This window comes from Azolla caroliniana, unplaced genomic scaffold (genome assembly GCF_043228905.1).
Source record: "Azolla caroliniana isolate FFs.n. ecotype wild unplaced genomic scaffold, voAzoCaro1.0.p SCAF_9, whole genome shotgun sequence".
Taxonomy (NCBI): Eukaryota; Viridiplantae; Streptophyta; class Polypodiopsida; order Salviniales; family Salviniaceae; genus Azolla; species Azolla caroliniana.
Genome location: NW_028230444.1, coordinates 10,110,429 through 10,182,517, shown reverse-complemented (window position 1 = coordinate 10,182,517; position 72,089 = coordinate 10,110,429). Strand labels below are relative to the sequence as shown.

The following is a 72,089-nucleotide window of genomic DNA, read 5'->3' as shown; positions in this document are numbered from 1 at the left end:
CCGACCTTTCCTACCCGTTTGTCTTCCACCAGAGCCTTGTAGTTGTGGCAAGCGGCTTCTACGAAGCCCATTTTCTCTTCGACCGGATCGTACCATCCAGTGAACTCCTGGACCCGCTGTTCTGCGCGGTCCGCCTCTTCCTTGATCAGCTGAACTCCGGAGAGGCCTTCTAGCACTAGCGACCAAAATCCGGAGTCCTTCACCTTCCGGGTCTCATCACCCCCGACCCGAATTCCCGCCGACACTAAGTAGTTAACGGCTTCTACATGTCGTGTCGCGGCCTCTTCCATCAACCTCTTCATTCCGCCGTGCCCCGTATTTAGTTCTAGGGCTGTCCAGGTCTTGCTCGCGTGCACCCGCCCGTTCCAGAGGTACACCACGTTGGTCCTGAGCGCGTCGGCGAAATCCGCGCATTCCTTCCGAATGTGACCGATCGCGTCACACCACATGCACCGCTCCTCCGGATAGGCCTCTAACCACGTCGTTCGATGCCGACCCCGACTCCAGCCAAATTCGAGTCTCTTCCTTCCTACCGGCTAGCACCGATACCGCCTCCTCTAGCCTCCTCGCCGGGACCGGCCCTGACCCCGACGAGCTTCCGTCGCTCCAATCGCGTTGTTTGTCGAAACGGCTGCAGACCCGTTTTACCACGGCCTAGTCTGCAGTGAGCCCTTCGTCCGTTTCCAATAGGGGACCCACCTTTTCCCTGTCGAGCGCGTCCACCGACTTGACAAACAGTAGTACCCGACTCGTTTCGAGCACGGTCCGGTCCAGCGTCGACAACCGCGCAAACTGTTTTTCGAACTCCTGGAGGAGCGCCGACATGTTCCTCCCTTTTCCGGGGCTTTCCACCCACACCATGAAGTCCCGCCTCGATAGCCTAAGTGAGTCGTCAAACCCGTACTTCTCGAGGAGCTGTAGCTCGAACTCCTCCCAAGTCTGGCACCTGGCCAGCACCTCGAGCACCTCCGCGTGGACGCTCGGTGTCACCACCCGAGGGAATCCGGACAACCGCCTATCCACCGACATATCCCTCATGATCATTTCGGCCTGGTAAGCCTCCAAATAATTTGTGGCGTCTTTCCCTCCGAACCTGCCTATAGTGCCGACGATCGATTCGATGGCTCTATCGAGGGTACCCGTCCCGTCATGAGCGCTCACCAGCCAATTGACGGCTACCGCCATTGCCTCTGCTAGCTCTGATCCCCTCATCTTTCGACTCCTTTGCCGCCCGTTTCACGTCGGGTTCACCAAATATTTCGCGAAGTTTTGCATTCGCGTGTAGGAAGAGGCGGGACCATGGGGGTCTTGGACCAAGGAGAGAGAGAAAGAGAGAGAGAGTTGCAAGTACACAGAAAGAGATTAAGAGCAAGAAAACAGTAATCCAATTTCTATAGTCAATAGCTTACAACTTGAACAGTTCAATCGGCAACCCGGTAATGGACCCGACACGGGGTCCTACTCACGCACACCGACGACAACCACACGACTCGAAGAAACAATAGGGGAAAAGGGAAAGAGAGAGACTCTGCTGGAAGCACATGGGCTGTCCACGAAGCAGAGGCAGTGAACTCCTGACACCCACAGAGAACGACGATTGGAGGAGAGAGAGCTCGGCACTTGGTTATACAGCAGCACTTCATCCTCGCCAACGCGCGATACCTTCTCTTCCTTCTCTCCTCTCCTTAAATAGTTCCCAAAAGGGGGTGCCCCTTTCTCCCTAGTCAAAATCGCTTTATTCCCTGTCCCTTTCGACAGAGCTATGCACAATCCCCTAATAAATGCACACTACCTAGTATTTACATCAGCTGACCTAATTATGAATCATGTACAAAATATCAGTTCAACTTCCACCCATGCAAGAGCCGATTCATGCCCCTTTTCTCCGATTCCGCCCATGGCCGGTTTTCTTCACGACACCGGAAGGGGTCCGACTCAGTCAAAACCGATCAATCGAGTCCGATTCGGCCGAATACGAAGCCGATCGAACGAGACTGATATGGAAAAAAGTCAAGGTTGATGAAGACAAGAAAGAGGCCAGGAAAAGACACTATCACTGATGACCAGGGCCAAGTGGATTTGAAGGGTATTATTAACGATGAGATCTCAACAAAGAAGAAAGGCTCTAATGGGAAGAACGTAAACACTAAGGCGAGATTCTATGACGAGAGAGAACAAAGAATATGGTGGATCGGATGGCGACAATGGTTCGGGTGGAAAGAATGGATATGCTCAAAATGGAGAGACAAAGACGACATAGCGGGACAAACTAGGGATATTACGGATGAAGAATAATGAGCCCCGACAATTTCGGCACATACCAGAGGATGTGCGGGTTCGAAGGGGGCGAGTGTCATAGTTTAATTCGCACACTAGGAGAAAATTGCATTTTTGGTCCCTCCGGATGGGACATGGAAACCCGGCAAGAACCGGATGAAGAAGACCTGGTGAGAACCGGATCAAGCAGAACCGGCAAGAGCCGGAGGAAGAAGGCCGGTGAGAGTCGGTGAGAAACGGATGAAGAGGACCGGTAAGGAAGACCCGGTAAGAACCGGATAAAGAAAACCGGTGAGAACCGGATGAAGCAGACCCAGAAAGAGCCGGATGAAGAAGGCCGGTGAGAGTCTCTCACCGGATGAAGAGATAGGGTAGGATTCGAACCCTTCATCCAGTGAGAGACTCTCACCGGCCTTCTTCATCCGGCTCTTGTTGGGTCTGCTTCATCCGATTCTCACCGGTTTTCTTTATCCGGTTCTTACCAGGTCCTCCTTACCAGTCCTCTTTGTCCGTTTCTCACCGACTCTCACCGACCTTCTTCATCCGGCTCTTGCCGGTTCTGCTTGATCCGGTTCTTTCCAGGTCTCCATGTCCCATCCGAAGGGACCAAAACTGCAATTTTCTCATAGTGTGTGAATTACACTACGACATTGTAACTCGGGCATGGTCCGCCTCGTCCTTGGTCAAATCGGCCTCTTCTTGCATGGCCGCGTCCTCGTCCTCCGGCCGAGTGTGAGAAAGTATGTAGCCTTCTAAGGCGTTGCTCCTTGTTAGAACATGGTTTTCTTCGACCAACAACGTGGATTGAAGATCGAAGAAGGAGGGCGGGTTCTCCCGTGCTAGTATGGTGGTCCTCATCGAGCCGAACCATGGTGCAAGGACGCCAAGGCATATTTGCACCATCTCATCATTGTCCACGTTGACGCTTATCGTGCCAAGCGAGTCTCAAAGCTCATTGATCTTCAAGGTGTAGCTCATGATGGACATATCCCTTTGTTGGATGTTGTTCAACTCTTGGCGGAGTTGAAGCTTTCTCATAGTTGTGTTGGCGGCGAAAATCTTTCGTAGATTCTCCCACACTTCCTTTGGCATCTTGGCTTCTCGAATGTAGCCGAGCATGTAGTCGTGAACACATGTCGCCAAGCAATACATCACTCGGCTTGCCGCTTGCTCCCATGTTTCGTAGTCAGCGTCTTTCGGGTTGGGTTGGTTTTCTTGTGCTCCCTTGATGTAACCCCAATAGCCTTAGCCGACAAGGTATTGGTACATCTTGTACTCCCAAGATGCGAAGTTGTTTTGGTCCAACTTCTCACTAGGGAGAGCACTCCCCATTTGAGTATTCATTGTCGATTAAGCTTCCTTTCTTCTTTTCCTTCTCTCTCGAAAACGAGCTATGTAGTGGTACTACGATAGTGATGAGCCGGTTCTTCTTGAACGTCGGCGTAGAGCACAACACACGATCATGATGAGGTGAGTGGGCTAGATCGAGCTACCAAATCGCTCTGATACCATGTAAAGAATCGATGGTGATTCTTGTGCAGTGGAATAGATGTGCGTTATGTGCGTATATGTGTGAGAGAAAAAGAGAGGAGAGAAAAGAGAACTCAAGATAAATATATAAGGGGAAAATGGAATACTCAAGAAGAAGGTGTATATTTCACAAGTAGAATAAGATTTACAAAATGTAGCATAACAAGGAGTCACAACCGACTTAGTATGAAGTATGAGGAGGGTGTTTTATATAGAGTAACCCTCTCTCTTTATTAACTAACTACAACAACCACTCTCTCTCTTGGGGAATGTGAAGACTCATAGTCATGGGGAATATGTAATTCATTAGTTATGTGTCATAGAATTAGATTCTATGACACATAGTTAATGTGTAGAGAGTAGTGGTGTGACTCTTGCCCTTTGAGTAATCATTGATTCTCAAGAGGTGTGTTCACACATTGCAGTATGTTGAGCTTGATTCTCAACAGTATCAAGATACATTGCACCACTTTGAGTCGTACATGAAAGGGTCATAATTGAGACTTCCAATACATAAATTTGTCCTTCAATCTACTACCAATCCAATCAATCAATTGAACACTTGCAACATCAACACCCAATGGATAACCCAAATGTCGATAAATTGATCCTCGTGTAATCACTAACCCTCGCCATCCCAAACATTCCAAATCACTCTTTACACAAGAAATAAGGCGAGACTTCCTCCAATTTATATACAATCCTTAAGCCAAAGTAAATTGATCCCAAACTTGCATACTCCTTTGAAGATTTTCTTTTGAGGCTTGTAAAAACATAAAAGAATCATTAGCCAATGTTTGTGCCACCAATTGTCCACCAAAAGAAAGATGCAAACCCACAATATCACCACTGACCACAAGATTTGACAACATTACTAACAAAAGATGTGTAACAATAGCAAATAACAATGGGCTTAATGGACATCATTGCCGCATGGATCTAGTAAGCATCACACACGAGGTTGCATTTTGCCCTAGCAAAAAGATAAGTCGACACATACATAGACCAAACCTCATATTATACATCACACCGGAGAGCAAAGACCAATTAACATGATCATATGCTTTTTCCAAATCTAATTGCACCATAACCATTTCTGGATGGGTATGTCGAGCATAATTGGTAGCCATTTGAACTTTCAAAACATTATGTAGTATATTTCTACCTGCAATAAAACCATATTGAGATGGATGAATAAATTGAGGCAAGAGTTTCTTAAGTCTGTTGGATAATATCTTTACAAACACTATACAACCTTCCTATCAATGAAATAGGCCTCCATTCATGGAATGACTCCGGAGATGGTACCATTGGTATCAATTTGTTTAAGCCCACCTTCCAGCTCTGAAGCATGAAACTAGAATCCCAACATTGTTGAAACATTTGTGTGAATGAACTCTTAAGCATGGCAGCATACTTCTTAAAAACTTCATTTGTAATACCATCCCAACCAGGGCTTTTACCATTTGGAAGGTGTAACAATACCTTTTCCACCTCAGCTTCTTTAAAATCAACATCCAATTCTTGACAAATATTTGTATTCACGACACACCCAATTACATTATAAAACTCTTGTCTTGTTTTCAACACATCCTCATTAATAATCAACTTTGGCCCAATCAAATTCTTAAAATGAGTAATGCATAACTCAATAACCTTGATTGGATCTACAACACTGTCATCCCCTATCTTAATTTGTACCACATTCGAACGAGCATATGATGGTCTTAATCCTTGAAAAAACATATGAGATTGTGATTGATTATCTATAAATCCCTCCTTTAACTGACATAGTCTTGTCTGTTGATAACTTTGACAAGACAAATTCTTCACAATGTCTTGTTCTTGAACTTGAAGATCGAAAATGTCTTCATCATGTGGATTATTCATCAATAGTACATTGCATCACGTAAGAATATGTGAAAACTTATCAATAAATTTCTTACATCTTTTAGCATTAGTCATACCATACATACGATGAATATCATTGATTTTTTGTAGTGTTGTATCCCATGCATGCCATCCTTTTGAAATAACTTGTTCTAAAAACAAGCTAAAAATTTGTTGCATATAGGCATCAAATAAGGAATGTAATAATAAAGAAGAATTAAACCTCAAAGGAACTTGACCAAGCAATATTTTGTACATATCTACCCCATGTTTATTAAACTCAAAACATATGGGAAAATGATCCAATGTCACAAGCTCTTGCATAATTGACATATTAAGCATCTCTTGCAAAAAGGACTCATCATGCATAACATACATTCTATCTAGCCTACTCCATGTTTCCGTATATTGGATAGATTGAAATGTAAACCCAACCTCATCTTGATGCAACCATTTCCATACATCCTGTCATGAATCCGTGAACATTATGCTTAACCTGGACTTGAACCCAGGACTTCGTATTACGAAATTCAAATCTTAACCATTAAGGTAACCTATCAGGACATGAAATGATAAAGGCTACTTTTCATAGTGATTATTTTATCAGAGAACTTCTGGAACTTTCTAGAACATTCTAGAGATCTTCTAGAACATCCTAGAATATTCTAGGTCCAGTACATTCTAGAAATCTCTAAGCTATTTTATAGAAACCTATAAATAGAAACAAATAGATCTTATCAAATCAGTTCGAATCAACACCAGCCTTTAGCTCCAAGCCTACCTTATATCCAACTCATCCTTACACTCATTCTATTCTAATAAATCCACTCTTCTCTTATCAATCCATTCTCCTCTCTTCTTCTATTCTCTTATACCTTCCTTCAATCGTTCAATCTCTTGCTTTGTTTTGATAGTTTGATTCGAACTTCTTCTCCTTTACCTCTACCACAAACACTAGTCAGTACCCATGGCTGCTAGCAACCCACAAGAATACCTCGCCCTTGTTGCGGAAATGGAGAATCTCAAAAGCAAGTTTGCATCACTAGAGGTAGAGAATCAACGTCTACTTGAAGATCTACATAAGGTTTCTATAGAGAAGCAACAAATACACGATGAGTTTACACAAAGGGTTCAACGATTAGAGTCGGCAATTGTAGCTTTACAACAACTAAAAGTCGATGGTCAATGAGTTCTTAAGGAGTCCAAAATCAGCCTCCCAGCTAAATTTGATGGTTCGAGAGCACATTTTCGGGGTTTTATAAATCAAGCGCGGTTGGTGATCCAGATGCATCCCACGGGTTATCCAATGGATTCATCTCGAGTCGTGTTAGTGGGCACTTTATTGACTGGCACGACATTGTCATGGTTTGCTCCATTGCTAGAAGCAAATTCTCCCCTAGTTAACAACTTTGAAGAATTTATGAAAGAGTTTAAGGCTTTCTTCGGAGACATAGATAATGTAAGAATGACAATCAACATGATTCGCACACTGCGGCAAGGGGATCAACCAGCATCAACGTATGCAACCAATTTTCGTCTCATTGCAAGTGATATTCCATGGCACGAAAAAGCCCTAATGGATATGTTTCATTCGGGCCTCCGTGGAGATGTAAAAGATTTACTGCTTACCTTCCCTACAGATCCAAAATCCCTTACAAAAACTATAAGCCAAGCAGTACGGTGTGATAATCGGCTTTTTGAGCGTCGGTCCGAGTGACAATAACAACAAACAAGATCAAGATTTATGCCAACTTATGCATCAGTGACGGCACAATCTCCAAGGCAACAATATGGCCCCGTCCCAACTCCATGGCAAGTATGTAGCCCAACACCTATGCAGATTGATATGACCCAGCGACGAGGATCGTTATCGGATGAAGAGAAACAACGTTGTCGTGAAGAAAACCGTCCCCAGGCGCAAACCATGTATAGCGTGTGTGAACCGGCCCTTACACGTGGGCACGCCCCTTGTTGTATAGTAGATAGGTAGGCACAAAAATCAAATCCTAGGTAGCAATATTCTATAGGGAGAATCGAGGAGTATCTCTGTCCGAAAGGACAGAGAATTAATGTGATGTAAACGGGTGAAATGGCCTCCCTCCTTGAGTTATAAAAGAGAGGGAGACGGGGAGAGAAGGTATTGCGCACTAGAGGGGACGAAGTGCTGTCGGACTGGGACCGAGCTCTTCTTCTCTATCGTTCTCCATAGCTTTCTTTTGTGCAGGTTCTTAGGAGGCTGATTCTGCTCCGTGGAACGCCCGTGTGCTTCCGGTAGAATCTCCATCTTGCTCCCCTGTGTGCGTGGGTGATCAGGCGTCGGCATCCATCTCGCCGACCTGATCGGCTGTAACCGTTCGAGTCGTCCGCATACATACAAATACATACATATTTTTTAATATACATACGCTAGTGTTCTCAACTCGTGTCTCCTGTGTTGATTGGGGCCGCGTCCCCGTGCGCTTCTTTGTCTATACGTGTGTGAGCGTCTCTCTCTTTCTCCCTCTTTTCTCACCTATTCCTCAGTCCAAGACCCCAGTGGTCCCGCCTTGTTCTCCACGCATGCGCGTAGCAACTCGACAATGTCGTCGAGCAAATCGACTATGCTTATATTGTGGAGGTCCAGGACATATTACCAGTCACTGCCAGCACAGACCGAGATGTCAGGTACATCACATTAACTATGATAATTGAAATGAGTCTAGCATCGTTGAAACTGTGCCAACTAGTGATTCTAGTAATCCAACTCTATCCAATAAGTTTGAGGTCCTAAGCCAATTAGAAGAGTCAAACGAATAAGTCCGGCCAAAATCGGAGCCGTTTGGTTGGACAATCCTAGATCTGTACAACCTAGTGTGGGTTCCATCTCTTCCAAGAATGTTAGTAGAATTTTCTCTGCCCAAGTATAGGTTAGGACAACAAGTTGTCAATTTCATGTCCCAGCTCTCTTAGATACCGGAGCCAATTCTTGTTTCATGGATAGAGATTTTGCCCGAAAACATCAAATAGCCTTGCATAAACTTCCTTGCCTAGTTTCTGTAGTAGCTATTGATGGATTTCCCATAGCTTTTGGAAAGATATTCGAGGATTCTGAGCCGATACACATACTCTTAGGTGATCTGGGATGTGTAGTTTCCTTCAACATAATCCGTAGCCCTGAGCATCCAATAGTCCTTGGTTTGCCATGGTTCGAGCTACACAACCCAAGAATTGATTGGAGACGATGAGAAATTAGGTGCCCTTCAAAAGGAAACATAGTAGTCAAGGGTCAAACCCAAGATCCTCCTCTTGAAAAACATAGTGTTACCAATTCACCCTCTACCAAACACGTTGTTCCTTTTCATCACATTTCAACCATCACCCTACAACAATTATGCCAAGAAGGAGCAAAAGAAGATTTATTCTTATTTGCCATATCATTTGCACCTTCTAGTGACACTCAAGGGAAGTTAGAGGTCTACATTCCTAAAAAGTACCAAGAATATGTTGATGTCTTCGACAAAGTCAAAACTAGTGTACTTCCAAAGCATCGGCCATACGATTGTCCCATTGATCTACAACCAGGAAAAGAGCCACCATGGGGTCCGATCTACAATCTGTCACCAACGGAGCTTGAGGTTCTTGGAGCATACATCGACGAGAATCTTGCAAGTGGGTTTATTCGACATTCAAAGTCTGTGAAAGATAGCTTGCAGAAGCGTTAAAAAGAACAATACACACAAAGAGAGAGAAAGTACGTGGGAGAGACAGAGAGAGAGAGCAAAACACACTATTTTTCAAAATTATATGAATACTATGTGCTCTGTGTCTACAACACGCTCATCAGCGCTATTTATACAAGTCCACACGGGACTGTTAGAACTACGGTGTACTTCAATGCTCACACGAGCATCTGACACTAACTACGAGACTATAATTGCCTAGTAGTCTAACCTATACTAGGCTTCCGGTTACGGATTGGATCCGGCATACCGGCTCCTCTTGCTTACCGGTTCGGTTGCTTGCTCACCGGCATACCGATTCCTCTCGCTTACCGGCTCAGGCTTATTCAACCGATCTGGCTACGGTTGAGCTTGCCGCTCAACACTCCCCCTCAAGCTCAACTTGAGGTAGGGTCATAGTGTCAACCTCTGTGGCAACCGGTTCTTCCAACCGACTTCTTCTGGCGTCGCTTCGCCTTGCTCGTGCTCCTTGTCCGGTCCGGTTCCGTTTGCCGCGACCCCTTTGGTTCTGCACGCCTCGACCTTTGGCATGTCTGCTCAATAGGCCCATCTCAGCTCCTTCGCTGCTATGACTTCGGTGCTTGCCGATATGTCGGTTCCACCGCGATGGCATCGACTTCCGCTGCGTCTGTGTCTCCTTGGCCTTTCGTTGATCCGACTCATCCGGATCCGTCTATTGATCCGAATCGGCTGTCTCTGACTCATTCCAGCTCTTGTCCGAATCGGTATCCTCCGATTCGATTTTCGGCTTCAGGCCCCTCACCACATCGGACCACGTCCGGGTCTTGGCCTTCTCTGTGCTTCCCTTGGCTTCTTCAACCGGTTCACCGACTTGTTCGGATGTGCCGACTTCCTTCGTCGACTCGGCTTCATTTTTCTTCTTGTCTCCACCTCTACCGGTTCTTCTCTTACCTATGGGTTCAACAGTTTTGCCTTTGCCCGTTTCGGTAGTGTCTTTGCCCTTGCATCTCCCCCTCAAGTGCGGCACGTTGAGATGCTGAACACCAAGCATTTCGGTAAAGTGTTGCAACTTGTCCGACCCGAGCGGCTTGGTGAAGATGTCGACAACTTGTCGATCCGTGTGAACATACCGTAGTTCAACTTCATTGCTCAGGACCCGCTCACGCACGAAGTGATAATGCACTTCTATGTGCTTTGTGCGAGCATGGAACACAGGGTTCTTGGCGAGCTGCATGCTGCTGAGGTTATCGCAGTATATCAGGATCGGGGTCGGTACCTCGATCCGTAGGTCTTGCAGTAGCCGCCGAAGCCAAATGGCTTCGCAGGTGGGAATGGTCGTGCCCCGGTATTCAGCCTCAGTGCTGGATAGAGCCACTGTTGGCTGCTTTTTGCTACTCCACGCAACAATCGCGCTCCCAAGAGAAAACATAAAGCCAGAAGTTGAGCGACAATCCGTTGCATCGCCAACCCAGTTGACATTCGTGTAGCCGACAAGCTCTTCGGTTATACCTTGCCGGTATAAGAGCCCCCGGTCCTTAGTGCCGCTTACATACCTCAGTATTCGTTGCGCACACTGAAGGTGCTCCACGGTCGGCTTCTGCATGAATTGGCTTACCACTCCGACCGGATAGCTAATGTCGGGTCGGGTGATGGTCAAGTAGATCAGGCTTCCGACTATTTGTCAAAACCGTTTCTCATCGCAGGCTGGTCCGAAGTTGGGACTGATCTTCTGAATCCGGTCCAGGGGTGTGTAGACAGGTCGGCATTCCGTCATGCTGAACTTGTACAGCTTATTCAACACATAATGGCGTTGAGAAAGCAATATGCCATCGGGGGTGCGGATCACCTCGATCCCCAAAAAATAATGAAGGTCCCCCAAGTCCTTCATATCGAATGCGCCCGACAACTGGGACTTGACCCGGTTGATTTCCGGAAGACCTGGGCCGGTGATGACTAAATCATCAACATAGAGTAAGATACATACCGGACCGTTTGAGCCTTGACGGATGAACAGGGAAGAGTCCGACTTAGAGGCAACAAACCCCATCTTTCGTAACCGGTGCGTGATCTTAGCATTCCAAGCACGGGGGGCTTGCTTCAAGCCGTACAACGACTTCCTCAGTCGGCATACCGTTGACTTGTTCATCTCCGACTGAAATCGGGGGGGCTGAGTCATAAAGAGTTCTTCTTCAAGATGTCCTTGAAGGAAGGCATTCTTCACATCCATCTGATGAAGATGCCACCCCCTTGCCGCAGCAACCGCCAGTACCACACGAACCGTCGTCATCTTCGCTACAGGAGCGAAGGTCTCGTCGTAGTCCATTCCGTGGGTCTGCACATATCCCTTCACCACTAACCAGGCCTTGTACCGGTTAACTGTACCGTCGGCATTGTACTTTACCTTGTACACCCACTTGCATCCGATCGGTTTACAGTGACGGGGAGGGTCAACCAGGTCCCAAGTTCCGTTGGCATCCAATGCTCGCATTTCATCCTTCATAGCGGCACGCCAATTTGCGTCCTTTACCGCTTCTGCGTAGCTCTTCGGCTCACGCACTTCCGCGACCTTGGTCATGTACGCATAATGATGCGCCATGTACTCGTTATACCCGTACCGTTTAACGGGATCCTTCTGGTGGGTGGACCGGCGTAACTCACCATTACACGGTATGAGACCCTTCTTGGCCGGTTCGGTCTTCATTCCCGAAGATCTACCTATGTCCTTGTCGAAGTCAGATACGCACCGATCCGACTCATCATTGCCGGTCTCGAATTCCGGTATCTTCTGCTTCCCTTTCTCTTTGTGTGTGAACCGTCTCCTCGGTTCCTTGCACGGGGACAGCACGACAGAGTCTCCACTACTCGCCGTCTCATCATCCGACTGGTTGGACTGATCCAGTCTCTCATTCAGTTCGCTTAACCGGAACGATTCCGGACTCTCATCTTGAGTCTCGGCTTCATCTTTCTCTACCTAGGCCGGTTCGGGCTGACTAGCCCCATCCTCCGACATCGGGTCGGGATCGGAAGTCGGAGTCGGTAAGGAATACCATGATGTCGATTCATCAAACTCGACATCTCGGCTGACTCAGACCTGCTTCGTCCGGGGGTTATAACACTTATACCCCTTTTGCTCTTGAGCATAGCCGACTAGGATGCATTTTTCCGATTTTGCATCCAGCTTTCTCCGCTTCTCATCCGGCACATGTACATAGGCTATGCTGCCGAATATTCGGAGGTGTCTCAAATTTGGCTTGCGCCCGAAATACAGCTCGTGAGGTGACACCTTGTCCCCAATCCGGTTCTGGATGTAAACGGCCGTTTGGACCACCTTCGCCCAGTAGAACTTGGGCATGCTCTTTTCCTCCAGCATTGCCCTAGCCGCGTCAATCAGCGACCGATTCTTCCTTTCGGCCACACCGTTCTGTTGCGGTGTGTATCTATTTGTTGCAAATAGCTGTTTAATTGGCCGAAAAAGTACTCTTTTCCGCCATCCGACCATAGGCATTTGATCTTCCTCTCCGATTCCCGTTCCACCATCTTCTGGAGGCTCCGGAAACACTCGAAGACTTCGCTCTTCCGCTCAATGAGGTAGATCCACGTATGCCGCGTGTAGTCGTCAATGAAGGAGACGAAATATCGACTCCCACCAATGCTAATATTTTGTGCCGGTCCCCACACATCCGAATGGATAAGATCGAGCTTGTTATGGCTTCGATTTCTTTCAGTGGGGAATGGAAGCCGGTGTTGCTTCCCGAGTTGGCAGGCTTCACAAATCTGGATTCTCCGGTCGCTAAACTTTGGTAAACCGAAAACGACTTGTTCCGTTTGCAGGTCTTGAAGCCTCCGGCAGTTGACGTGGCCGATACGCTTGTGCCACAGGTTGATATCCGACTCGACCTTCTGTCCTTTGGCGAACAGTGCGGTGCCGACATCATTGGTGTTGAGGATAAACATCCGCCCATCTCTACGACCTTGTGCAATAACTTCGCCCTCATCCTCAATGAAGCACCCGAGGTGCGTAAACCACACCTGCATCCCTTGGTCGACGATCTGTCTGACCGACACCAGGTTCTTCGTGATCGTCAGAACATGTAATACATTTATCAACTTCCCCCTCTGTCCGACGTGGCTCAAAGGGACTTCTCCGACATGCACGATTGGGTGGGGAGTGTCGTCTCCGGTTTCGACAACTCCCAGTTGATCCGGCTTCTCCAAAAAGGAGAACCACTCCCCATGGCTCTTCATGTGGTTCGATGCGCCGGAGTCAACATACCACACTTCCTCCGATTTGGAAGTGGTCTTCTTCATTGAGTTTTCCTTGTGCTTCATCACCAAGGCTGGCCCCTTACCGTTCTTGGATCCTCCCGATCCGTTTGCGTAGTGCGAGCTTTGCCGACCTTCCTTACCGGTCTTGCCGGATCCGGATTTGTCCGAATCGGCACGCTTTCTCTAGCACTCGCTTTCCCTGTGGCCCTTTTTGCCACAGTACCAGCATTCCATAGCCGGTTTGTCATGCCGGCCTCCGGCACCACCTTGACTGCCCCTACTTGTGGAAGTTCCGGAACTGCTGTCGGCACACTCACTGTGCCTTCGTTCCTGCTCTTGCCAACCGCCTCCATTGCGTACCGACCTGCCTCGTCCACCACGCCCGTAGGACCGATCCGCTCCCATGTACAACATCCAGTTGTCTGGGGATGCACTGGTAGATGCACTGGCGTGGTTCTCCTCTACAAGGAACATCGACTGTAAGTCGAAAAATGAGGGCGTATTCTCCCTTGTACAAACCGCAGTCCGGAAAGCTGTGGACTTGGACGCCAGGCCTCCAAGACAGACCTGCACCATCTTGTCTTCCTCTACGGTGACGTTAATAGAGGCAAGCGAGTCACAGATCCCTTTGATCTGGTCTGTGTAATCTGCCATCGACATGTTCTTTTGTCAAACATTGCTCAACTCTTGTCTCAGTTGCAGCTTCTGAGCAGTGGTGCTTGCGGCGAAGACCTTTTTCAAGTTTCCCCAAGCATCCTTCGGTGTCTTGGCGTCACGGATATGGCTGAGTAGATGGTCACCGACATTGGACGCGAAGCAGTACATCACCCTGCTTGCCGCCTGTTTCCACACTAGGAAGTCCTTGTGTGTCATCTCCGGTGCTAAGTCGTTCACTCCGTCGACATAACTCCAGTAGCCATGCCCAAGCAGGTACTGGTGCATCTTGTATGACCAAGATGCGTAGTTGGTTCTGTCGAGCTTCTCCACACGGAGCAACGTAGCCATACCTCTGTCCATTTCTCCTTTTGTGTCTGTTTTCCGATATGTTAGGGTTTCCTTCACAAGCATAGATGTCTGCAGCAGAGGTTCTCAACCCACGCGCTCTGATACCATGTGAAAGATAGCTTGCGGAAGCGTTAGAAAGAACAATACACACACACACACACAGTACGCGGGAGAGAGAGAGAGAGAGAGAGAGCAAAACACACTATTTTTCAAAATTATATGAATACTCTGTGCTCTGTGTCTACAACGCGCTCATCAGCGCTATTTATACAAGTCCACACGGGACTGTTAGAAGTACGGTGTACTTCAATGCTCACACAAGCATCTGACACTAACTACGAGACTATAACTGCCTAGTAGTCTAACCTATACTAGGCTTCCGGTTACAGATTGGATCCGGCATACCGGCTCCTCTTGCTTACCGGTCCTTACTGCTTACCGGCTCGGTTGCTCACCAGCATACCGATTCCTCTCGCTTACCAACTCAGGCTTATTCAGCCAATCCGGCTCCGATTGAGCTTGCCTCTCAACAAAGTCTCTAGCTGGTGCTCCTATCTTTTTCGTGAAGAAAAAGGACACTCACTTACCGGTCCTTACTGCTTACTGGCATACCGGCTCCTCTTGCTTACCGGTCCTTACTGCTTACCGGCTCGGTTGGTCACCGGCATACCGATTCCTCTCGCTTACCGGCTCAAGCTTATTTAGCCAATCCGGCTCCGGTTGAGCTTGCCTCTCAACAAAGTCTCTAACTGGTGCTCCTATCTTTTTTGTGAAGAAAAAGGACGACTCACTTCGTTTGGTCGTGGATTATCGGGGATTAAATAAAGTCACAATAAGAAATAGGTATGCTCTACCTTTAATTTCTAGTCTTTTAGAGCGCATTGGTGGGGCAAAGCATTTTACCAAAATTGATCTAAGGGGTGCATATAATCTTGTCCATATTCGACAGGGAGATGACTGGAAGACTACATTTCGCACTCAGTATGACCATTTCGAGTATACAGTAATGCCTTTTGGGCTTACAAATGCTCCCACCGTGTTTCAACATATGGTAAATGACATTCTTCGAGATTTTCTAGATATCTTTCTCATCATCTATTTGGATGATCTATTGATTTACTCTAGAACACATGTAGAGCATGATATACATGTGCGGAAGGTACTCCAACGCTTAAGAGAGTATGGTCTTTATGCCAAACTGGAGAAGTGTAGTTTTGATTGCAAAGAAGTTGAGTTCTTGGGTGTATACCATTTCATCCAAAGGTATCTTCATGGATCCAGCGAAAATTCAAACAATATTGGAATGGCATACTCCAAGTTCCGTCCGCAATGTCCAGTGTTTCCTTGGATTTGCCAACATCTACCGCAAATTCATATGGAATTATTCGAAGATTTTATTGCCGCTCACTCAACTCACCAAGAAAAATCAAGCATTTGTTTGGACTCCTGAGGCGGACAAAGCCTATACTTAGTTGAAAAAGGCATTCACATAAGCTCCTGTCTTAGCTCATGTTGATCCAGAAAAGCCATTTACCATTGAGGCATATGCATCCGACTTTGCATTGGGGAGCATCCTATCATAGCTAGGTGAAGATGGGCAGTTGCATCCAGTTGCGTTTCACTCAAGAAAATTTAATGTTGCGGAGATCAACTACGAGGTGCATGACAAAGAGTTAGTAGTTGTGGTCGACCCTTTTGCCCAATGGCGACATTTCTTGGAAGTTTCGCCTCATCAAATCTTCATTTATAGTGACCAAAAAAATCTTACGTATTTTCCGATGGCTTGAGTGCTAAATAGGCAACAAGCTCAGTGGGCGCAATATTTAACTTGTTTTGATTTCAAGATCATTTTCTGCCCCGGGAAACAACAAGGGCAAACATATGCTCTATCTTGACGCTCATATTTGGCACTTTGCCTTGGAGGTCCAGCTTTCGACAAACAAAAGCAAGTTCTCCTTGGTCCAGCAAAAGTACAAGCAACCACGGTTTGTGCCATGCCACTGGATTCAAATTTTCTTGATATTATTCGACAACAACTTCACTCTGATGATTTTGCTAATGATGTCTTTGCCCACCTTGGTCCAAATCATGCATTGCCAGGTACATCTCGACTCTATAAGGAGTTCAAATGGAAAGATAACTTACTTCTCTACAAGAATCTCCTTTATGTCCCTGATGGATCACCACGCCATCTAGTGTTGGAGCACTATCATGATGCCCGTATGGCCGGACACTTTGGTATTGCCAAGACCATGGAGCTAGTGAAGCGATCATTTTGGTGGCCTCATTTACAACAATTTGTTGAAGATTATGTTTGCACATGTGACACATGTTGTCGAGCCAAAATGCCTAAGCATCATCCTTATGGGTTGTTACAATCATTTCTGACTCCAAGCAAGCCATGGCCGTCAATTTCTATGGATTTCATTACAAATCTGCCACCTTCACACGGTTTTGATACTATTTTAACCATAGTGGATCGATTTACCAAGATGGCACATTTTTTTCCCTTCAAAGAGCATCAGTAGTCAAGAAACAATAGATATCATTATGCGTGAAGTATTTTGCCATCATTCTCTTCCAAACGACATAATTAGTGATCATGGTCCGCAATTTATCTCACTTTTGGAAGCACCTATGTAACGGGCTCTGAATCTCTTGCAAACTCTCTTCAGCATATCATCCCGAAATTGATGGCCAAACAGAGCGCACAAATCAAACACTTGAGCAGTATCTTTGATGTTTCATCAGTTATCCACAAGATGATTGGAGTCATATATTGCATCTTGCAGAATTTGCGTACAATAACACCATACACTCTTCTACCAAGGTCACACCTTTCTATGCCTATACTGGCAACCATCCTCGATGGTGTCTCTTGGACATTCCAATGATCTCACCAAACCCTAGTGCAAAGCAGCACCTCCCCCGACTACAACACCTCCAGTGCGAGTTGTCTTCACATCATCAGAAAGCTCAAGTGTTGTCCATGGGCCAAAATTGTAATTCTAAGAAACTTAATAGGAAGTAGGTCAAAGTAGGTGAACAACCGTAAGGAACGAAGACAGTCGCAGTATGCGCAGCCAAGAACGGGAAGAAGCAAAGTGTGCCAAAGCAAAGAGGAAGGGAAAAGCTATAAAAATAAGAACATGAGAACAAGAAAAGGGGGAGCAAAGAGAAGAAGGGAACTATAGCTCATGATTACGGGATTTGAGGGTCTAGGTCATACTATTACTTTGTTGTTAAATCCGGTCATGGGCCATGTAACTTTATTCATTACATACTCATAATACATATCGTTTTGGGTCTATTTCTTTTGTTGGTATTATGTGATTGATATCCCTTATGCAATTGATGTGGTGAAACATTCTCGAGGAAGAGACCTTCCTTACGTAACGTATTTGAAATCATGTTTTCCGGTATCGCCCTGACCACCACGTACCACAACTCTTGGTCCGATTTCGGCTAGGAAATCGAAGGTGGCGCCTCCGGGAAGGAAGGCAACACAATTTGTCCCACTCGGCGTGCCATGTGTTTATGAGATCAGCTCCACCCCCCTCCCAAGGGATTTCGAATGTGAGAGAGGAGAGAGGGAGAGATGCACATAGAGAGTGAGAGAGAGAGAGAGAATTGAGATAAACACGGTTTGAGGGTAACTTCAATATATTTTTTCTCTCTCCATGCCCCACTAGTGGGGATTTATATAGTAAAAGATCTAATCATTACAAAAAGCTAAATGGACATAGGTACACCTACTTACCCCACCTAACACTCACACATTCACATTTCATATTACACCTTACACACCACCTTCCACATTACACCTAACCCTCATGTACACCTATGGGTAACCGCCAACACGATAGACTTCTAAAGGAATCAGAGGAAAACATGGATCATCTCCTTAAAAATTTCGATCAATTCATGGAAGAGTCAAAGGCACGGGTAACCGCCCTGAACTCTTCGTGCGAAATCATCACAAAACAACTTAAACAAAAGGTGGAAGAAGCAAAACACGAGACGGTTGTACTACAAGCCAAATACGACAAAAGGGAGGAGCGCATCCACGCCCTAGTAATGAAACAACGGCGGAAGCTGAATCGAAAAGTCAAGGAAATGAACGGATGGTTGGAAGCAATGGTCGGCTCAAGCAACCGAATTACAGGATCTACGGACAGATGCCGAAAACAGAAAAAAAGAGGGCCGAGGTTTTTACAAGATAGATGACACCAGTATCCAAATGATCCGCGAAGACCTCACCGAGGACTTTCATGCCTTGGTTCATGTGCATACCAAAGCCATCGGAAGGCTCCTCGAGGAATTCAACGATGATCAAATGTTGTTGATGATCGATACAGAACGAGCCATGAATGACAACTTCCTCGACAAACCAAAAGCATCTGACGCACGACAACAAGAGTCGGAGCATGACACCCCAACCTCCCCGGCATCCCAGATCAATGCGGGAAATGAGCCAGACAGAAACGAGCAAGAAGTTTCAGCCGCACAGGAAAGACCGAGTGCAACGCAACCCGACCCTGCGATGACTCAAAAGGAGGAGACGGCTGATCCAAACCACACCGAGGGCATCCTCGAGATTTTAAATGAGGAATAAAATGTAACATAGTCATTTTTTACGGATTTCAATTATTGTACTATTCGATTTTTGTGGGTTCGATGTGCCAAGGCACTGTCCCACAAGCGTGCCAGGTGTTGTCCATGGGCCGAAATTGTAATTCTAAGAAACGTAATAGGAAGTAGGTCAAAGTAGGTGAACAACCGTAAGGAACGCAGACAACCATAGTATGCACAGCCAAGAACGGGAAGAAGCAAAACGCGCTGAAGCAAAGAGGAAGGGAAAAGCTATGAAAAGAAGAACAGGAGAACGAGACAAGGGGGAGCAAAGAGAAGAAGGGAACTATATCCCGTTGTCGCATAACTACGCGTATGCGTGAGAAACGAAGGCGGGACCGCAGGGGTCCTGGACCAAAGAGCGTGAGAAGAAGAGGGAGAGAAACAACGAGCGCGTGCGGTGCAAGACATTGGGTGCACAGAGCTTGTCCGGCTCGGATGAAACTAGAGCAACGTGAGAGACAATTAGAAGAGAAAAGGGGACCACAATCAATTAAGAAAACATGTTACAACCGGCACGCTAGTAGCCGAGGCACGACTCAACAACAACGCACACACCCCAACTCCAAGATACAATGTGGAGCCTCTGTCGGGAGCACTCGAGCTTCCTGCATGAACAGAGGCGTCCGGTCAAGAACTCTTGTAGAGAATGAAATAGAGAACAACGCTCGGTTCTCCTTAATCACCCCCCCCATTCAAGATTGGTGATCGGGTATGGTTCTTATGCTGTCACATAAAGACTACTCGACCATGTGATAAGCTAGATTATAAACGCTTGGGTCCTTTTGTCATCGCAAAGCGGATTAATGATGCAACATTCCATCTTGATTTTCCTGCAAATTTGCGGCTTCATCAAGTCTTTCACATCTCTCTTTTGGAACCTTGCCACACTAGCTTGATTCCCAATCGTGTCGTGTCGCCACCGCCTGCTCTCCAACTTGCTAATGGCCTAGAGTACGAGGTAGCCTCCATTCTTGATTCTAAGATTGTGCGCAATAAATTCTATTATCTAGTTGATTGGCTAGGGTATACCCCGAGCGATCGCACATGTGAACCTGTGCATAATGTTTGTAATGCTCAAGCTCTTATCGACGACTTCCATCATCACTATCCCAACAAACCTAGTCCTACATTGTTAACAACTCCTTCCACTCATCGTTTTAAGAGGAGGGATAGTGTCATGAATCCGTGAACATTATGCTTCACCTGGACTTGAACCTAGGACTTCGTATTACGAAATTCGAAGCCTAACCATTAAGGTAACCTATCAGGACGTAAAATGATAAAGGCTACTTTTCATAGTGATTATTGTATCAGAGAAACTTCTGGAACTTCCTAGAATATTCTAGGTCCAGAACATTCTAGAACATCCTAGAATATTCTAGGTCCAAAACATTCTAGAACATTCTAGAAATCTCTAAGCTATTTTATAGAAACCTATAAATAGAGACAAATAGACCATATCAAATCAGTTTGAATCAAGACCAGTCTTCAGCTCCAAGCCTACCTTGTATCCAACTCATCCTTGTATTCATTCTATTCTAATAAATCCACTCTTCTCTTATCAATCCAGTTCTTTGATACCTTCCTTCAATTGTTCAATCTCTTGCTTTGTTCTGACAGATCCAACTTAAAAACCTCTTATGCGAATTTGTCCCAAACTGCTTGCTCAAGAGAATCCATCAATGAGAATCATGAAGTAGATTGTGAAGCATCAACACACATATTAAAATCACCCATTAACAAACTAGCATGACCACCCACTAATAACCGTGGATACGTTGAAGACCATAACTCAATGCGTTGATTAGCATTATTGGGTGCATAGATTCCTACTAACCATATCAAATCCTCGAAGTACTTGACTTCCATCACAAAAAAATGTCCATATAGATCATTATAAACTATATGTGGACAAAAAAGATCACGAATAATCATGACTACCCATGCGTAATGACATGATAACTACCCTGCATAATATGTGGAATATCCACACAAATGTAACACAGATCCTGCTAAATCATGACACTTATGTTCAATTGCACATAACATAACCCATTCTTTATGAAATAAAGTTTTCCATAATATATATTTCTTATGAGGAGAAGACGCCCCTCGCACATTCCATGATACCACTCTTATTTAACACCTTTAGTAAGAACTTGCTCTTTATGAGCAAGTGTATTCATGAATGTACTAACTAGTTGTGCAAGAGATGCATAAGGATTTGTGTGTACTACAACCCCTCCACCAATAATAGGGTTTCGTTGTCTAGCTCCATGAGAACGAAGTCCTTGATTAAAGTGAAATTGCACCGCCTTTCCTGAAGAATCCAATTACAGTAATTGATTGGACAATCTCTAATTTTGCACTTGTTTCTACCAAGGATTTTTCTTAAAGCCCTTATTCAATCTCAAATTATCTTTTGGCAATGCCTTACCGGTAGTATTTTTCGTGTCCCTTTGTATGGCAACACCCTTCCCTTTTATCTTATGCTTCACTTTATGTCACTCTCCATTTTCATCATCTGGGTCATCATTAATACATACTCCATTCTCCTCCCCAACCCCTCTAACATGACCATGAACTTTAGGATCTTGCTCTAACCCATGGGATGTTCCCTCATCCATGTCCATAGCAACCGTTGAGACAATATCGTGCTCAACATCTTCCTTATTTTTCCCTTTGACATACTTTTCTGGGGATAATTCCATCTATATTTAGAACACTAAGGATAAGTTAGTACAATGGTAAGGTTGGGGTTTGTCTACGTGGAGGTACAGGGTTCCAATCCTGCCCTATGCACATAATAAATAATTTATTTATTATACGTACTTTAAATCAGATATAGTATTTTACATATTACATGTAGTGTGTGATTCACACTACGACACTCGCCCCCTCCGAACCCGCACATCCTCTGGTATGTGCCGAAGTCCCCGATGCTTGCTATTCACCTTCATCTGAAGCTTCCTCCAATTCTCCCCTTAAGTTGACTATGAGTTGTAATCCACTTTCTTCACTTTCCGCATCACCGCGATCTTCGTCCGATTGCTCCTCGTCGATCTTGTCTAGGATCACATAGGGTTCTTCATCAATCCGCTTCTTGAAAATCTGCATCGTTGTATGTTGATGATCCAAACTACTATCGTAGACAATCACCCAATCTCCTTCTTCAATCTTCCGCTGTCGTAGTGTATTTCGTACACTACGTGAAAAAGTAAAAATAATATAACTGATTTAATTACATATAAATAAATAAAATAATATATCAAGATATTTATCACGTGCATAGGGCAGGATTCGAACCTTGTACCTCCACGTAGCCAAACCCCAACTTTACCATTACACTACCTTATCTTTAGTGTTCTATAAATAGATTTAATAACTATAAGTGCTTTATTTGCGCCTACCTTTATTAAAAGGTAAATCATGTATTTTTAGAGTGCGTGAATATTTTATAGAAAAACGCAAGCGACTAAAAAGTGACTCATGCACATCTAGCGTGCATGAGCACTATATTTAGCAAATAAAAGCAAGGATTAGAAAAGCATCACATGCACATTTAGTGTGCATGAACATATTAGAAAAAAAGCATGTAGCTATGCTTAGTCTCTCCCATCACTACATAAGGATGGGGAGCACAATGTAATAGGTGTGTGAAAAATATTTGGGAAATTGGATATATTTCCTAAAACACCAACAATCAATAAAATATACTCGTGGGATTCACGAAGTTTAAGATAATCTATCTCTTTCAATCTAAATTCATATTCTTACATAAATATTGATTAATGTAATACTTGTGGGATTCACAAGGTTTGATCTCTTTTCTCAATCTACTCTAATCTATTCTAAATTATTTCAATTTATTACTACGATTTAGATAAACTAAAACAATTATACTTGTGGGATTCACAAGTTTCTATATCTCTTTCTTATAATCTATTCATATTCATAACTAGATTAGCCTCAAATTCTTCCTCCTAGTCCAAAACCCCGGTGGTTCCCACCCGACTCACGCAAACGATCCGGAGCCGAAAGGCACGACACCGCGGTCGTAGTCGGCGCTTTGTGTTGAACCGGTTTTTATTCCAGAATCGCACTTCTTGTTGCCGGCGTATTGTTTCCGCTACGTCTTCCGATCTTCCCTCTAGTTGTCGTATCCGGACTGCTAGTAGTTCTTCCCGGCTCATCTCTTCCTTCCACGGTAGTACTGTCCATGTCGCGATCACGGTTTCCATTGGCATTACCGGTGCTTGTCTGGTCATGAGTTTTGTCGGCATGTAACCGGTTACGGAGCTATGCGTCGTCCGATCCGCCCATAGTGCATACAGATGCATCTGCGGCCAATCCTTCACCCTTCCATCGCATGCCTTCGCAAGTGCTTTGACAATCAGACTATGTCCTCGTTCGATCTTCCCGTTGGCTTCTGGATTGTATGCCGTTGTCAGTGTTAACCGAACTCCATGTTTGGCGAAGAATCCCCTAGCTTTGTCAGAGTCAAGTTCTCCCCGATCCGCAATCACTTGTCCTACGCACCCGTACCTGCAAAACACCTCCTCCAAAAGAAATTGGTGTTATTCGGCTAATTACTAACTACTACCGATACAGAAGAGAAAACGTCGCTACTCAACGTTCTAACAAGGAATTGTGTTTTATGAATGGAAATATACTATAATAATCGGTAATTACCGTGATCGTTACTTAGTTATAAATTAGGAAGCTTGCACTTAACAACATAGACAATAGAAAGAACACAGAATCCGTACATGATATTCCTAACTTAAACTTATATTACTAAATAAACGACCTTTCTTACAATGCCTTCAGTTCCCTTTTATAGGTATACCGAAGGTCTTTTCTCATCAAGAACTATTCCTACTTACTATCAAGAATTACAAAATTATCTAACTAACTTAGTTCTCTTCGTTCACTGCTGAGTCATTGATCCGAACAGTCGATCCGAACCGACTCCGTTTTCGACGCTTTCCCACTTGTTCGGTAAAACTGACTGTCCGGTTCCGGGTAACACTTGGCACGTCCGTGGGCCAGGACCTTGTCCAGCGAACCCACGCCTATTCCTGTAGCTCTTCATCCGAATCGTTCAGAATATCAAAAATCGAAGGCTCTTCTGGCCTTGGATGTATTCCATCTATATCTTCCTCTTCATCTTCATCTTTATCTGTGTCACAGTCGTCATTCGGAGCAGGTTTTGAATGTTGTGATTCGGTTGGCTGCTCTGGTTCACTTCTTCCGGAAGCTTGAAGACCAAGAGTCTTGCTGGTTCTTTCAGCTTCAATTTTATCCAACTGGACGGAAGTGCCTATATCATTTTTGTCGAATTCTTGCATAATACGTTGAATTTCCTCTCTGTAAAATGCCGCAATTTCGTCCATATCTTTCATGATATCCTCTTGGATATTGTCAATATCCTTTTGTGCTATTTTAAAAAAACCTGCACCTTGGACCTGACGGTTATTTTTGTCGGCACGCAATAACTGTAATTCCGCCGCTTGTGCTGTCCATAACTTCCATCCTTGCGCAAGGGATTCATCGATCATTGTCTTTGCTAGGTTTCGATGTTTCCCTATGATGCGCTGCACTTTGTCCCTAGTGATGCTTGCGACGAATTGAGCAGCTTGCAACTCTTTCCGTAAATCCGTAATAGTGGCTCGGTTTTCACTTTCAGCCCGCATTAGTTTGGATTCGACTACATATATGTCCAGCCGCCTTTGTTCCGATATCTTCCGAATTTCGTTCAGTTGTTGTTTGAATGCCGATTTCTCTTTGCTCCATTCCTCCTGATGTTCCGTAATCCTTCTGTTGACTTCTTCAAGACTCCGTTCTTTTTCTGTCAATTGACTTTCCTGTGACACTATATACCTTTCGAATTCCTCAATTTGTTCGGTATATGTATGATTGGCCGTCTTAGCTTCCTCTAGATTTTTCTGTAATTCGTTTATTAATTGATTTTTTTCTTCGAGAATTTTGTATTGGCCATTCTGAATGGTTTCTATTTGTTTTTCTAATTCTGTAGTTCGAAATACAGCATTGTTGGCCCTTGTTGTTTCTGCTTGACGTGCTTTCTCAGCGTCCTCCAATTTCTGCTGCCATTCCGACTCCGACGCCATAGGTCGTGCCTGTGTTTCCCATTTGTTTAGACTTTCTTTTAGTTCTTTATTTTCTGTCTGTATGTTACAAAACTGCTGTTTCAGCACCTCCGCCGATGCTGATACACTTTTGTATCTTTCAGCCATATCACTGGCTGCTTTGCGTGCCGTTTCATATTCTCTATGAATTTCGACCAGTGCTTCATGTAATGGTGGCATTTCAATAGCCTCCCCTCTATTCTGTGCATTTCTTTTTCGGCCGATTTTCTCTATCTCTGCTTTTTCTTGAGGTTCCAACACTCCTCGTAAGGCCTTCTGTATCATTATTCGGTCATTATGTTCTTGAGCCAGCCGTTCTGATACTTCTGTCAATCTTTTAGCCAACCATTCAACCAGTTTGTATGAAGTTCCGAACTGTAGAATGGCAGCTAATTCATGTGCTGCTGGTGGAATATCCAAGCACCCATGTGCTTCCCGAATTGCTACTTTTGAGGATTGTCCTTGTTGAGGTTGTGTCGAAACGCTCTCATTCCCTGGTTTTATTACTTCTGCTACTACAGGCGTATTCGAATTTTCCTTTGTGCGTTGCCTTTTCGGTGCTGACCCATCACTCTTTTCTGGTTGGAATTGCCGATTAGCCTTTTGTTTAACCCTTGTCCTTTGTCGCATCTTCTCTGCTTGTTGTCGATTTTCTGTCGGCTGCTGCTTGTTTATCAAATGGTCAAGTGTTTCTTGTTCGGCTTCTGGTTGCCTGTTTTCGGAATTCTCTGGTCTTGGTGGTTCCGACTGAGGCATATCCGTTCGTATATTATCGGCATGTGTCGATTCTTCCTCTATCCATTCTTCATGTACTACCTGTCGGTGTCTTCGAGGTGCTTGTACTATCGGTGGTCTTCTCGACTGAACAGGAGTTTCCGATTCTTGAATCGGAAACAATACCGATAGCCAACGACCAAAAATTTGCTTCATTGGTTTTCCTATTTTTACCCCTTGTAGCTGCTCTCTCAGAGCTTCCCCCGACAATAGTGGCCAGTTGAAATCCTCTTTTTCGTATGCGGCTATGATAAACCCAGCCCTTTTTTTCGGCATACAATAAAAACGGGGACTGACAAATCCCACCTCTAGTAAAAATCTAGCCACTTCATGGAAAAACTCATCCCGACCTCCATAAGTCTGATATGCTTTTGCCGAGGGTGAGTATTCCCCGAAATACGATTGGAGTGCTTCTGATGAAGGTTTTTTAACTGCCTCAAAGCCTCCTCTTGGCATCTGTAATGCATTTCGTATTTTCTTTGTGGTGACCTTGGTGATGTCTAATTGTTGTACCAATTCTTCCGCCTGCGGATGAGGTTCCGCTTCTGCTACTTTGATGAAACCTTGTAAGTTTCTCTCATAAAGCCACCGTCGCAGTTCTTCAGACACAGGAATCGGCATGACTTCTGTGTTTCCTTGTTCGGAATCACTTGTCGATGACGGTTGGAGATCTGCACAGCTTCTGTAGCGATGAAAATCAGAAAAACAGAGTTTGGGCGAGCTAGGGCACGAAGGCTCAGAATGTTTCGATATCTACACTCGTTTCTGTTGCTTTGGCGACACAGAAGATACAGAAATATGCTTTAAAGATATTAACTTATGCATTATGACTAAAGAGTAGTAATTGCTATTAATGTAGGAATTAATTAGTATTAACTCTACGTGTAGTGGTTGTACCATTTACTAATAATCATGCAATTCCTCTTTCTATTTATAGTCGATTCAGACTATTATGGCAAGATTCTATTTCTGCATTTGACAAGAACTATTGAGTGAGTTAGTTAGTTTTTTTTTATTTTTTTATTTTACTCTTCCGTTTGAATAAACGGGTTTACCGGCATATCTCCCAAATACGGTTTAAGCCGGAATCCATTTACCCATTTCGGTAAAACCTCTCCGGTTAATGATCCCAGCTGATACGTACCATTTTTACTATTAATTATCCATACTGGACCTGTCCATCTATACCGGAGTTTCCCAGGCATAAGTCCCATTTTCATCTGGAATACCAATACCGGTTTCCCAATTTCGAATTGCTCTTCCGATTTCCTTTGATGTCGATTTACGAATGCCTTGATTTGTCTCTGCTTGTGTTCTAGTGCTGACATTGATTGAATCCGTTCTTCTTCTAATACTAATAAAGCCTCTTTGCGTATCTGCTCCGATTCTATTTCATTTAACTTATTCGTCGCTTGGATACGAAGTGTCGGAATTTGAAATTCGATCGGCATAACAGCTTCAAGTCCGAATGCCATTCGGAAAGGTGTTGATTTAATGGATGTTTTGTACGAAGTACGATATGCCCATAATGCACTATTTAACTTTTGATCCCAATCAGTACGATTTTCATTCACTATCTTCTTTAAAATTGTTTGAATTGTTTTATTTGTCGATTCTGCCAATCCATTAGCTTGGGGATAGTAAGGCGTACTTTTCTTATGAACTACGGCATAATAATTAGTTAATTCGTGAATTAACTTGTTAATAAAATGAGTGCCTTGATCGCTTACCAATTCTATTGGGCAACCAAATCGACACCATATATTTTCATACAGGAATTTTGTTGTGGATGCTGCTGTATTGTCTCTGAGAGCTTTTGCTTCAACCCATTTTGTGCAATAGTCAGTCGCAATTATGATATATCGATTACCGGTTCTTGTCGCTGCTGGTTTGAATGGGCCAACAAAATCTAAGCCCCATTTCTGAAATGGCTCAAGAGGTAAAACCGGTTGAAAAGGCATTCGATCTTTTTCGGTCAGTTGCCCCATTCTTTGACACAAATCGCATTTCTTACAGTATTCGTTAGCATCTTTCATCACCGTTGGCCACCATAATCCGCTATTCCATATTTTTCTGGCTGTTGCTTCTCCTGCGTAATGACCGCCAGCAATTCCACAATGTGACTCTATTAATATGGCTAATTTTTCAAATTTCCGTACTGCCCTTCGCCATATTCCATCCGCTCCTTTATGATATAACATGTCATTAAATAAACAAAAATTTCGACTTCGTACTGCAATTCTTTTTCTTTCATCTGTTGACAAGTGTTCGGCCGGAATTCCTGTTGATAGAAATATCGTCATTTCGGAAATCCATTCATCCTCTTTTTCCTCATTCATTTCTTGTGCTTTTACTGTCTCAACCCGAAATAATTGAGTATCTGGAAAATCATCTTTAACACCAACCGCTTCTTCTCCAGATTCAAGCCGACTGAGATAGTCAGCAATCGCGTGCTGTGCTCCTGGTCGATGTATAATGTCGAATTCAAACTCTTGAAGCAATAACGTCCATCTGGCTAACTTGCCTGTCAATTCTTGTTTGGAAACTAGATACAGTAGAGCCGAATGATCCACATGAAATGTAAATTTCTTACCCAATAGGTAATGTCGAAATTTGTTCACACTATATATCATTCCCAAAGCTTCTCTTTCGGTTGTTGAATAGTTTCTTTCGGCCGACGAAAGTTTCCTACTGGCATAGTATACCGGCCTATACCAGTTTGGTTCGGATAATTGCATTAAAGCACTGCCTATGGCAATGTCCGACGCATCGACGAAAACATGAAATGGTTTGTTCCAGTCCGGTGGTTGAACTACCGGAACCTTTGTCAGCATCTTCTTGAGACATTCGTATGCATCTTGTTCTATACTTGTCCATATAAAAGGAACTTTGTGTACTGCTGTGTGTAACGGAATAGCAATGTCTGCTAGATATCTCATCATTCTACTGTGCCACCGAATTTGACCCAAAAATATACTTAGAGCTTTAGCATTTGTCGGTGGTGTTGCCTCAATAATTGCTTTAACTTTGTCTGGGTCCACTGCAATCCCTTCTTGACTGACAATATGCCCTAGTAACGTACCACTCATTACTCCGAATGCGCATTTGGCTGGATTTAAGCTAAGACGCCCTTTTCGACATTTTTCTAAACATAGCCGTAAATGCTCAAAATGATCAGCTTTCCGACTATATACCGCAAAATCATCTAAAAACACCTGCATGAAAGCTGGAATATATTCCCCGAATATTTCCTGTATTACCCGCTGAAATGTAGCTGGAGCTGTTTTTAAACCGAACATCATTACTACTGCCACAAAGACACCCCATTATGTGACAAAAGCTGTCTTTTCCTGATCTTCCGGATTCATCCGTACTTGGTTGTACCCACTGAACCCATCCAAGAAACTATAAATTTCATGTCCAGCTACTGCATCTAATATCCCATCTGTGAATGGCAACGGAAACGCATCCGTAATTGTCGCTGCATTCAATTTTCTGTAATCCACACATACGCGAATTTTCCCATTCTTTTTCGGGACTACTACTATCGGACTCAGCCATGTTGATTTTTTGACGGGTCGAATAAATCCTACTTTTAAGAGTTTATCGATTTCTTCTTTTACTTTGATAGCATAATTCGGATTCAACCTGTACCTGCGTTGTTGTACTGGCTTTGCATCTTTATGCAAATTGATTTGATGTTGACAAAAAGCGGGATCCAGACCTTTCATATCGTCAAACGACCATGCAAACACATCTTTATATTGTAATAGTAATGTTGTTAATGTTTGTTTGTCATTTTCCGCCAAATCTCTAGCAATCAAGATTGTTTTTCTTTCACCATCCTCTACTCCTGCCAAATCGATCTCCTCCAATGCTGAGGCTTGCACTCTCTGAGATACCTTCATTTCCTTATCTGTAGCTTCTTGTTGCATTCGTATTTCTTTCATTGTTTGCTCATCTATTGGCACTTCTTCGTGTGAGTCTACATATGGTGTTAATGCTTGCAAAATATCTACCTCAAATAGAGGGATGATTTTCTGATTATCATTGAAATACTGACTTTCTTCTTCCTCGTCCAATCCTTCCATCATATTAACTGCTTCTACATGTACAGGTAAACTCTGTTTGCTTGTTGTCACTTTGTTGTGCGTCGGAATCCTGACCTTAGTTTTTCCTTTCCTAAATGTTAGCACATTTTGTTTCCAATTTTGTTTGATATTAGCTGTCTTTAACCATGGTCTCCCCAATAACAAGGGGTATGCTCCCTGTGTTTCTAACTGCAAAATCACTGCCGAAATCTGAAAACTGTGTCCCCCGATTATTACATCCAGTTGTCGAAGCAAACCAATCGGTCGTACCATACTTGTATCTGCCATTCGTAACCAAAACGGACATGCTTCCCATTCCGTGATTCCTAGTTTTTCACATGTAGCTTTGTTAATCACATTAACTCCCGAGCCTCCATCTATAATCACATTTCCAATTTCTTGCCCATAAAGTATTACCTTAATCGACGGATTCTGTTCATCCATGATCGAAGGGTTATTACTAAGTTGGCTGATTGTAGTGTACTGCTATTTGTTCAGAACCTTTATATGCAATTAATGCTGCTACTTTTTCTGTAAACCTTGGTACTAACTTAAGTAAGCCCGTAAGTGGCAATGACACTTGGCAATCCGCCAACAGTTTCCAAGTTTCTTCCTGTTCCTTATTCCCCAATGACTGTTGTACAGCGATGTTCTGGTCAATGTTATTGTCTTGTATCATTCGATTCACATTACTTTGATTTGCTTCGTCAACCCATTCTTTTGCCGCCTTCCGAACTTCTTCCTGAATTTCCCACTCTGATTGTTTGCTTTTGCTGCGTGTCGTTACTTGCTGAACTTCCGGTATTACCATATTAACTGCTGGACCCTTTCCTTTAACCGGACATTGATTAGCATAATGGCCTAGTTGTCGACAAATATAACAAGTGGGTACAAATGTTCCACCGGTCTCTCCATGTGCAAATTGGCCGTTATTAAATTGCTGCTCTTCATTACCACTCGGGTTTTGTTGGTATTGACGTGTAGCTTTTGGTTTGTAAAATCTTTTATTTTTATACCGATTCTGCCTAAATTGTTCGGTATTATCATTTGGTTGTGCTACATTTTGTGTTATGCCGAACTCCTGATTTGGTGGAAAATTATTCTGTTGAAACATTTGATTATTTTGTGGAACGGTTTGAGTATTATGTTGAAAGGTCATATTACCCGGTTGAAATGCAGAATTCGGTTGCACATTCGGACAGTTCTGTTGAAACCCTTGAAATGGTGGGTTACCTTGTTGGAAACTTTGATTATTTTGTTGAAAATATTGATTCGGATTCTTTACGAATGGTGGGTTGGATTGAGCAAATCCTGGTTGAAATGCTTGAGTCACTTGAGTGGGTTGCATATTTTGTTGTGAAAAGATCTTATTTGGCTGTAGAACCGGATTTTGTTGTACATTTTGCTGATTTTGTGAAAAATTGTTATTTTGATAACCATTGAACGGATTAGTGTTATTTTGGTAACCATTGTCAGTAAAAATTTGTCGTACTGACGCCGTAGTTTTATTAAGCAGATTATATTCACATTGTTCTACTGAATGTAATTTTGAATGACATATTGTACAATATGTTCTTAACGTACATTCAATTGCCGAATGCCCCGTATTTAAACAAGTGGTGCATTGAACTGCTTGTCGAAATTGTAACTCCTCTATTGTTGGTAATGTACGGTGTAATGCCGACATGTCCATACTCTGAACATTGACCGGTGGTCGACCCATTTCTATTGCTTTATCAATTACTTGTTCGATAGTCTGAGTTCGAAAATCGAACACTTTCAATGTCGTCCTTAATGGTTCTTTTACAGCTTCTAGAAAGACTTCTTTTAATTCATTATCCGGAATCGGCCTTGAAATCTGAAGCTGTAAGTTCTGAAATCGTATCACAAACTGAGATACTGTTTCATTTCTTTCTTGATATAACGCATAAAATTGCGCAATCAAATCCTTCTGCGGAATTTGTTGATGAAATAATTGTAAAAATTTACTAGTTAACACTTCAAAGGATGGAAATCCTTGAAGACCGTTCTGCGCAAACCAATTGGCAGAATATCCGTCTAATGATAAGACGAACTCAGCGATTTTTGACTTATCTTCGGCATCTGCCGACAATCGCTGAGCTCCATGGTTAATCTCCCATGTCGTTAAGAAATCCCTAACATGTGCTTCCGCATCTGTTCCTTCCCGGAACTTAGAATAAGTATAAGGCATATCGTCCCAAATGTCGTAAAACGATACCTCTTCCGTCTGTTTTTCGTCTGAAGGTAATTGATCGGATAAGTCAGGAAGTTTCGACCACTTTGTGCTTGATTCCGACTGTTCTTGCGCAATGAACGCTTCCTGCACTGCCTTCGTAACTGACCTTGTACGAGGGCGCTTACAACTGACCGGTGTCTCCTCTTCATACGACATCCATTCGATTTGTTCTCTGCTTAATTGCAGATGTAACCGGGCGTGCCAAATTTCTTCTGTGTTATTCGGCTAATTACTAACTACTACCGATACAGAAGAGAAAACGTCGCTACTCAACGTTCTAACAAGGAATTGTGTTTTATGAATGGAAATATACTATAATAATCGGTAATTACCGTGATCGTTACTTAGTTATAAATTAGGAAGCTTGCACTTAACAACATAGACAATAGAAAGAACACAGAATCCGTACATGATATTCCTAACTTAAACTTATATTACTAAATAAACGACCTTTCTTACAATGCCTTCAGTTCCCTTTTATAGGTATACCGAAGGTCTTTTCTCATCAAGAACTATTCCTACTTACTATCAAGAATTACAAAATTATCTAACTAACTTAGTTCTCTTCGTTCACTGCTGAGTCATTGATCCGAACAGTCGATCCGAACCGACTCCGTTTTCGACGCTTTCCCACTTGTTCGGTAAAACTGACTGTCCGGTTCCGGGTAACAATTGGCATACTACAAAACACGTTTTCCTTCGTAGTGCTCGACCTTCTACTTGGTTTATGAGATCTTCCTGAGCTAACACCAAGTACTTTTTTTGTTTGATCCCGGTTGGCATGGCTACAATGTTGACCATCCACTTGAAGTTGATTGTCGGTGAAAATGTTGGAGGTAATTCATCTCGGTGTCGAACCCCAGAGTAGACTTGACACTTCTCGCAGCTTCCCGTGAACTCCGCTACATCTTTGTACATATTCTTCCACCAATATTTTTGTTTGATTTTCACAAAAGTTGCCCATGTTCCTCGATGTCCAGCCCAATCGGATTCATGAAAGTCAGATATTATCCGGTTTCGTTGCTCTTTCGTTCCAACTACCCGAAGTGGTATGCCATCCAGTCTTTTCGGCTCCCTCCATATTAATCCCTTTTTCAAGAAGAACTTTCGGACTTGTCGCTTCTTACTTTGGATCTTGGCTCTCTTTTCTTTATCGTTCATTAACACCTTGATCTCTTGTAGCATCTTCCCGATCGTCAAGCTTTCTCCCTCGTATTCTTCTTCTTGGAATTCTTGGATTACGTTTACTCGGCATATGTGCTCCGAAGCAAAGTAGTCTTCAGAAACATCTTCATTATCGGATTCGGCTATGCCATCTCTGAACTGAGCCCTTGATAGCATATCCGCTACCGCGTTGTCTTTTCCGGAGATGTGTCGTACGTCCGGGTTAAGCGACTTAACATATGCAATCCATCTTAGCATAGCCACATCCGGTATCGTGCAACACAGCATCATCCCGAGTATCGGAAGACAATATGTTTCGATCACTACTTCCGCTCCGATCAAATAATCTCAATCCGATTTGATTGCCGACACAACTCCCCATAATTCTCTTTTGACTTGTGCATACCCGTGTTGCCTTTCGTTGAGAACCTTTGCTTCGAATCGGATCAGATATCGCGAACCATCCGGATCGGCTTGATTGATGACCCATCCAATTCCAGTTGGACTTGTGTCAACCGTTACTATGATCGGTCAGTCATAGTTCGGCTTCTTTAGTGCTTTTGCCCTTCGTAGTGATTTCTTGAGCTTCTTCACGGCTTTGGTATGCTCCGGTTTCCATTCAAACTTCTTACCCTTCCGCAACAAGTGATAGAGTGGGTCCGCAATATGTGCATAGTGCGGAATCCATATGTGGTAGAATGCACATGCTCTGAGAAACCTTCGGACTTCAGATTGTGACTCGCATATTTCTTTCATAGCTTGAATCGCATCGATCTTGGTCGGTGACAGTCTTCGGCCGTAGGGCCCACATAGATGTCCGACTACCAATATCTCTTCTTGCCCGAATGCCGATTTCTCCCCGGAATGTGTTAGGTGCACATCTTCTAACTTTCGAAGCACTTTCTTGCAATCGCGAATATGGTCGACTACGAACTTTCGGCATCCTCGATCATCCATAGTTTCATCTTTTTCTTCTACCGCGCATCCTTTCATCAGAATGTCATCTAAGAACGGCATCGTTATCTCCATGATGCAATCTCGAAGCACCTTGTTCATCGCGTTCATCATATGTGCAACCGAGTTTGTCGCTCCGTGTGGTAGTGTCCACATTCGGACTAACCCTATCGGTGTCCGCATTGTGGTGATGTCTCGGCTCTCCACGGCTAGTTGGAATTGGTCATACCCGGAGGAGTATATATCACGTCCAGCAAAAGGTTCTGCAAATTCGTCCACTATTGGACCGACTCCCGAGTTCCGGATCGTGACCTTGTTCACCGATTGCAAGTCTTGGATAAATCAGAGTGATCCATTCTTCTTCGGAACCGTAAACCATCGATTCGAGTATGTAGCGTTTGATGGCTCTAGAATCCCCATCGCCACCTTCTCCTTGAGCAAGTCGATGACTTTCGGGTAGTGGTCCCGCGGCCGGTTTCACCTTCTTCTCCACGGTCTTGTATTTCTTACTTACCATTGCTTCTTCTTTCAAGAGCACATCCAGCCCCATTTTCGCAATGATCTCGTACATCTCAACCGATTCCACCGGAATTACCCGGTTTCCTTGGCTTGTATCTTCCAGGAGCTCTTCAAGCCGTTGTAGCGTGCTCCCATAGAACACTTCTTCGACTATTTCCACGATTTCGTCGTCTTCTTTTATTATTGATGCCGAACGTAACTTATCCTCCACTTTTCAGTATTCTTTCTTCATTCCTCCGGTTACGGCTGTGTACGTGGATGCCCCATCCGGACCGATTCATACTTGTTTTGCTCCGAGAGTTTTCTTCCTGTGTGGGGTATCAGGGCTTCTCGGACTATCACTTCCCCACTCCGCAATAGTCCTCTCTAAAAATCCATTCTTGTTTGGGACAAGAGCTCTCTCTTGTTCCTTTCATGATTTGCCAGCACTATTAGGAATTGGACGGATTTCCCTCCGTTTTGGCTCCGAATTCATGCAAAAGTCGCACCACTGTCGAGCACCTTCGTCTCCATCCGTGAAGCCGTGACAAAGGGTTGCCCGAGGATCATGGAGTGTGAGACCTCATCTTGTACGAAGAAATTTTGGTCGATCTTGACATCCCCGATCTTCACCATCACATCTGGACAAGCCGCAAATAGATCTTCCATTGCTTTAGTGGCCACCCGGATCGTCTATCCATGATTGGTGTTAATAGGCCACTTCCCCTTCCAGTAGAACTCCTTAGACATCAAATTTATCTCCGATCCGTGATCAATCAATGCTAGCACGGGCTCTTTGATGTTGCCGATTCGGACCGGAGTCTCGGTAGTTGCAAGCGCCTAGTGTGGCTTTGTATAGTGGGAATTCGGAATCTCGTCCTCCACTTCGGTGTCGTTCATCAGAATGGTATATGCATTCACCATCGGCGCATTTTCCTCCATAGTTTGTCTTTTTCTTTTCACAAGATCCACAAGAAGATCATGGAACTCCTTTTTTGTTATTCCGAGTAGTTCCCGAAGCGAAAAATCTACCCGGCTGTCGAGGATTCTCTCCTCGAACACTTTCTTTATGTCTGTCCGAAGCGAGTTTGAATGTCGGAATTGTTTTTCCTTTCCCTCTTCCGTCGGAGTTCCAGCTCTCCAGTGTCTTCGATGGTCAGGTCGCATCCTCCGCGCGTCGTCGCTTCTTGTCCATATACACCTCATGTAATTGACATAGGGCGTATACGCTATTCTTATCGACAGGGCACTCCCATCCCATAGCTTCCCGGATTCCTTCCGCGGTGCTTCAGATCTCGTTGGAGTCGGTTTTCTCGGTGTTTTCTAGCACTTCCGGCCAAAAAGACACCTTTACTCCCGATGAATCCCCGACACGTATTCCCATGGTTGTCGCGTAATTCCTCTTCGCCACTATTTCCTCCTCTAGGACCTTCTTCATGCCGCCTTTTCGGAAGTTCGGTCTGAGCGGCTTCCGAGAGTCCATCGAATGAATCTGATTTCCCTCGTAGTAGATAAGTTCCCGTCGTAGCGCTTCCTTGTGCTCGTCGCAATCCCTTCGATCATGTTCAGTGCTATCGCACCATATGCACCGACGGTCCATATACTTGGAACTTGTGGGACGGTCATCCGACTTCTTCACCATCACGATTTTTAGATTCTCCATCTCCTTCAACAACTGCTCCACCGTAGTTGCGTCGATTCCCTTCTCGGTCGTAGCTTCCCAAGCCCGCAGTTGATGGTCTTCCTATCCGGATCTCGGTTTCGGAATCGGTTCCAAAACCCTCTTTTCTTCATTGGCAAGCCATTGCCCCCTCTTTGTGTATCGCGCGACGATATCCCGCACGCTTTCCCATGTTTCGGTGAGGCCACTCTCAGTAGTCGTGTCCTCTAGAAGCACTCCAAGATCCTTCCAGTCTCGGATGTCTACGGCTCGTAAGAACATGATAACTTTGTCCGGTGCGAGGATAGCTTGATCTCTCGCAGACAATCTCCCGAACCGACTTTCGAATGCCGAAAACACATCGAGGACCTTCATCTCCTTGTCCAACGTTTCCACCCAATCCTTAAATCCTTTCCGCGTTGCCTTGGAGGAATCCTCGATAGTGAACGTGGTCTTTAGCGCCTCTTCAAACGCTTCCCACGTCGGATTTTGTTGTCGTAGCCCGTGGATACTTGCTTGAAGCCCGTCGGTAGCCACCCGGTTGAAGGATGTCACTTGCAATCCTACCGAAATCCCGCACCGTAGCATTTCCGCCTTGTAGTCCCGAAGATATCGTGATACATCCTTTCCGTTGAATTGCCCGATCCGTTGCACGAGCCACTCTACTGTCGCCGCTATCTCCGACATCGCACATTGTTCTTGAAGCATCCGCTCGAACATCATCATCATGTTGTTAGCCTCCGGTTGATTTTCCAACTCCATGCCACCCGTTTTCATGTCGGGTTCACCGCTTGTGTCGTGCCTTTCGACTCCGGATCGTTGCGTGAGTCAAGCGGGAACCACTGAGGTTTTGGACTAGGAGAAAAGAAAATTCTAAGGCAATTAAGAATATGAAATATATTGTAAGAAAGAAAGATATGAAAAACTCGTGAATCCCACAAGTATAGTATATTCGTGAGTACTCAGATTAAGAGAGAAAAATAGTTAGCAAATTCGTGAATCCCACAAATATATTATATTAATCAACCCTTGTAATATAATCAACAACCTTATACATATTTCTCTCCTCCTTATATAAGGATGGGAGAGACTAAGCATCGCTTCCTACTTTTCCTAAAGTGTTCATGCACACTAAATGTGCATGAGTTCTTTTTTCCACTATACTTCTATTTCCTAAATATAGTGCTCATGCACGTTAGATGTGCACGAGTATTTTTTTTTTTATTGGTTTATAAAGTATTCACGCACTCTAAAAATGCATGGTTTACCTTTTAATAAAGCCAGGCATAAATAAAGGTCTTATAGGTATTAAATCTATATTTAAAACACTAAGGTTAAGTTAGTACAATGGTAAGGTTGAAGTTTATTTATGTTGAGGTACAAGTTTAAATCTTGCCCTATGCACGTAATAAATAATTTATTTATTATACGTACGGTCACCCAAATTGGACATTGTTGTTTTAATAAATCTTTATAATCCACCACTAGAAATCATTCCATCACATGCACTAATCTTGAATAAAAAAAGATTGGTACCTTTGCCAGAAAAAGTCGTATGTTGTTCTAACAATTGAAAAACCACATGATAGAAACCTCTTGGACCCACATACACATCCTCAACACAATTTGGCATTATGAATGAATTCAACCACAACTTAATCCATGATACCAAAGGAAGTTTGCTAGTGAAATAAAAAATAACACCACGATCATAAAACCTGTCAAAAGTTGCTAACATAGACTTGGTCTCCATCACCACCTCTACAACATCCCCCTCCACACAATCTTTAGCATCTTTCTCGTTTGTAACCTATAGAAACCCGTAGGTTTTTCTCTTAGTTGTTGTTATAGAGATAACCTTAAGCATTGTGTTAGTGTTTTAAGCTTGATGGTTCAAAGGTGTTAGGTTGCAATGCGACAATCTACTTTTCAACCATCATATCATTTCTTTTCCATCAATCAATAGTCGAGTAATTTATATGTTATTGATGCCTTCGTATATCTACTTAATTATATGTTGGTTAAGTAGACGTTTATTATTTCCTTATTGTTAGCAAGGTATGAACGTTGAAAGTGTCTACACATTTGTGTCAATTTAGGTGTTAAATCCCCACTTTGATGTTTCTTACATTATGGTGGCTTATGATAAGAGACTTCATAGATTGAAACATTGGTGGTATTTGTTATGTGTGATATTTGTCATATTCAAGAATACATTATCATTTACATAATAAAAAAGATTTAATTCACTAAAACATTAATTAATTGACTGATCATAAATTAAATCACTAAAACATTCATTATTGACCAAAACATTAATTAATTCACTAATAATTAAGTAATTAGGGCTTCAGCTAAAAGTAGGGTTTCAACAAAACCTTGAGTTTGTAGGCCCAACACTTCTTCAACTGAGAATATAGGCTGAGAATAGGAAAGACAAGGATATAGGCTGAGAATAGGAAAGAAATATGGCCGAAATTAGGGTTTCAGCTGAAACCCTAATTTCAATCAAAACCCTAATTTGTGGGCCGAGAATAGGATGCAAGGAGAGGCGAGGGTGTAATCATTATGCATAGGATGCAACTTCTTTGTTGGTTGTTTGCTTGCCTGCGAGCAACTTAAAAGAAATTTGAAAACAAGAAAAGAAAACGATACTTGAACATGTATTCATATTCACATTCGTTTGCATTCGTGGGGCCTCATTAAGAGTGAATCCACGCTTCTAGAGCTTGTTAGAAACAACAAAACAATTATAGAGCAACTAATTTTAGTTGCCACATTAACTCTACACCACATTAGATTAGTTACTATTATTAACTATTATTGTTTTCTTTTTATTAGTAACTGTATTTTTCAAACACATCCAACGTTCCCTCCACTTCCTCCATCATATAAAGAGGAAACTAGGAACGTTAGAGTGTGGTGTTAGTATGTTCTAGTTGTTGTAGCAATTAACGCTTGTAGTTGTATTCCAGCCTCTAATCCCATCTTATTATCTATTACATAGCAGCGACAATTCTCCTCTTTTCTGTTCATGTATCTCTCATTTCTTTACATGGTATTAGAGCGAGGTTAGTACGAAGCCTAAAAATATACCTCCCACTCCATACTCCACTTCGGAAAAAAAAAAGAAAAAAAGAAAGAAGAGAAAACGAGACAACAACCTCAACATTATGGCAAGCTCCACTTAGGCAAGAAAATACTTGGTAGATAAACTTAACGCAAAGAACTACAGAATTTGGAAACCAAGGATGGAGTGACTACTTGACTTGGAGGAGCTACTTGAAGTCACCGGGGGAACCTGTCAAGCACCAAAAGGCACACAATAAGAAGCATGGAAAGAATGGAAAAACAAAGATAAACGGGCAAAACTTGAAATATTGCTACATGTAGAAGACAGGCAGGTTAATGCCATTCGAAAACTCACAACTACAGCAGAAATGTGGTCCAAACTAAAACAGATGTTTGAACCACAAGATGGTACAACTAGAATCCATACTCTTGCTACCCTATTTCACATGTGTGTTTTGCAGGAAGAAGATGTTCTTACCTTCTTGGATGCCTGGGAGACATATCTCAAAGAAGCCACCAATACCGGAAATGAAATCTCAAAAGAAATGAAGATTGGGCTCTTATTGAGTAAACTTCCAAAATCTTGGAATACTTTCATCACTATGAATAGCCAGGGTAACTCCTTATCTGATCTAATTCCAAAAGTTCATCATGAAAATCGATGACAACAACTTAAAAATTCTACTCCTTCAATGGCAATGACTGCTGCAGCCAACAAACCACAAAAATTGTCATATAACAATCGCTACAAGCCTAGATCTGACAATTACAAATCCATTGAAGTCTCTAATTCAAGAAAGGGAAATGAATCATAGAGAACTTCATCAAAATAGCCTAGTGGAGGTTTCAAACTAGTCTGCACATATTGCAAAAGAGAAGGGCACACCGAGAGGGTATGTCGATTCAAGCAATTTGTTGAAAATAAGAAACAACCACAAGCCAACAATGTCATTTTAGAGGATAAATCTAATGATAAATCAAAATGCTATTCAGAATTAGGAGGTGATTATGACGACATGCTAGAAGAAGGAAACATTATTCAAGCATACCACGTCACTTTAGAAGAATTTAAAACAGATTATGACACATGGTACCTGGATACTGGTGCCACACACCATCTCACATACCGAAGAGACTGGCTAGGAGATTATCAAGTTCTCTCCAATCAGTTGCAAGTGATTTTTGGTGATAAAGGAAAGAAATCTGCAATTAGTAAAGGTACAATTAAAATCAAACTTTCAAAAGATCACCAAATTACTGTTCATAATGTGTATTATGTGCCTGGATTGGCAAAACATCTGTTATCAGTCGTACAAGCTACAATAGATGGACTTACAATTCAATTTTGCAGAGATAAAGCAATTCTACAATTTCAAGATGGTAACTCATCCATTCAGATGGTCTGTCCTAAAGAACAACATCGGTATCCAGTCCATAATCAATCAACATATGCATTAGTTGCACCTGTGCAAACAAAGAAACAATCAGTGCACTCAGCTACATATTTATGGCATTGTCGTTTTGGTCACATGACTATTTCAGCACTTTAGTGTCAACAACTAAAAAGAATGAAAGGATTACCAAAAATACACTTCAAAACTATTTCTATATGTGAAAGCTGCTTGTTCGGAATGATGTCCCATCAACCATTTGCCAAAAGCAATCTACTATTACAGAATTCCCACTTCAACTTGTTCATACAGAAATGTGTGGCCCATTTCCTGTATTGTCTCTCTCCAAAGCAAGGTATTTCATTTCATTTATTGATAATACTACCACATTCATAGTAGTCAGCTTCTTAGAAACGAAAAATGAGGCATTTGCATCATTCTGGAAATACAAATAGCTCGCAGAAAATCAAACATCAAGAACAATTAAAAAGGTGAGAAGCGATAATGGTGGAGAATATGTATCCCAAGAATGGGAGATTTTTTTCAACAAAAATGGAGTAATTCATCAAAAAACAGTACCCTACCCTCCACAGCAGAATGGCATTGCTAAAAGAAAGAACAGAACGTTGTTAAATGTTGCTCGTAGTCTGCTCAAAACGAGACAAATGAAACAACGGTTCTGGGAAGACGCAATCTCCACAACCTGCTATCTGCAAAATAGGACTTCTCACATTGCATTACAAGGCGAAATTCCATTTACATTATGGTATGGTGACATACATGATGTTTCCCATCTCAAAAAATTTAGTGCAATAGCCTATGTATATGTAAATCCACATCACAGATCAAAGTTGGATGATAGATGCTTCAAAGCATACAAAATATTCAACCCACAAACAGGTAAAATAATTTACAGTAGGTCAGTAAAATTTGATGAGTTGTCCCTTGTACGATAACTAGTGAAGATGAAGAAGATCCCGGATGTCTACCACACTTGGTGGAAACTGAGCACAACAATATTTACCCAAATGGAGATACGATAACTAGTGAAGATGAAGAAGATCCCGGATGTCTATCACACTTGGTGGAAACTGAGCACAACAGTATTTACCCAAATGAGTCGTCTCGGATACATCTCCTTATGATGCAGCAAAAGAGTCTCCATCACAGATGCACACAAAATCCGAACATCAAGGGACAACCATCGAGAACTCAAGCCCTTGTGTTTCATGTCACAACAACCTTGTTGCATGCTCTTAGCCTAATGCACTAAATATAATAACCTCATCATCTCCATTTACGGTGGAGAAACGGTCTCACATGTACCACAAAACATATGAGAGTAGGAATACTTACCGACGTGACCGATCTCGACCACTACTTTCTATAGCCATCGCAATAGCGCCACTTGCCTAGGTGCTCAAAGGAAAACCCCCACAGAAATGATAGAATAACAAAATCAGCGAGTAGAGCAAAACAGGGGAAAACTAAACCTATGCAAGAACTTTATGAAACTACAATTGCCATCGACAAGTATTTTGAATCTGTCATCGACTCTGACATTTCAGCCTTTGCCACATATGTCGAAGATGCAAGCATCGATTTTGCTCCTATTCTAACTCTAAAACAGGTTCTCCGAAGCAATGAAAAGGAAAGATGGCTACAAGCTATACAAATCGAGGCAGATGCACTGTACAAAAAAAAGACATGGAGCTTGGTTCCAAAACAATCAAAATCAAATATTATTACCTGTAAGTGGTTATTTCCAAAAAAAATTGATGCTCAAGGCAATTCTATTCGCTTCAAAGATCGACTTGTAGGTAGAGGATTTACTCAGATTCCGGGGGCTAACTATCATGAGACTTTCTCTCCCACACTTAAACTCACTTCTCTCCGTCTCATATTTGCCATTACTGCATATTTAAATTTAGAACTCCATAATGTTGACATTGAGACAACTTTCCTACATGGAGCAACCCCCAATACTTCAAGATAGTGCACATCCCGACTATGTATGCAAATTGCATAAACCTCTCTATGGATTGAAGCAATCACCACGTCAATGGTATGCCAAACTCCATACCTTTCTCCTTCACAAGGGTTTTATGCAACTACAATCAGAACCAACATTGTACATCTACAAGTAGGATTCCAATTTCCTCTTATTAGGAGTTTATGTGGATGACTTACCAATTGTTGGTACCTCCCGACATGACATTCTTCAATTTGTCAAGGAGTTACAGACTTCCTTTCCCACCAAGCACCTTGGAGAACTTGAATACTTTCTTACTCTAGAAGTCAACGCGTCAATGGTATACCATATCACCAAATTCTTGGTAGTTTGCTTCAACTTTGCGGTACTTAGTGAGCTGCACCCACCCTGACCTATCATTCTCCACAAGTTTTCTATCACATTTTATGGAGCATCTAGGTCCCCGTCATTGGGAAGCCTTGAAACGTGACATGATATGACCCTCTCTTACAAAGCCTTGCCCCCTTCTATAAAGGTGGAATGGTGGCTCCACTACATGGTTGGACAGATGCAGATTAGGGTGGTGACAAAGATACCTCACTATCTACATCCGGATATCTCTTTACATTCAGTGGTGGTGCCATCACTTGGAAGACATAGAAACAATCTATGGTGGCATTGTCCTCCACAGAGGCTGAGTTATTGTTACACATAGAATGAACCATATGTATCATACGTGCATTCGCATTCGAGAATGATTCAATCAAACGTGTATGGTAAATCATCTTGAAGTTGGATTGGATTGACAAGTTGGATTGGATTGACTATGGTCTATATTGTATATTGATTCACTCTCAATCCCAATAAGTGGACTCTAATCCATTGTGAACCACCAACATAAGTATGGTTGCAATATTTGTATTGTATCACATGCATACTTTTGGGATGCTTCTTAAGAATCAAGACATCTCTATCATCCTCACTTTAGAACTTTACAAAAAAATGAGTATGAGCTATAGAGATTGAATCAAAATATGTCATTATAAATTATAATCAAATGTTCAAAAACTCATAAAATGTATATTCGAGAATATGAAGAAAACATGACATAGGCACTAGTAGCATAACAACTTACCACTAGGGTGAGCTAATTTCTAATAACAAAAATAGAAAAGGAAGAAAAAGGAACATAACACTAACAAGAGGATATGAGAAAGTTGAGAATTGAACCCAAGACACAAATAATAGTAGCATAACAACTTACCACTAGGTTGTGCTTAGTTCTAATAATAAAAGGAGAAAGAAAAAATTTATTATTATAAACTAACATAAAATTTTGCTATGACATGGTACAATTGAGAGAGAGAGAGATGAAAACCCAAGACATTAACAACAATAACATGACTCCTTACCACTAAGGTGAGCTAAATTTGTAATGACAATAAATGAAAAAAATGAAAAAAAGTACATATTTTTCCCTTTTCAAATGTGTTCGTTTCCAAACGTTTGAATGCTTGCACGAACACGAATATTACGTTCTATGGCTGAGTATATTGCTGCCACCTTGGTCACAAAGAGGGGCTTTGGCTAAAATCCATTTTTGATGAACTCAACATTATCCACATTAATGAGTTCTAGCTTTGGTGTGATAGCACGGAATCCACAAATCACTAAACAGAACAAGCACATTCAGGCCCGCTATCATTTTTTGTGCGAATTATTTGAGGATGGTACCATTCACCTTGACTATACTCCTACCCTCCACATGTGGGAGGATTTCTTGACCAAACCAGGGCCTGTTGTCAAACATTGGTCTTGTTGCCAACATGTAGGCCTCAAATGTGGTGCTAGAGTTACGAGAGGGTGTTAGAAACAACAAAACAGTTTCAAAGCAACTACTTTTAGTTGCCACATTAACTCTACACCACATCTAGATTAGTTACTATTATTAACTATTATTGTTTTCTTTTTATTAGTAACTGTATTTTTCAAACAGATCCAACGTTCCCTCCACTTCCTCTATCATATAAAGAGGAAAGTAGGAACGTTAGAATGTGGTGTTAGTATGCTCTAGTTGTTGTAACAATTAACCCTTGTAGTTGTATTCTAGCATGTAATCCCATCTTATTATCTATTACATAGCAGTTGCAATTCTCCTCTTTTCTGATCGTGTATCTCTCATTTCCTTACAGAGCTCATATCACATTCCACAAGTTAACACAATCAACAAGGTTCATATGCTTCCTCCACTCCATTTCATGGGGGCATTATCTACATGGCTTCAACAATTCCTCCACCTTCACTAAAAGTTATTATATAATTACTTTGATTCTCTATGCACTAGATTCCTTGTCACTCACACCCCTCAAACACATGCATGTGCATATGTGGACATAAATGTTTGATTAGGAACTTGATTTGAGACTAAAATGTTTCCATCGGTTGCTGACATTCAAGCCCTCATAGTTGTACATGTGTGTTAATGTCACCCCAACTCATGTCCACAATTATCTAAAATAATAATCCTAAATAACATAGCCATAATCCATCAATCATGACACATGGATATGACCAAGATGATAATTAGTCCATGACATAAATTTCTCTAACAAAACACCAGAAGCATTATGTAAGTCATGATAAATGGGCTTGTGTTGAAGGATTTAAAAAATCCTTGGTATTTATTTTTAAGTCACGATAAATGGGCTTTGAGCATTTGAAGGAATTAATTAGTTTTCTTGTGAATTTATGACTCAGTCTAAACATATATTTATACATATAATAGGGATATGTACAATACGTGACCTATGGACTCTTATATGTTATTCTATCGTGCACAACTACATTATCAAAATAGGTGTTATGTTTTTTAGTGCTCTGAAAGTTTTGAATGAAATGATTAGTTTTCTTGTGAACTTTATGACTTGGTCTAAACACATCTATACATTTACTAGGGATGTGTAAAATATGTACGCAATTACATTAGCATAGATATTATGTTTTTTAGTGCATTGATAGTTTTGAAGGAATTGATTAATTTTCTTGTGAACTTATGACTCTATGACTTAGTCTAAACATACATCTATGCATGTACTAGGGATGTGTACAATAAGTGATATACGTACTCTATATGTTTTTTTCCATTATACACAACTACATTATCAACATAGGTGTTATTGTCAAATAAGAAAGGAAAATTTAGTTTGCACATAGGTTTATGGGTTAATACATGTGAATGTAAGTTTTTTTGTCTCATTCAAGAAAAAGTCGACGAAGAACCAAATAAATTCAAGCATGATGCATGACTATACATTATATGTGGAGAATTCACAACAAGTGTGACTTTACATTATATGAGAGAATTCACAATACTCTTGTGAATTATTTAACCTCTTTGGTGCTATATAGAATATCAATAATTGATCATCATGCATTATTTGCATAGATATTTACTAACTGAAATGAAGATGATTAGGTTGAGTTTATTAACCAAAAGAGAGACAAAAGGGGAAGTGTCATGAAATATAAAAACCACTAGGGTTTGGACTAAAGAAAGTACACTTGTAGTTAGGATTTTAAAACATGAGATAAATTATGAAGAGCAATAGAGAAAGAGACAAAGTGATCAAACTCTGTAGTTTGATTGGTAAGGTTGTTGAAGAAGACTTAGTCATACCTTCAACCCATAGATCTGGTGTGGACATATAATAAAATAGTCTGTGGGCTAGTGATACTTGAACCCATGTGCACAAGCTCACAAAAAGATGCCTTGCTCTTCGAGTTCAACCCTAGGAAAAATTCATTTATGGATGACACTTGATAAAAAGAGATAACCATTTTCTCTTTTTCTTTCTACCACTAGTAGGTTCCTGCAAGTGCTTGTGCATTTCAAAAGATCCATTTATAAAGGACACAAGTTTCTCCTTACAAGATCTCGTACGTCTTGCATATATGAAATCCATGATTGAATGATATAAACCAATGAAAGACACATCTCAATGATATCAAGCAATGAAAGCACATCTCAATGATATCAAGCAATGAAAGACACCATTTTCGTCTATCCTCAACCTCTAGCCCAAATGATATAAAAAATCTACATTTTTTAGTAGTAGACGTATGAGTTTTACAAGAATCCGTTTTTTTGTATAGAAGAAGAAGAAGAAGTAATGGGTTGTCATCTCTAAGTAGGCCAATATGGGTATGAGATCAAATGGACATGCTTGCATAAATAAAAAATGTTGATACTAGAAGAGTCCCAAAAATGGTGCCGAGCTATAATGACAAAAGCTCCCATTTAATGAAAAATAAGATAATGATTTGCGTGGAATTTGAGATCAAACATCTAACTAATTGTTATCCCACATTTGACAATCACTATTGCTATATCATAGGATGGGATAGACAAAAGACAAACCTTGCGTGAGACGCAAAAGAAAGTATTGACTTGGCATTGCATATATGATATGGGTATATGTATAAGGGGACAAACTCGTGCCTGGCAATCATTGTTAAGCATATGATAGTTGTGCCACTTAAAGAAGATAAAACCATGTGCAAGACTCGAACCAAAATGTTTGACTTTTGGCATTGCATGTGTGATGTGTTGTGTGGTAAAGGAAAAACAAAAAAGGAAAAGCAAAAGCAAAGGGAAAGGAAAAGGAGGGAAAGGGAAAGGCTAAGAGAAGGTTGGAGGGCACCCAAGGGCCAAGTACGTGGCGGTCTTTTCGTTCCTGCGAAAACAATACGGAATACGCTTGACAACTTTCGTAAGTGACAAGGTATAGACTTGGGGACATCCATGTTAGTGCTCACACATCGACGACAAAACGATCGATCATTTAAAAATAATAGGAAGATTCAAAGCACTTGACATACAACTTGGACTTGGATAGGAATTGTGTGTATATATGTATAAGCATAAGAACACTAAATTTAGTGGTTGGTAGTAGAGAAGAAAACAACTACACATATATCAAGAGAGTGAGTCTCCAAATTTTCATATTAGGAGAGAGAGCAAGGATGTATCAGCGACAAACTACGGCGGTCGCCGAGCTAAACGAGTCGTGGATCTTCCGAGTGCCGACCATCCTTCACGATTCCGATTCCAATTCCGATCCCATCGGACATAGAAATACCGGGGCTGCTTCGGCCTCGTCATTCTCGCCCCGAGTGCTGTCCCTCGGGCCTCTCCAAGCCTACCTCGACCGGAAGCTTTACTATGACTCCCATCTCTACGCCACGCTCAGCCGCATCAAATCGCTAGCCTACCAGTTCATCTTGGTGGACCATCCGGCGTCCGACGCGGAGTTCAAATCCTTCCTCAACAACCTGCCCAATGGCTTCCATACCTACCTTCAATCCTTCTACTCACCCCACGATCTCATCCATGAGTATGGCAAAACCCTGCAGAAACAGAATGAGCTTAGTAGTAGTGCTGGTCCATCAAACCCAGGTCTTACTGCCATGGGATTATCATCTCCCACCACCAACAGCTGGTTAACCAGCCGTGCCGATCTCGCAGGCAAATACCAACCCTCTCAACTGATCGATCTCGAGCTCCTCATTACCCGCGATGCCTGCTTCCTCGCCGCCTTCCTCAAATCTCTCCTCCATGAAGTCTGGCCTTTCCTCAAGCTCAAGAAGCTTCAGCAACCACAACATGTCCGGAAACACATCTCAGATCTACTGAATAACCGAGTCTTCAGTAGCTCCAAATCCAACGCTCTTTACCTCGACAAACACATCCTGTCGCCCCACCTCGTGAAAGCCATCATGGAAGACATCCTCCTCATCCAGAACCAGATCCCGCTCGCCTTCGTCAAGCAGGCGGTGAAGATCGACGCAGGCTGCGAGACGGAGGAGGAGGCAGGGGAGCTGCTGGATCTCTACCTGGCGGCTCTCGCCTACAGGATGCTTCCCTTCTACAGATCCAAGGTGCAGGTGTTCGGCTGCATCAGGGAGATCGACACAGACAAGGCGCCGCATGTCCTGGATGTGATGCACTCCTTGATGGTCAGGAGCAGCAGTGGCGGAGAGAAGCAGTCATACGCCATCAATCTGCTTCCGAATCGTGCCTCTGCATCTGGTGGGGAGGCGGAGGCGGCGGCGGCGGCGAGTGGATTAGGTCAAGAAGACAGGAACTCAGTAGAAGCGACGACGGATCCGTACACGACGTTGGACAATCTGCCAGGTATAATCCAGCTGGTGGAGAGGGGGGTGTCCCTGGGAAGCTGCCATGGCAGCGTGAAGGAGCTGTCCTTCCGCCGCGGCAGGCTGGTGTTCCCAAGGATCCAGGTGGACGACAACACAGAGCGCCTGTTCAAGAACCTGATCGCGTACGAGAGCCATAGCCAGCGGAAGAAGAGCCACTACGACATAGTGTCGTACCTGCACTTCATGGACCTGCTCATCGACACGCCGGCGGACGTGGACAGGCTGGTGGAGAAGGGGGTAGTGAGCGTGAGCATAGACAGCAACGAGCAGGTGGCTCGGATGTTCAATCGGCTCTGCCGCAGGAGCCGATGCGTCTTCTCGCCGCACTACCTGTCGGTGGCTACGCGGCTCCACAACTACAGCAAGAGCCGGTGGAGGAGGAACTGGGCGGAGTTCTACAGCTCCAACCTGTCGCGCCCATGGCTCGTCGTCTCCTTCCTCGCCGCCATCGCGCTCTTCGTCATGACCTTCGTCATCATGTGGTACACCATCCTCCTCTACAACAAAGACGCAGAATCTGCTGCTCTCGATGCCTCCGGATCATACCTCATGTGACGCTGACGTCCAGTGACGGTGACCGTAACGGTAACGGTAACGGTAACGGTGACGGTGACGACATCATCCTTTGCTTGCTCTAAAGTTTGAAACATATACAATACATATATGTATGTACTCTTGCATTCTTCCTAACATCTCCTTCTGTCAAAAATAATACAAGGAATCTGGCGTGAATTATTATTTTTTATAGCAGTTCCAATCTTTCAATACACTAAAATAAAATACTTCTCTCTCTCTCTCTCTCTCCAATTTTTATATTTGACCTAATAGAATCTACCTACCTATCTTTCTCTCTCTTTTTATTTGTCTTGGTGAAAACACATCATTCGTATTTAGTACTAAATGTATGTAAAAAAGACCACTACAATGGTACCTACCACAACTCATCCACATGTTGACACTTGCATCAATTGCCAATTAACCTACCACAACTCATAGCACATGTTGAATCGATCACCATCAGACAATATGACATCAGACAAACACTCACATTGAGGAAGAACGATTCCAACTTGCTCCACATATAAACAGAACAGCAAACGCATGAGTATTCCCTTCAACTTCTGACGTAGATATGCTCTTTAACTCCATCCCTACCATCAAATACAAAACCATTGCGCATATCCCTATCAGGGTTTCATAGAAGGAAAAAAAGAAGATGGATGGTTTGATGAACCTAAAACTTGGGGTTCTCAGAAAGATCTCAAAACACCGTTGGGACAAGAGATATCAAGCCAAAACTATGATTAATTATCATTTACTCTTAATCGGGGTTATAAGAAGGTTTTATTACAAGCTCCTTGGAGCTAACTAAGATTAAGGAGAGTGAGAGGAGAGAGTTAGTAAATTAGGAAATCGAGGAATGAACCAAAATGAGGAGAAGTTCCGGGCCCATAAATAGACCAAGGGGTTGGTTCTTGGGCTACCCAAGCCCTTATGCCAAGAGTGGCTCTTGGGTTTCCCTAGCATTAGGCCAAGAATGGCCATTGAGGCTAGCCATTGGGGCTTACACTTGCACTATTTGTGGAGTAGTTCCAATTGGATTGCCCATTGGGATTGGGTTGTCCCAACCCAAGGTGGCACAGGGTTTAGGACTGAAATTGGGACTAGGATTGAGGCCCAACTTTAGTTGGGATTGGTGGCTACATGGGATTGTCCCAACCCAAACCTTGGGTGGGTTATCCTCATGCAAACTTCAATCGGGACTCTATGGGTATGTGCCAACTCGTTTTGGGGCTCCTTGATTCCCTCGTGACTTATTTTGGGGCTAGTTTTGAGTTGGCACTATGTAGGGACACCACAGATGAACTCTTGCACAACCTCCTCCTCAACTTTCTTCAAATTTGTATGGACATTGTGGGGCGTATATCTCTCACAATACAAATATAGATCATTTTCAATGAGGAACTCTTTTGGAAAATATGTTTGTTTTGTGAATAATATGTTTTTTCTCAACTAGAGAGAGAGAGAAAGAAAGGAAGGAAGAAAGAAATATTAATGTATTCTAAGGCCAACAATTGGCCCATGAGACAGTTGGTGTACAACAAAATAGGGTATTTACCCAATCATCAAAAAAAATAAAAATAGAACTTAAGCTAAAAGAGTTCTAGTATTGTACAAAAATATGTTATGGTGTAACATATTCGATAAAGGAAATGACTTTGTACTAAGCTTAGTTTCATTTCCATCCAAGCCTCTCAAAAAGAAGTGGGAGGTGTGGGCATCTGACACTACTCCTAAAACTATTCCTACCTACTAAAGTAGACGTGTAGGCATCTAATGGCCTACCATCTCCCAGTCGATCCAGCTCTCCACTGATCTAGTTTTCCACCGATCGGACTCCCGGCTTCTTCAACCGATCCGGGCCTAGCCGATCGGTCCTCATCCGATCCGACTCTTGTCTTATTCAGCGGATTCGGCCCATGTTGAGTTTGCTTCTCAACACTCCCCCTCAAGCTCAAGTTGAGGTTCCTCTTGCCCTACTAGTTCTTCGCCTTGGTACCTCCTGCTAGCTCGTCTCCTGGTTAGCGCTCCTCGACCAGTCCGGTCCCGCGCTCTTCGACCTCTTCGGTCATCTGCTCTGTAGGCCTTTATCAGCTCGCTCGCTATTGCGACATTGGCACCTCTTGACCCATCGGTTCTTCTGTATCAGCGTTGGGATAGACTACCCTCGACGCGCTTTTTCCAGCACTCGCTCTCCCTATGGCCTTTCTTGCCACAGTACCAGCATTCTGCGACGGATTTCCCATGCCGGTTCTTGTCGCCTCGACTCCCCCTGTTTCCGGTGGGTCTGGAATTGTTGTTGGCATCACTTCGATGTCTTCTTCCTTGATCCCGTCGGCCGCTCCCATTACGCACCGACTCGCCTCGTCCGCCACGACCACGGGGCCTATCTCCCTCCGTGTACAACATCTTGCTGTTGGCATGCGTGCTCGTCGGCGCACCCGCATGGTTCTCCTCTATAAGGAGCATCGACTGTAGTTCGAAAAACGACGGCATATTCTCCTGTGTACACACAGCAGTTCGGAATGCTCCAAACTTCGACACCAGTCCCCCGAGACAGATCTGCACCATCTCGCCTTCCTTGACGTTCACATCGATGGAGGCTAAGGAGTCACATATATCTTTGATCTTCGAGGTGTAATCAGCCACTGACAAATCGCATTGTTGTAGGTTGCTCAACTCCTTTTGGAGTTGAAGCTTCTTGGCTGTAGTGCTTGCGGCAAAATCTTCTTCAGATTTCCCCAAGCATCTTTCGGCGTTTTTGCACCCCGAATGTAGCTTAGGAGCTATTCCCCACACAAGACGCGAAGTAGTACAGTACTTTGTTCACCGACTGTTCCCACGCCGGGAAATCTCTGTGTGTCGATTCGGGTGCTGTGTCATTTGCTCCGTCGACATAGCTCTAGTAACCGTGCCCGAGCAGGTACTGGTGCATCTTGTAGGACCAAGACGCGTAGTGGTTTCTGTCGAGCTTCTCGGTAGGAAGCGAGCTAGCCATGCCTCTATCCATCGGTTTTACCTGTTCTTCTTGGTTAGTTTCCCTTTCAAGCTATGTCGGCTGCAAAGGTTCTCAACCCTCGCACTCTGATACCATGTGAAGAATAGCGTGCGGATGCAATAGGAAATCGAACACAGAAAATATGCTGGTTTAATGGAGAGCTTGTATATGCATAGTACGCGGGAGAGACAGAGACAGAGACAGAGATAGAGACAGAGACAGAGACAGAGAGAACACACAAGAAAACCTCGATTAAAAAATAATACTCAATTTGTACATAGGACGTGCTCAGTGAGCACTTTTATACAAGTCCATATGGACTGACAAAAGTACTAACACGTACTTCAATGCTCATAACTGAGCTCTACGCTAACTCCCAAAGGAATATCTTTCCAACGGCCTCGTGGTTTACGCACCGCTATGGCTTCTCGTTACGCACCGGTTTGCGTACTGGTTTACGCACTGGTCCGGCCTAACCGATCGGCCCCAACCGATCTGATTCTCGGCTTGCACAGTCGATCCGGCCAATGTTAAGCTTGTATCTCAATAATATGTATGTGAACATAATATGCAATTGCGATATTAACCTCGTACGCATACGACACGAATCACATATAAAATATTATGTCAAATGAGGTATTGATCTCATACACATATGAATTTTTTTTATACAACCAATCCGTTACCACTACAACATCATTGAATCAATAAAGAAAAAACATATTGACTATACATGATTAGATTGGGAGAAGAAAGAATAGAAATAAAAAACAAGAAAGAGTTACCAAAGTTCCTTTGTTGATCGTTATCTGGATCAAGGTCAACCACACGTTGATCGATCACCATCCATCAAGAAGTCAACAAAAACCAACAAAAGAAACATGAGCTCTGATACCAACTGTTAGAGCTTAGCTACTAATGTAAGAATATGATAAGGATAAAAGATAGAAAATAAGAAAGGAGAGAGAGAAAGAAGTGTGTTGATCCACCCGACTAGACCTAAGCGAAGGGATCAAGATGAACTCGAGCCTCGATCGACGTCCCATACCACCGCCATGGTGTTGAGGGGGCGTCGAGGCATACCTGGTGCTGGCGTGCTCGCTACAAGAGTTGACCCACCAGACTGTTAGAGTCTCAACATAGTAGATAATGTGTCAAATGAGGGTAGCTAGGCCTCATCTTTATAGCCAGACCTAAGGCCCCCATGCAAGTTCACACTTGGCCTATTGGGTTGTCTCAATCCCGAGGATTAAAAGTAATCCTCCCCTTCTTTACACTCTTGTTTAACCCTCACACTTTATCCATGTGTATAGAATACTACGGTAAATTCTCACCACGGGATATTATATGTTCATGCTCGTAACAATCCCACTTTCTATCGACATGTGCTTAACTTGTCCATTGACAACACCTTTGTTAGCATGTCTAATCCGTTGTCGTCTGTATGGACCTTTACCAGAGTAAAGTCCCTTTCTTCTACCCTCTCTCTCAGCCACTGATATCTCCGCTAGATGTGCTTAGTTCTCGAGTGGTAGGCGACATTCTTTGAAAGGTGGATGGCACTCCTGCCTTATTCCTACATCACTGATGAAGTCTCACATCTAGATGATTTCCTTGTCGACTTTCACCGTGGTCATGTATTCAGCTTCTATGGTCGATAAAGCTAGAGCCTTTTGCAACCTCGACTACCATGAAATGGCTCCCCTTACAAACATCATCACGTATCCGGATGTTGATCGGCTGGTATTTGCATCAGCCGACACGTCAGAATCCGTGAACCCTTTCAACATGGGATTACCTGAACCAAATTGGAGACACACACTAGAGGTGCCTTTCAGGAATCGAAGTATCCCTTTTATTGCAGCCCAATGCTCTTTTCTGGGATTACTCATTAATCAGTTGCCGACTCCGACTGCATATGTGATGTTCAACCGAGAACAAACCATTGCGTACATCAGGCTTCCAACAGTTGCGGCATAGGGAATCTTATTCATATCAGGTTTCTCCACTTTCATCTTCGGACGTTGATTTCTATTAAGTTTGCAGTTTGTCGGTATAGGTTCTCTTCCTAACACGAGGTGCTGAGAGTCACCACTAGATTCTCCCAGTTCTCCGGTAGGGTGCACAATAGTAGGATGCCCTGCATTGTATCTCCAAGGGGAAACTTACTTGTAGCAAGTTGATTCACATACCCCATGAATTTGCTCGACTATGCTTTCCCCATCCCTATATTTCAGCCTCGCGTCAATCCGACTCATTCCTATCCGTGTTGTAATCCGACACCTTCTTCTTCCCTTTTTCTTTGCGCGTAAACCGTCTCCTAGGCTTCCTGCGCAAGGAATGCACGGCCGAGTCTCCACTACTCACCGGCTCTTCATCGGACTAGTCGAACCAACTCAGTCGTACATCCGGTCTGCTTGACCGAAATGAAATCGGACTCTCTTCGCGGGTCCCGATTTCAGGCTCAACCGGAGGCACCTCGGCCTCACTGACCTCATCATCAAAACTCAGATTGGAGGTGAGATCCGGAGTCGGAGGCAAGTACCAGGACGCGGACTCGTCAAACACAACATCACGGCTCACGCGCGCTTGTTTGCTGCGAGGGTTATAACACTTATAACCCTTCTACTCATCCGAGTAGCCGACCAAGATACACTTCTCGACTTTCGCGTCCAACTTCCTCCGTTTCTCCTTTAATACATGGACATACGCAATGCTACCGAAAACTCTCAAGTGTCGTAGATTCGGCTTCCTTCCGAAGTACTGCTCATGCACCGACACTTTGTCTCTGATCCGATTCTGGATGTATACTACGGTTCGTACCGCCTCGGCCCAATAGAACTTGGGCAAGTTCTTCTCCTCTAGCATTGCCCATGCCGCTTCTACAATTGACCGGTTCTTCCTCTCGGCCAGACCGTTTTGCTCCGGCGTGTATCTACAACTGAATTCGCGTCGAATTCCCATCTGTCGCAGATAGCCATTGAATTGACCGGGAAAAGTATTCTTTTCCACCATCCGACCGCAAGCACTTGATCTTCCGTCCTGTTTCCGTTTCCACGAACCCGTTGAGGTCCCGGAAACAGTTGAAGACTTCACTCTTCTTCTCGATGAGATAGCTCCACGTGTGCTGCGTATAGTCGTCGATGAAGGAGACAAAATATTGACTCCCGCCAAGACTAACATTCTGTGTCGGCCCCCATACATCGGAATGTATCAAGTCGAGCTTGTTCTGGCTACGATTATGCTTGTTAGGGAAAGGAAGTCGGTGTTGCTTCTCGAGTTGGCAGGTTTCACAAATTCTAGCCTTCCGGCCACTAAATTTGGGCAATCCGAACACCACCTGTTTCGATCGCCGTTGATATTTGACATGGCCTATCCACTTGTGCCATAAGTCGATATCCAACTCGACTTTTTGTCCTTTCGCGAATATTGCGGTGCCACCGTCACTAGAGTCGAGGATAAACATCCTCCTGTCTCTGCGCCCTTGCGCAATAACTCGGCCTTCTTCTTCGATGAATCACCCAAGATGCGTGAACCGGACTTGCATCCCCTGGTCGACGATCTACCCGACCGACACCAAATTCTTCGTGATTGTGGGGACGTGCAACACGTTCATAAGTTTCCCTTTCTACCCGACATGGCTCAAGGGAACTTCACCAACATTCACCATCGGATGCGGAGTGTCGTCTCCGATTGCAACTACTCCCGGTTGCATCGGTTTTTCTAGGTACGGGAACCACTCCTGTGACACGTCATGTGATTTGAAGCACCGGAGACAACGTACCACACCTCGTCTGATTTCCGGGTGGACATCTTCATCGAGTTCGCTTCGTGTCTCGTCACGAAGGCAGACCCTTTTTCGGCTTTTTCGGACCCTGCGGCGTAGTGCGATCGCTGCCAATTTCCTTTGTCGGTTTATCCGGAGCCTAATCTGGATCCGGTCCTCTCTGAATCGACGCGCTTCTACCAGTACTCGCTCTCCTTGTGGCCTTTCTTGCCACAGTACCAACATTCTACAATGGATTTCCCTTCCCAGTTCTTGTCGCCTCGACTCCCCCTATTTCCGGAGGGTCTGGAATTGTTGCCGGCATCACTTTGGTGCCTTCGTCCTTGATCTCATCGGCCGCCTCCATTGCGCACCGACTCGCCTCGTTCGCCATGACCACAGGGCCTATCTCCCTCCGTGTACAACATCTTGCTATCGGCATGTGTGCTCGTCGACGCACCTGCGTGGTTCTCCTCTATAAAGAGCATCGACTGTAGGTCGAAAAACAATGGCGTATTCTCTCATGTACACACAGCAGTTCAGAATGCTCCGAACTTCGGTGCCAATCCCCCGAGATAGATCTGCACCATCTCGCCTTCCTCAACGTTCACATCGATGGAGGCTAAGGAGTCACATATATCTTTGATCTTCGAGGTGTAATCAGCCACTTACAAATCACGTCGTCATAGGTTGCTCAACTCCTTTTGGAGTTGAAGCTTCCTGGTTGTAGTGCTTGCGGTGAAAATCTTCTTCAGATTTCCCCAAGCATCTTTTGGCGTTTTTGCATCCCGAATGTAGCTTAGGAGATGTTCCCCACACAAGACGTGAAGCAGTACAGTACTCTGCTCGCTGACTGTTCCCACACCAGGAAATCTCTGTGTGTCGATTCGGGTGCTGTGTCATTTGCTCTATCGACATAGCTCTAGTAATCGTGCTCGAGCAGGTACTAGTGCATCTTGTAGGACCAAGACGTGTAGTTGTTTCTGTCGAGCTTCTCCATCGAAAGCGAGCTAGCCATGCCTCTATCCATCGGTTTTACCTGTTCTTCTTGGTTAGTTTCCCTTTCAAGCTATGTCAACTGCAAAGGTTCTCAACCCTCGCGCTCTGATACCATGTGAAGAAAAACATGCGGAAGCGATAGGAAATCGAACACAAAAAATACGCAGGTTTAATGGAGAGCTCGTATATGCATAGTAAGCGGGAGAGATAGAGACAGAGACAGAGAACACACAAGAAAACCTCGATTCAAAATAATACTCAATCTGTACATAGGATGTGCTCAGTGAGCACTTTTATACAAGTCCATACAGACTGACAGAATTACTGACACGTACTTCAATGCTCATAACTGAGCTCTACGCTAACTCCCAAAATATATTCCTATGCGGAATATCTTTCCAACGGCCTCGCGGTTTACGCACCACTATGGCTTCTCGTTACGCACTAGTTTGCATACTGGTTTACGCACCCGTTTTACGCACCGGTCCGGCCTAACCGATCGGCCCCAACCGATCCGGCCACTGTTGAGCTTGTATCTCAACAACTTGTAACAGCCGCTTGAACCATATTGCCTCGCATGTAGCGACGGTGGCTCCTCGGTACTCTGTGTCGGTGCTCGACAAGGCCACTGTTGACTGCTTTTTGCTTCTCGACGCTACCGCCATGCTCCCGAGAGAAAACATAAACCCTACTGTCGCTCGCCGATTCGTGGCGTCTCCAGCCCAATCGGCATCACTATGTCCGACTAGTTGTTCGGCTATACCGTGTCAATATAGCAGTCCTTGATCCTTCATGCCGCTCACATATCTCAATATTTGGTGCGCGCACTGAAGATGCACTATTGACAATTCTGACATGAACTGACTTATTAGCCCGAGTGGATAACTGAGGTTCGAGCGGGTGATAGTTAAGAGTATCAGGCTTCCGACTATCAATCGGAACTGTGTCGGATCATATGCCTTTCTACCCTATCCGGGTGAACAACGAAGAGTTCAACTTTGAAACCATTGCGTGATTTTGGAGTTCCAAGTTCGTGGGGCTTGTTTTGAGACCATAAAGCAACTTCTTTAGCCGACAGACTGCCGACTTGTTCAACTTTGACCGAAATCCAGGGGGTTGGACAATAAATACCTGTTCTTCAAGGTCGTATTAAATAAACACATTCTTGACATCCATCTGGTGGTGATGCCACCCCCTTTCCGCTGCTACCGCCAGCACCATGCAAACTGTCGTAATCTTCGCCACTAGCGCAAAGGTCTCATCGTAGTTGATGCCGTGTTACAACGCGTTGGTGTGTCCGTGCTTCTGTCCTTAACAGTAGCCCTTGGCCACCAGTGAGGCCTTGTACCAATTGACAGAGCAGTCAACATTGTGCTTTACCTTGTACACCCATTTGCATCTGATCGGCTTGCAATGTCAGGGAGGATCCACTAGGTCCCATGTTTCATTGACAACTCATGCCCACATTTCTTCCTCCATGGTTGTTTGCCAATTGGCATCATGTGCCGCCTCTGAGTAGCTCTCTCGGCTCGCCTATTTCCACCGCCTTTGTCATGTACTCATAATGATGTGCCATGTACTCATTGTACCAATACCCGAGGACAGGGTTCTTCTGGCTAGTTGATTGGTGCAACCTTTCGTTGGCCGTCTCTAAGGTTCTGTTGGCTGATTCTGACCTCAGCTCAGGAGGTTTGTCTTCGCTCATGCTTTCGTCGGTGTCACTCTGATCCGATGTGCCTTCAGGATTGTCGTGCTTTAGAATCTTCTTCCCTTTTTCTTTGTGTGTAAACTATCTCCTCGGTTTTTGACGCGATGTTGTGGAGGATTCTGGCCACAAGGAGAAAGCTCACCGACCGCGTGTGAACAAGAGAGTACACGGGTGCATGTGAATGAGGTCTTATGTATCACCAATTGTAAATATTGAAGTATTAATAAGTACAAGGTAGAGTATTTTAATAGGTACTTTTATCATCCCACAAAAAGAGGGGAATGAGAGCGTGTGATAGTAGAAAATTGTGAGGAAATCTCTAACAAAAGCAGGTGTAATAACAACCTGATGTAATGTCAACCCTCTCACCCCTTGGATCTATAAAAGGGAGGGAAAGTGTCTGTTGCAGGGATCATCATTTTAGGAGGGGAAGGTGTTGTTGGTTTAGGTTCTCAAATGCCTAAAGGTTTCTGTTCTTCTTGTTCGGTTAGGTGGAGTGGGGCCACTACTTGTGTAGGTAGCCCATGTGCTCTCGACCAAAGGCTCAATTGTGTTTGTGGGTGTGGGTGTGTGTGTGCAGAGCTCGAAGCTCTAATTATGGCACAAGGCTGACTTTGTATTCTTTCTCAACATTAATTGATTCCTTATCATTGTTGTATCTAATGCTCTTACTGTTGATCTACCCTCTTTGTGTTATTAGTCAATTCTCTGCATTCGTGTCCGGAAGGGCTCCGTCCTTCTCTGTTCGTTCTGCATTTACCCATTGTGTAGGAGAGCATGTGTCCTCGTCTTCTAGAATCCGGTGGCAGAGACGGATCAGATATAGGTTCTACAAGTTCGTGCGCTCCCTAAGTACTCTGGCAACCGAACCGGGTAAGAGACTCCAAGCTTGGTGTTCATGACAGGTAGCCACTCATTATCAGGCTCGTAGGTTTGAGACCCCAGTGGTCTTGCTCGGGCCGACGTGCAAGCCGTGGATATCAACGACACCTTTGGTGAACCTGACGTCAAAATGGCGGGGAAGGAGTTCCAAGATGAGAGGCGGTGAGTTGGCTGAGGCGATGGCAGTGGCCGTTGATCGCTTGCCGAATGCTTGAGAGAGCTCCGTTGGCCTCGATAGGGCCATAGAAACTATACTTGGCACGACGGGCCGATTTAATGGGAAGGATGTCACGATTTATTTGGAGGACTATAAGGTCAAGATGCTCATGAGGGACATCCCTGAAGAAAGACGGTTGAACAGGTTCGTCAAGGTTGTAACACCGAGTATCCATGCTGAGGTGCTCAAGATACAAGCAGCCCACCGCAACTAGATAGAGTTTGAGGAACAACTCCTCGAAAGATACAGGCTTGATGATTCACTCTAGATGTCGAAGAGGGAGTTCATGGAATGGGTCGAACTTCCCGAAAAGGGAAGAAACAAGACGATGATTTTCCAGGATTTTGAGATGCGGTTTGCTTAGCTCTCGGTGCTGGACAAGACCATGCTCAACACTCTAGGAGCTAGCAAAGATGGTTGCGTGACCTCTAGATTGCTTAGGCCGAGCTTGAGGAGCTTGAGGACTGTTACCCATAGGAGTGTACGGGGCGATATAAGGGTGGAACACTATAAAGTTCTTGTTGTGTATGTGTAATGTACATGAAGTGTGTGAGAATGAGTATGTTTATGAACACATGCACAGTTAGGTGCATGTGACAAGAATGTAACGATCATCTTTTCGTAACGGTCATATTATTAACCGTTACATTATGTACTATATAAACCCCCTATGGGGCATGTAATGATATACATTTTTCCCTCTCATTTTTGGTGTGTGCCTTTGTTTCTCTCTCTCTCTCTCTCTCATAACCCCCTTGGGAGGGGAGTGGAGCCATTCTTGGCTTCACCCCCCATCCATTAACATTGGCACACCCTACAACCGACCCTCCCTTGAGAGGAAGTCTCTCTCTCTCTCTTTCCCTATTCCATCCATTCCCTTTGTTTCTTCAACTCGTGCACCGAACATCTCCATCTCCATATCCATTGACTATGTTGTTGTGCCATTTCATAGTGAAAGACACCGGAATGAGTTTGCTCCCATTGATACCTAATCTCTACTTCGACTAGCACTTGATCTGCAATAGTGGGTTCTTTTACACTATATGCTTCCCAAGAAAGCTACAAAGAAAATGGCAGCATCATCATACAAACTAGGTTACAAGTCAATTATATACTAACTGATCTAGGGCAACTACACTTTATGCTATTTACATAAATAGTCTAATCTAGTTTGTCTAACGAGGTATTGTGAATATGTGTATTATATTACCGTATTCAACACTCCCCCATAATGGGCGTATTACAAAACAAATATGTACAAGAATAAACTAAAAAAATGTTGATATAACAAAGAGACGATGATATGCTATCAACCGAATTTTGCACTCTTGTGCTACTCCGAAATAGATAGAGCCGAAAGTTACCTCTGTGCTTGATTCGACCAGGACAAAGTCTTCATTATGCTCAAGTTGAGCCAAAAGTTACGCCCATTAGCTACCGAATTGACCGAAATGGTCGGCCAAAAGACACTTCGTCATCACGTCCACAACATTGTCGGTTGTAGAAACCTTCTCCAAGCCGAGCTTTCATTTGGTGACACAATCCTAAACAAAATGGTATCAAACTTTGATGTGCTTCAAGGCATTGTGGTGTACCGGTTCTTCACTAGTGCTACTTCTCCTTGACTGTCGTTGAAGATGACTAGAGCCGAATTTAGGCTAGCTTGCCGAAACATGTAGGCTAGACAACCGAGCCATAGTGCTTCTTTCTCCGCGTCGGATGTAGCTACATATCTGGCTTCGGTCGTCGAAGTAGCCATGCACTCCTGGAGTTTTGACCTCCATGAGATTGCTCATGGCCAAATTGGAAGAGGTATCTGGATGTCAACTTTCCGCTATCCAAACAGCCGCCAAGTCTGAGTCGGTGTACCCAACTACGTCCAAATTTTTGTTTGGTACAAAAAGGAGTCAAGATCTTCTGTGCCCACTAAATATCTGAAGATATGTTTCGTGGTAGCCTAGACTAAGTGTGCATGAATCTGCCAACGACTCTGTTACCGTACGAGATGTACGGGTGATTGATAAGTGTGATAAGTAAGGGTGAAAGATGTAATGCATTGATATGTATGTGTAATGTTATACGATTATGAGTGTGAATGTAAGTGTGAGTGTGGTGGATACAAAGAGGTGTGAGTGAGTGACTAGGTGTGAATGCCCAAGGGGCTTGCACCCTTGTGTATCTACCTTTTTGTAACTATTTAACCCCTTATGGGGTATGAATGAATAGAATGATCATTTCCCCCCTCAATCTCTCTCTTGTCATTTCTCTCTCTCTTCCCTCCCCCTTAACGTTGAAACCCCTTAGGAGGGGGGTGGAGCCATTCTAGGCACCACCCCCCACCCCACAATGTTTCTCAATGCTTGTCGTCTCTCTCACCACCAATCCTATAACACTCATCATCCTCATCCAACACACCATCTCCATCACCAATCATCATTACCATTAACCCTAACCCTAAAACCTAGGTGCATACGGTACCAACTTCATATGATCCCCCTCTGGACTGGAAATCTCTTTGAGATACCTGAAGGTTGACAATCAATGGAGTTGAAGCAGATGGGGACGATTGCATGTTGAATCACTCTAAGATTCATAGGATGTAGTCGGCCTGAGACAGAAAAAGTTGTCTTTGTGCATGATGTCGAGTAATCTTCATCCCGAGAATGTGTCAGACAGGACCTAGGTCCATCATGGAAAATTTCAACGAGAATTGCCGAACAAGTTTGACAAGCTCTTTAGCATGTCAGCCAGAGAGCAACATATCATCCACATAGAGGATGAGGAAGATGGATGATCCCTCTTGTGCGTCTTTCGAATAGTGGCAATGGCCCTCATCACTCTAAGAAAATCCGACCAATTGAATAAAATCATCGAATTTTCTATACCATTGCCTTGGTGCCTTCTGGAGGCCATAAAGAATATTCTTGAGTCGGCGGACTAGATGTTGTTGGCCTAGTGATGTGAAGCCTTTCGACTGCTCCATATAGATTTCTTCATCTAAGTCACCGTGAAGGAAGGTCGTCTTCGATAAGCTCCAAATTCTCAACGGCGATGACTCCGAGTAATAACCAAACTACGGGTGAAAACATTTCTTTAAAGTCGATCCTATATTCTTGCCAAAAAGCCCTTTGCTACTAACCGGCTCTTATATTTGGGACTTGCCGAGTCAAATGTCTCCTTGAGTTGAAAGACCCATTTGCATGGTAATGCATGTCGATTCGTCGACAATTCTACTGGATCCCAGATCCGATTTTCCTTAATGGAATTCATCTCCAATTCCATAGCTAATCACCAATTAATCGAGTCGGCACTTGCCAAAACTTCTTCATATGTCATTAGCTCACCTAAATTAATAAAGAAGAGCATGGGATAGTGTTGTCCGCCGGAATAGTAACCGACGGACAAAAGCGTAGGAATAAGAAATTATATAAGAGCATAACGCATGTAACGATTCACGCTGGAAGCGTGAACGGCTAATTAGACCCTGCAAATATAAAGGGTAGAAAACCTCTGATGGAGGTGCATGTAATTTTGGGAATGTAAAGAAACGCCTGATAATAGAATTCTATCTTCTCTGATCTTCTATGTATAGCTACGGCTAATTCAGTGTGTGTGTCTTGAATACTTAAGCGTTTGAGTGTGTAGTATAACCCCTGATAGGGATTTGGTTGTAGCCGTCTCCCCGTATACGCTGATAGGTTACAGGGGTTCTTCCCTTACGCATTACACTTAAACCCCTGTTCGTTGTTCCACACCCACTTTGAGGTCTAGGTCGAAGGACTGACCGCGGACCGTGTTCCTAAACGGCAACACTTTTGGCACGCTTGGTGATCTGTGTTTTCTCACAGACGAGCAGCAACGAATGGATGTTTAGCCGCAGACGACCCAAAGAACCAACACTACAAGACCAGCCAATAACAAGGTCTATCACACGCCAGGCAGAAGAACGTGCACAGCAAAAGTCGCGCCTTAGCGACCTCAGTACTACCTGCCGTGAGTGCAAAGGGGATTCTTCGCTCCCCACCAAATACCTCGATGAGACGCGGGGACCACGCTGACCACAGCCACCCTGTGGTCTTTCTCGACCCGTCGTAGCTCCCACTACGAAACCGGCGTCGCCACTCATATTCGCATGTTCCTGAACGTCTGGAATGCGAACCACATGGCGCAGAATCTCTCTGAGACGGTGGCACACCAGTCGAAAATGACGGAGTTTTGATTAACACTAGATGGGCGTGCGGCGTTTTGGCATTCACAGATGGATTTACCAGCCATAACAACCTTCGATCAGCTACAGTCCGCTTTCTTGCGATTCTTCCATCAAAGGGTTCCACAACGCAAGATTCTCAGGCAGTTTTATACAATTAAGCAACTACCGACTGAGACGATAGTGGACTTCAGCTTATGGTTCCAAAATTTACGACGGAAACTGGAACGAAGCCCCGCGGAGGAAGAGGCTCGGGAAACATTTCTGGCAGCTTTACGCCGGCCCATCCGGGCAACGCTCAACAACAATAGCGTGAAAGGGGAAACAACAGATATGGTAATTGAATGAGCATTACAGCTCGAGCTGGATGACGAGGAGGAAAGGTTTTCTATGTCCTCCTTACGGCAAGCGTTACCTCAGGATGAGGAACGCCAATTTCGTCAAGCAATCCAGTGCACGATTTGCTTGAACTCGGGGCATTCCACAGTGGAGTGCAATATGCGGATCCACTGCCCAATCTGCCACTTGAAGGCTCACACAGTCGACCAATGCGAGTACAATATGTTAAACAGAGCCACTCTCGCAGTCCGGAACATGGACACACAGCGTCAACCGCACCGGGCTGAACAAAGGAGGCAAGAAGAACAACTCCGGTATAAGGATCGCAACCCGCAGGAGGACCGGTACAACCGGAATCGCCAGAATCACAACGATTCCGAGGAGGACGACCCAGAGGACGAGGATTATCGTGCACATCCGAATTACGCCAAAGGGGGTCGGCGCTACGAGAATCAATGGCCGACAAACAAATGGGGTGGCTTCAATGGCTATCGGGGTAAGCCACGACAATATAGGGATCACCGGCGTTACGACGAAAGCTCGGGGGATGAGCGGCACCAGGAACAACGACGGGACCAACAGCAGCCCCCGCGTACATTCCGACAAACGAGGCTGGACCGCGAAGAGCAAGTAGCACTCGGAGAGCGGCACACACCATCTGGAGCCGAGAAGGGAGAATCAAGCATCCATTGTTTTATTTGTCAACAACCCGGACATTATGCGACGCAATGCCCAACATGCAAGGGAAAGGGGCCCGATGTCAATACGATTACGGCGGAGGTGCAACAAGTCACGACACGCCAGCAAACAAAAATGGCGGATTGGGTTGCGCAAGACGAGGTACGCCGACAAGCCCAAGCGTGGGTGGAAAAAGCAAACGCGACCAATACGGAACGTATGCGGTAGGAGTCCGCGAACACAATGGAGCGAACCGAGGACGAAAGACCGGGTCGAGACCCCATCTGGCAAGCGTTAACAGGCTGTGAAATAACGTTAACCGTGGAAAAACTGCTATAGCTAGTTCCACGCTTCCGCCAGACCATGGAAGAACGGGTGACGGGCATACCCGGGGCAAGTGTCGCCACAAACCTGACAGACGTCAGCGATGGACCGTTGGTGGTGGATCAGCACAACCCGGCTATTACAGTAATATTGCATGGACAGGAAGTTCCTGGATGTGTAATCAGCGGCAGCTCAGGTGTCAATGTAATTAGCGCAAAAACTTACGAGCAGTTAGGCATTTCCAAATGGGAGGCGTGTCCATTTTGGCTCCGCATGGTAGATACCCGCTCAGTGCGCCCGTTGGGGTTAATTCGCAAAATAGGCATCATCGTGGGCGGACACCGCTTCGACATCTCGGCGGTTGTCCTTGCTTTGGACACCCCAAGAACGTACCTAGTGCTTTTGGGCAGACCATGGCTTCGGACAGCAAATATCAAGCAAAGCTAGCAACACGAGTGTATCAGTTTCCGGCATGGACGCACCAAGGTTCGCGTACCTACGGAAGGCAGCACGCCACAACCTAAGGGTATAACACCATTATACGCAGAGGACATAAATATGCTAGCTGGGGTGGAGGATGCAGAATTGGAGGCGTACCTCGACGAACACCCTCAGATTATACCGTTGTTCGACATAGATGTCATCACAACCACGACAGAATATGCCACGGCCACTGGTCCCCACAACGAGCCTTACGAACCAAACCCAAAGTCCATATTAGAACTCAGCAGAGCACGAGCAGCATTCAAAAGGGAAATGGAGATTTCACGACGAGTCACCGCTTCTGCTCTCGAAGAAGTAAATGTGGGTACAGAATCGAAGCCCCGGTTCCTCTCCATCGCAAAGGAATTAAGGCCGGACCAAAGAATCATGATGATTGCACTACTCACGGAATATAAAGATGTGTTCGCGTGGGCTCATGAGGACATGAAGGGGTTAGATCCCAAGTTCTATCAGCATAAGATCAATTTAGCAACTGACGCGAAACCCGTTCAGCAGCGCCGCTACTGCATGAACCCCAATTACGCAACCCGCGTGAAAGAAGAAATTGACAACCTCCTGAAGGCGGGGTTCATACGATCAGTTCAACAAGCGACATGGTTTAGCCCGATAGTGGTCGTCCCAAAGAAAAATGGCAAAATACGGGTATGCGTAGATTACCGAAAATTAAACGTCGTAACCATTACGGACGCATTTCCCTTACCCTTCACCGATAGCGTGTTGGACACCGTCACAGGCCATGAGATGTACAGTTTCTTAGATGGCTTCAGTGGCTATAACTAGGTACGCATGCATCCCGAGGACCAGGAGAAGACGGCATTTGTCATGGACTGGGGAGTATATGTAGCAGTCGTCATGATGTTCGGGCTAAAGACAGCGTCGGCAACATTTCAACGAACGATTACGGAGATCTTTGGGGAATACATTCCGGCGTTCATGCAAGTTTTTCTAGACGACTTTGCGGTATATGGGAAAACAATAGACCATTTTACGCACTTACGACTGTGCCTGGAACGTTGCCGCACCGCACGCTTAAGCCTGAATCCCGCGAAATGTGCCTTCGGCGTGACCAGCGGGACTCTCCTAGGCCATATAGTCAGCAAGGAGGGAATAGCGGTCGACCCAAACAAGATCTCTGTGATTACGCAAGCTAAAACTCCGACAAACGCCAAATCGCTTAGCCGGTTTTTAGGGAAAATACGGTGGCATAGTCGGATGATACGGTATTTGGCGGACTTCGCCACGCCGCTACACGCTGTCGTACATCGGACTCCCTTCTAATGGACTGTAACGGAGGATAAGGCCTATGAGGCACTTAAGATAATGCTCACACAGGCTCCCGTCGTACAACCACAAGTTTGGGCGAAGCCATTCCACGTGTTCGTCGACGCCTCAGACGTAGCAATAGGAAGCGCACTAATGCAGCTCACCGAACCAAACTGGTACAGGCCAATATACTACGCAAGTCGTAAATTGTCAGCAGCAGAGCGTAACTATTCCACAACAGAGTGGGAGGCGCTAGGGATGATCTATAGCATCAATAAATTCCGACACTATTTATTAGGAAGGAAATTCACGTTCCACGTGGATCATTCGGCATTATTGTATTTGGTGGAGAAACAAGCCCTGCCAGGGAAATTGGCGCAGTGAATGCTGCTGCTGTAGGAATTCGATTTCGTAATTCAGCACCGACCAAGGACGCAACACGCAGTGGCGGATTTTTTGAGCAGACTCAAGAATGGAGAAACAGTACAGTATAGAAACAGTAGTGACACTTGTAGAAAAAACGGAATCCACCTTTCTGGACCGGTGGCTTATGGAAATGACATACTTTTTAAATACAGGACTACCTCCACCACAATTACGCACGGACGAGAAGAAACGACTAGCCATCCGAAGCCGTCACTTCTGCCTCGTCGAAGGAATTTTATATCACAAAGGAAGTGATGGCATTTGGCGATGTGGGGTCCGCCAGGATGAGAAGGAAGCAGTTTTACGGGAGGCACACTATGGCACGGTAGGTGGCCATTACGCGAGCGACGTGATAGCCCGGAAAGTATGGCAGGCGGGCTTATGGTGGCCAATAATGCAGAAGGATGCATCCGAGTATTGTAGGAAGTGTGATTTGTGTCAACAGATGGGTCAGCCCGTGGAGGACGCAAGGATGCCACACCAGCCCGTATTACCGCTAGACCCCTTCCAAAAGTGGGGATTGGATTTTGTTGGGCCCTTCACACCAGCGGCGGCCCGTACGGGCAATAAATCCATATTCGTAGCCATGGATTACTGCACCAAATGGGTAGAAGCAAAGGCACTACGTGAAAATACGGCGGCCGTCACAGCCAAATTCCTTTACGAGCACATTTGGTGCTGGTTCGGCTGTCCGATTGAGGTCATCAGTGACTAGGGGAGTCACTTTCTCAATACGGTGGTTCAGGAACTAACACATTGTTACGCTGTAGTCCACAAGAAGAGCACGCCATATTATCCGCAAGCGAATGGATTAGCAAAATCCACCAACAAGACATTACAGACCATTTTGAAGAAAACCGTCAATGAAAATAGAACGGACTGGGATACCAAACTACAGAGTGCGTTATGGGCGTACAGAACTAGTTACAAAACAAGCATACAGTCAACACCGTTCCGACTAGCATTTGGACTGGAGGCTGTGATGCCGGTCGAATTTCAGGTACCTAGTTTGCGCATTCAGGTACGAAACCGATTATCAGAAGCCAAGTCGGAGGAGGTACGGCTCTACCAGCTCCTCGAACTAGGGGAAAAACGCGTCCACACCATGGCTGTGTTGGAACAGGAACAACGACGGCGTAAAGCATTTGTGGATCGACATTGGAACGCAAGGGAAAAGGAGTTCGTTATGGGCCGAGCGGTGCTAGTTTTTCAAACGCGCATGGGCCATATGTCGGGGAAGTTACGTTTCCACTGGACTGGGCCCATACTAGATAATTGGAGCGGAACAAGGCACGTTCCAACTAGGAACGCTAGCTGGAGAAGTAGTACGGCAAAAGGTGAATGGGTTTCAGCTCAAACCTTACCTGGGCCCTACGCCACCTAACCCATTCACCGCTGAACGGGACAGAGCCGGAGAACCCGCAGCATAAAATAGACAGCCCATTTGTACTATAATGTAAAAATAGGTTGTAAATAACCGTTACGAAAAAATAAAATAAAAAAAATAAATAAGGAAAAAGGAGAAGATAGCGACTATTAAAACGACTAAAGGCATGCACAAACTCCTAGTTCAAGAACACACGGCACCACGATGGCTCACCGCCCAATGAACCCTAAGCCACAAAAAGAAGGAAACAGAAGATTTTCTGCACAAAGCAGAAACCCATCTTCTAGCTATCAGCGCTCCCATCGCTCCTCCCCCTCACCTTCTTCCCCATCCTATCTCAGAGCTCCAACTCACCACAACCACCCGTCTCCTACCCACGAACCTACTCTGGCGATGCCGATCTTCATCTCTACTGCCCTACGCCGATGGCTCGTGGAGAAACACCTGGATGGTTACATCCGGGTCGCAGAAGCACCTCCACACCCCGACGCTATGGACATTGCCAGGAAGCTTAACATCGACACGGTCACCAACTCTTCCAACCGGAAGAAGTTGGACATATCCTCACTAGGCGAACGACATTTCGAAATACCTCCTACAGAGGCGCTGCAACGGTATTTTGGGCCATATTCCTCCTCCGCCAAGGCCTATAGAACAAAACAGATTTCGGATCCCTTCTTCCGTGAAGTTGCCAAGTTCCTGCTAGAAGTCGGCTGCATACATGTCAACGCATATGGGATGTCTAAGCAGAAGGCGGGCATCATTATCGATACCTTTGAAGGGCGTGTCGTTGACTGGGGGGTCATCACAGGGCCAGTGTTAAGGGAAGGCTTGCATGCATACCAAGCAGGCAAAAAGCTCAGGCCGATCATCCAACAATACCTGAAGGTACTATTTCCACCCCGAGGCCTGCCAACACCACAGCCCAGCCAAACCACGGCCCCACCCCGATCCGCGAAACGCAGGTTAGCGGAGTTATCGGCCCCAAAGTGGGAAGAGGAACCCCAACCGGCCCAGCCAGACCCAAGGACAACACCTCCTACCGACCAACCGGACACACGGACAACGCAGGAGGAACAGCCGAGACGCTCCATGGAAGCAGCCCCCAGAACCAGACACCGAAACACGGCGGGAAAGCCCCAGACCAAAACGGCGCAAATTGGACAGGAAAGATGGGCGGGGGTTGGTAAAAAACGCCCCCACGGCGACGGAGACACCGATCGAAGGCGAAGGCTCCGAAGCAACGGAACCGAATACCACCTTTGAAATCATCTGAGAGCCACGACCAATTATTACGACCCAGTCCCAACGAGGGAAAGCCGTATTTACGGCGGAAAGCGAGGTCTTGGCATATCCGGATATCCCGGATACGGCCCACAAGTTCAGCGCCCTCTTTCAATTCGGTACTTCTTTTGAGCTCATGGAGTTCCTGGCAACACAACAGGTCAAAGCCACCCAACGAATGGCCGAGGAGCATGCGGAACACCAGATGATCGAGCGTGCCCTAACACAAACAACGGAGAGCGACAATGAGGACCAGCTAGCCAGGGTCGGCAGACAGAGGAACGCCGGGGTACGCCGAGTGGGGATGGAGATACCGCCCTTAAACACGGCCCTAGTCGAAGTTCATCGGGAACTGGCAAAGGTCAGCACGGGTGCCAAGGAGATGGCCATAAAAAATAAGAATGTCTGGAAGAAGGTTAAACTGACCGAGGCCGAACTACAAAAAGCCAACGCACGCATTGCGGAGTTGGAAGCTCACGCGACTACGACGCAACACGCAACCCCACCACCGAACCACGACATCGACGCTCTAAAAGAAGAAATCGAGGCTCAAACCACCATCGTCTCAAAAGCAAAAAGGGCCGTGCAGCTAGCGGAATCAGAAATTGATCGCCTTCGAGCAGAACTACGCCAATCCTCAGACAGAGAAAAGGAGATACGGGCTAACGGACGGAAGGCAATAAAAACTCTTGAAGAGAAACTAGTTACGGAGGTAGCTCAGCACATCCGGACAAAGGACGACAACGCACAATTACGAGAGGACGCGAAGAAATCGGAGGCGGCAATAGCGGGACTTCGGGCCTTATTAGAAACAAAGAAGGTATGGTTCGATGAGCAGTTGGTGGTCGAACAAGACAGAAGGCATCAGCTCGAAATCCGCCTAAACAATGAGATGGGGAAATTAGAAGAACAACATGCAAAAGAATCCCAGCTGTGGGCGGGCCTGAAGGCCACGTATGAGGAGGCGGCAGCGGTTAAACAGTAGGAAATCGCAAATCTCCAGAAGTCGATGGAAGACGCACGCAACCGCTACCACGCCATCACAGATAACATGCGGATCCTTCT

The 72,089-nt window shown here is 44.4% G+C and overlaps 1 protein-coding gene and 1 long non-coding RNA gene across 2 annotated transcripts; one reads left to right on the top strand and one right to left on the bottom strand.

Annotated features, from left to right (window-relative positions):
- Positions 1–39,807: 39,807 nt before the first annotated feature.
- Positions 39,808–41,404, bottom strand: LOC147860145 (uncharacterized). Its single transcript, XR_015530279.1, has 3 exons — positions 41,239–41,404; positions 40,997–41,105; positions 39,808–40,607 (listed from the first exon to the last, which is right to left on the bottom strand). It is a non-coding gene; the product is annotated as an uncharacterized LOC147860145 (long non-coding RNA).
- A 6,765-nt stretch (positions 41,405–48,169) lies between these two features.
- LOC147860144 (UPF0481 protein At3g47200-like) lies at positions 48,170–50,221 on the top strand. Its single transcript, XM_087324752.1, has one exon. It carries the CDS (start codon positions 48,288–48,290, stop codon positions 50,034–50,036), a length of 1,749 nt encoding a protein of 582 aa, XP_087180878.1. The 5' UTR covers positions 48,170–48,287; the 3' UTR covers positions 50,037–50,221.
- Positions 50,222–72,089: the final 21,868 nt, after the last annotated feature.

What these genes read in the sequence shown, in the direction of transcription:
- LOC147860144 (XM_087324752.1), top strand. Translation starts at nt 48,288, where the DNA reads ATGTATCAGCGACAAACTACGGCGGTCGCCGAGCTAAACGAGTCGTGG.